At 34.9% G+C, this 60,897-nt stretch overlaps 3 protein-coding genes across 6 annotated transcripts; all 3 read left to right on the plus strand.

Moving 5' to 3' along the window:
- The first annotated feature begins 6,673 nt into the window (after positions 1–6,673).
- Positions 6,674–29,552, plus strand: LOC141707119 (RNA pseudouridine synthase 5). Of its 4 annotated transcripts, none has more exons than XM_074510116.1 (18): positions 6,674–6,784; positions 16,557–16,673; positions 17,639–17,781; positions 18,314–18,451; positions 18,798–20,625; positions 20,714–20,771; positions 21,231–21,258; positions 21,344–21,390; positions 21,463–21,553; positions 21,930–22,095; positions 22,521–22,608; positions 24,495–24,579; positions 24,725–24,800; positions 27,333–27,400; positions 27,824–27,893; positions 28,703–28,781; positions 28,910–29,003; positions 29,214–29,552. In XM_074510116.1, the coding sequence occupies exons 5-18, from the start codon at positions 20,547–20,549 to the stop codon at positions 29,307–29,309; spliced, it is 1,125 nt and encodes a 374-aa protein (XP_074366217.1). In that variant the 5' UTR covers positions 6,674–6,784; positions 16,557–16,673; positions 17,639–17,781; positions 18,314–18,451; positions 18,798–20,546; the 3' UTR covers positions 29,310–29,552. The 4 variants fall into 4 exon arrangements, with proteins under 4 accessions (XP_074366217.1, XP_074366220.1, XP_074366218.1 ...); XM_074510119.1 differs by having other exon boundaries at positions 20,339–20,625; XM_074510117.1 differs by having other exon boundaries at positions 6,678–6,784; positions 16,557–16,598.
- A 671-nt stretch (positions 29,553–30,223) lies between these two features.
- LOC141707120 (replication factor C subunit 2) lies at positions 30,224–34,250 on the plus strand. The gene is made up of 7 exons (XM_074510120.1): positions 30,224–30,493; positions 32,428–32,534; positions 32,638–32,739; positions 33,041–33,236; positions 33,370–33,498; positions 33,586–33,780; positions 33,863–34,250. Exons 1-7 carry the CDS (start codon positions 30,326–30,328, stop codon positions 33,971–33,973), a joined length of 1,008 nt encoding a protein of 335 aa, XP_074366221.1. The 5' UTR covers positions 30,224–30,325; the 3' UTR covers positions 33,974–34,250.
- Positions 34,251–35,632: 1,382 nt separating this feature from the next.
- LOC141707121 (RHOMBOID-like protein 2) lies at positions 35,633–39,315 on the plus strand. The gene is made up of 5 exons (XM_074510121.1): positions 35,633–36,052; positions 37,076–37,239; positions 37,433–37,596; positions 38,325–38,575; positions 38,938–39,315. The coding sequence occupies exons 1-5, from the start codon at positions 35,793–35,795 to the stop codon at positions 39,044–39,046; spliced, it is 948 nt and encodes a 315-aa protein (XP_074366222.1). The 5' UTR covers positions 35,633–35,792; the 3' UTR covers positions 39,047–39,315.
- The last annotated feature ends 21,582 nt before the right edge of the window (positions 39,316–60,897 follow it).

Here is a 60,897-nt window from a genome sequence, read left to right on the forward strand (position 1 = left end):
ACAAACTGAGATTGATCCTAAGTCAAAAGGAAAAGAAAAGGTTAGTGAACCTTTAAAGATTAAGAAAAAGATAAGTTCTTCCATTCCAGTCTATCAAACTACAATGCATGATGATAATTTGATAGAAGATGAAACTGTTCAAATTCTGAAGAGAAGAAAGATAATTGAAGAATCTAAAATAACCTCTGACACTGCTCAAGTTGTTCAGAATGAAGAACAGCAAGCTACAGAAGAAATAACAAATTCTGATCAAGTTAATTTGGAAAAGATGACAATTGCTGATAAGAAGAAGTTGTTATGGAAGAAAGCTACTCCAGTTGAACCAAAATCCAATCTCTTGATGAATCAACTTGCAAAATTTGGATTGAGATCCAAGCAACCTAGAGAAAAAGCTGGATTAGGTTCTGATGAAGAGAAGATACAAGCAGGAGTAGAAGTTACTCTAACAGATCCTTTCATGTTGATAGACAAACCATATGAACAAATCAAACAAAAGCACCTTGACAAAGTGTTGTCTGCTCAAATCGTGATAGATGCTCATGATAAGGATAATCTAAAGGAGAAATTGATTTTATTTCTCTATGATGGATTAACTTACAGACTAGTTGATACTGATGTGCTAAAGAAGTCTGTCAGAGAACTTCAACATATTCACTATCTTCTGGAAGTAAAATCTGATGTTACAAGAAGATGGTCAGAATACATTTTGAAGGCTATAAGAGATCTATTCAGAATATCTGGAACAAAGACTTCTCAGTATGTACCAATGATTACTGAAGGTGATGGAAGAGAAATTCCTATGCTGAAGAATTCTGCTAAGGTAGAAGTTATTCTGAAAGGAAAATGCTTATGTTATAATGAAAACTCTTCACATCCTAGAGTTATCAGACTTGGTGATGGACTTGAAAGAACATCAATTCAAGCTCTCAGAACAGCCAATTGTCAAATTGGTGATAGTAAAGATGAAGAACTGATGCAGGTTAAAGCACAGTTAGTTGAATTTTTTAGGAAAGCAGAAGATAAGCTAGTAAGAGATTTTGTTAAGAATCATTATGGATTCAAATTGTTCCAGTGAAGTTGGTAAAGCTATAAGGACTGTAAGTTGTAGTTAATAGTCTTATTAAACTCTTATTGCATTTGAACTTAAATGTTTTTGACATCATCAAATCTATTAACTTGTATATTTTGTACAATTTATAAGTTGGGGGAGATTGTTAGATATATTTGAGATGTCATGTCTAATATATTTCATGTTTAGTTTTCAGATCTTAACAAACAGGAAATATCAGTACTTACTGGAATCAGTATTTACTGGAAGTCAGAACTTAAGGATATCAGAACTTAGATTATCAGAAGATAAATATCAGAAGATGAATATCAGAACTTAAGTACGGTAGGACTAACAGTTAAGGAAGGAAGCTGATTTACAGGAAAGAAGATCAAGACTAATACAAAAAGAAGATATGCATGGAAAGAGTTAGAGGACTGAAAGAATTGTATAAGATATCTGACTGATATATTTTGGGAGACAGAATAATATTCCATATCAGTTAGAAGTTATCTTGTAACTGTGTACCATATAAACACAGACATAGGTTTACACTATATGTGTTATCATTATCGAGAAGATCATACATTGTAACCTAGCAGCTCTCGTGATATTTGTTCATCACTAAGAGAGAACAGTTCCATTGTAATAGAGTTTATTATATTGAATATATTTGTTTACTGTTACTTGTGTTCGAAATCGATTTGATTGTATTCTACACTGTATTCAACCCCTTCTACAGTGTTGTGTGACCTAACATACGGTCGCCCTTTTTCTTTACAAACAGTACTGGCGCTCCCCATGGCGACACACTGGGTCTTATCATTCCATTATCTGATAATTCTTGCAGTTAAGAAGTTAATTCCTTCATCTCAACCGGGGCTAGCCTATAAGGGGCCGTGGACACTGGTTTTGTCCCTAGTGCTAATTCTATGGCAAATTCTATTTCTCTGTCGAGTGGAAATCCTGGTAAGTTCTCTGGAAACACATCCTCGAATTCATTCACTATGGGTATGTCCTGTATGTTAGGAACTTCCTTCTTAGTATCCATCACATAAGCCAAATAGGCCTCGTTACCTTTTCTTAACAATCTTTTTGCCTGTAGTATGGTCAAAAATTTCTGGGTTTGTCGTTGACCTCTAAACACTACTTCTTTTCCATTTTGCACTCTTATCTTCACCCTCTTCCGCTCATAATTTATTTGCGCTCCATTACTGGATAACCAATCCATTCCTAAGATTACATCAAATTCTCCTAACACAAATGGGATTAGGTCAACCTCAAAGACCTTCCCTTCTAATTTCAACTCACATTTGGGGTGTACTTGATTCACATGAATTATTTCTTTGTTTGTTATTTCCACTTGTAATACCTCACGTAAGGGTATGGCGTTAAGTTTTAATTTTTTAGCAAAATCTTGAGATATAAATGACTTAGTTGCTCCAGAATCAAATAGGACATTTGCATGTTCGGAATTTAACAGAAGGGTACCTGCTATCACGTCCGTGTTTCGGACAGCATCCTGAACGGTCATGTTAAAGGTCCTAGTAGCTGGGGGTCGGTTGGATACAGCTCTGCTCATCCCTGAGGCTGGGGGCTTCAATGTCAGGCAATCCTTCCTCATGTGTCCTACTTTCCCATATTGGAAATATGTCACGCTGGGTTGGTTGTAGTTGTTAGAAAGGTATCCGATTTGACCACACTTATAGCATTTCAAAGGGGCTCTCGCCTGGCTGCACACTCTAAGGTGTCGCCTCTTACAGGTTTGATACTCCGGTATTGGGGCGCGGGGTTGGCTATGAAATGTTGCCCTAGATTGTCCGTCGCCCTGGCCAACACTCTCACTTGGGGCCTTTCTGAATCCGGGGTCGTGCACAGGTTGGGACACCACTCCCCTGACGAACCTGCTTGGAAGGATCCTGTTCCCGGTTCCTCCTCCTTGGCTTCCTATCTTCCTCTTTCTATTTTCCTTTTCCTTCAAACTTTGTTCACTGCCAGCTTCAATAATCGAGGCTTTCTGCACTAAGGTGGCATAATCTGTCAGCTCTAGTACTGCCACTCGGTTCTGGATCCACTGTTTTAGACCAAGCTGAAACCTTCACGCTTTCTTCTCTTCGGTATTCAGGAACTCAGGCACGAATCTTGACAGCTCGGTGAACTTGGCCTCATACTATGCCACAATAATCTTATCCTGTTTCAACTCTAGAAACTTAATCTCCATATGAGTTTCCATAAACCTAGGGAAATACTTGTCTAAGAACAGTCGGGTAAATCTATCCCATGGAATCACAACATCAGTCTCGAAGTTTCGTTTGGACTCCCACCAGTAATTAGCTTCTCCTTTCAGCATGTAAGAAGCAAAAATGGTCATGTATCGTTCTTCCACACTTAGTATCTCGAAGGACTTTTCTATTTCCTTGAGCCAGGCCCGTGCTTCAACGAGGTCGGCAGAACCTAGAAACTCTGGAGGTTTGAGGGATTTGAATGCCCTGAAGGCAGTGGCTGCAGTCTGTTGGGCAGCATGCGGCTGTGGCGGAATGGGCTGTTGGTTCAGGTTTGCTCTTAAAAGTTCCATAAAATCATTCATGGGGTTCCCTCCCTGATGGGTATCCTCAGCCTCTTCTTCTACATATTCTTCCTCATCATATTCAGTATAGTCTAGGTCTTCTTCACTTTCCTCATTTACTACAGGGTCAGGTTCATTCTGTTGTTGGTTAACAGATTATGCGGGCTATGCCCTGGTTCCTCTTCTACGAAGTGACATTGTTCTGATAATGAAAATTTATCAATATAGTTGCAATAATTTTACCATTGGATTAATTTATTCATATGTAAGCATGTCATTTATTATCTAGCATGTTTTTATCAAGTGCAATAATATGAAAATTAATTTCTTAATAACTGCTAGATATATATACCATAGGGTCTCCCAATTATATTTTGGGGACAAAACGACTATCGAGTTCATACATGGCATGATTATAATGCATCATTACTTATTCTGAATACTGAAATACAAATACATAAGTCGTGCACCCTGAAGGGCTAGGAACGCTATCTACTACCAGCTATCCTATCAAAATTGGTGACAAGTCACCCAGCCTTCTTCAAGATCCATAAATAGTCACTAGTCCCTCAGTCACTGTCACTGCGCGTGAGGTCACACACCCTCATCATCACTCCTGCCAACATCAGCTCTGCGTCAACTACCGGGATGTATGCTCCAACCGCCGTCATCCTCATCTGAACCCGGGTACGGAGCTCGATCCCATCAATCTCTCTGCGGGCTATGGCTGGGGAAGCAGCTCTGAAGTCCCCTGGGTATCCTAGTCTGATGGCTCTCTCAGCTGTCAGTGCCTGGCGAAATTCCACAATGTGGGCAGATGCCGCAGTGATCTCAGCGTTAAGCTGAGCCACTATCCAGTCGTGTACAGCTACATGTATGGTCGCCGGGGGTGGTAGAGGTGAGTCTGGGTTGTTAGAGGATATGTCATAAGCCTCGTAGGTCTATGCGTCCATCCCATCCTCCTCGTCATCATCAGTATAGGGCAAAGGACTCTGCATCCCTTGGTGTGGTGTAGGAGAGCGAACAGTCGGGAGAGCGTACATCTCTACATCCCTCCAGCCTAAGTCATCTCCCTGGGGCATCTCAACGTCATCAGCTATGGGGACAGGAAGGTCAGTCTCCTCCTTCGGGGCATCCTCAGTAAAGTCATCATCTGAGTCATCAATGGTAACCCGCAGCCACTGCCCTTAATATAATAATTATCTTTAATTTGAATTTAATTTTAGCGTAAATCGATAATATACATTATTTTTTTAGCCACATGCCCTTTATCTACCAAATCCGGCTAATTACATCTAACTTTTTTAATTTTATTTTAGCTCGGTGAATATTATTATGTTTTAAATCGAATAAATGATATATTTTATTTTGTTTTAGCATAATGGCATTATATCGATCAACGAATTACCTTTCAAATTTTGATTTTGTTTCTAACCCGATTCAGCATTAAAGATGAAATAATGAAAGTTTGGTTGGTAGTCGGTCTGGTCACCGTAATTATAGTGATATTTAAAATAAAATACTTACATAAATAGAGAAATATTCATAACATAATTATAATTTGTATAATATTTTTCGTTAAAAGAAATATAATATATAAATTTCAGTCGATCGGGCTAAACAAAATTATACTATTGATCCGATTTTAAATAAAAAAATTTAAAAAAAACTACATATATTTAGTTGTATTTGAAGAATCAGGTTAAAATCAAATAATAAATATTATTGATCCCGCAAAAAATATTATATTAATGGAACGGATTATAACAAAAAAAATTGAAAGGAAATTTGTGGTGTCGATATTATGTTATCAAAATAAAATAAAATAATACATATTATCCATTCGGTCTAAAATAAAATAATAATCACCCCAGGCTAAAATAAAATTAAACAAAATAGTAAGTATAATTAGCTGGATTTGGTTGATATAACGGGCCTCAAGCTAACATAATTTTTTTGTCATTGACACATAAAATTTTACCATTGATTTGGGTTTAAACATATTAAACTAATATAAATTTGAATATAGTTAGTTGTGGTTCTAAAAAAATATAGTTAGTTGAATTTAGTCGGTTAACAGACTAATGACAATTCGTATATTATTGATCTCAGCTAAAATTTACCTTTTAATTAAATATAGTAATCTTTCGTAAACACGCCTATAAATAACAATAAAAATATAAATTTCAATCATTACATTATTTTTTTAAAACTGTAGTATCACTAAGTTATACACCTATATGTATATTTGTGGCGCCCTAAAATCCGGGGTCAGGGATCTCGGAGGCCACTCCATCTCAATCACTATAAACCACATACCTCGCATCACAATATATAAATACTCACACTTTACGTCCCCACACTTATCACACACACACACTTACAGGTTATTGTTTTAGAAACGAACCATTCATTACTAGAGTAAATCAAACCACAAAGTGATAATTTTTTCAACCCAAAAGTAATTAAGTCTTACCGGGAAATATAACCTTTAAGTAAGGCTAGTCCATCGGCCAAATATAAATTTCTTATTTATTACCTTACATAAGTCATACTTATAAATAAGCCGAACTAAAAACAACTGAAAATCAATCTAGCTTATCCGGTCTACCTATGGTACAACACCAAACAACCTACGAAATAGCTGGTCATTTCCTACCTGTTTTCTGGCTGTGTGTCTCATGATAGGCATCTTGATTCACTGTTGTGTTGTGTCAAATTAAGAAAACAAGTGTGAGCTATAATGTCCAGCATAATAATGTACAGTATGAAATGACTGTATGATAAACTCAAGTAAAAACATTATTTATGATATTTATGATTTATTCAAAAATAGTTTTCAGTGGTGATACACACCTTCTTTTGAAAACAATTCTTTAGGGGATTTATTATCCTGCAAATACCTCAATGGTAAACCCAGCACCTAGGCTTGGGTTACGGTATTGCATCACAATTCCAATTGGAAGAATATGACATTCACTGGAGCCACCGCATACGATGATCAGTCATACTACGGAATAATAATCTTTTCTACATGTAGATGGACGATTCCCTTTTTATTATTAGTTATCACCCTGGGCACATTCGGGCCTTTTCTGTGTCCATCCCTCTCAGGTACACACTTTGCGTTTATCCCTCTCAAGACACGGTTTTGCATCCATCCCTCTCAGGTACGCATACTCCACATGTTTATCAGTATATAAGATACCTTCTCATGTGGTAGTAAATTGGTAGTCTCCCCAGTCCACGAAGTACTGGAGTCTACCCCTCCTTGTCCTTGTAAGAATCCCATCATATATCTGGAACATATATTAATCCCCAAACATATTGCTTATTGATAGGTACACCTGGTTATGTACGTATATATATGTACTTCCGAGAATTTTCGGAGGAAGTACTAAAGATGTGAGTTGACTGTTGTCAACATATTTGTTATATAAGGGGGAGTTTCTTTTGAAACTATAATCAAAATATTTAAAATAAGTCGAGATAATATTCTCCGACGATCTGAAATTATTCGAATGATTTTCCGAAAATCAAAAAGTATTTTGAATCAGGTTCTGTGATTTTTAAATCATAATTAAACCATTAAATAAATAAATAATTAAATATTAATCGTTAAATAATTAAACCTTGAATAATTAAACTTTTTAAAAGAATATTTGAAATAATATTCCTCAACTAATTTATGTTTAAATAATTTAATAATCTTTAGTATTTAATCGAGTCTGAAATAAATATTCATTGGAGAATACTTCTCCATAAATAATGAATAGTAGATAAATAGTTCTTGTTCGAACGATAAAGTATTCTCCAGTGAATATTTATTTCAGACTCGATAAAGTAAGTGGACGTTGAGTCCTTTTAAAACATACTACTATAGACTTTTAATCGTCCTATAATATCACTGGGATGATCACCGGGTTTTTATCTTAAAATCCCGACCGACTCTCGGTCTTATACTTATACGTCACGCTTAAAGCGGAATTAAACATTTTACGATACATACTTATCGTACAACATTGCTACATTATGCGAAAAATTCAATTATTACGTATCATGGCGAACATGGTATTTATGCAATGATAATAAAACAATTATTTCACAACACAACAGTAAATGGAGTTGAGTCTGTAAACTTGTCTGGGTATCTCGAGGTGAAGGATGCTCTAGGTTCTGCTCGGAAATCTATAATCATAAACAAAATTCATTTTCTTAGGTCCCGTTATATTCTACGGTGACTCGCACTCATGCACTACTTATTATACACCCTCTCAACTTATATTACCCTTATTATCTCTTTAAATCCTTATTCACATTATGGTCGCTTCCTTTCCCGAAGTACCTTAAGTCTGTTTTCATTTTCATCGTCGGCTCCGCTTATGGATTCTACGGTTTTCTAATCGCGCGGTCTCGGCTCCGGTACTTTTATAAAATTGAAACATCATTATTTTCACTTGAAATTTTTATGACAGTTAGAAAACTCAATTTACTACTCTCTTTAAAAATTTCATGATTTATAAACATTTTTAAGTTGATCCTTTATATTTTCAAAGTTCGTAACTCGTAGCAGTTTTTGTCGCGTAAATCACTTTTAGTAAAATGGCCATAACTTTTGATCCGTAAATCAGAATCACGCGATTCAAGTTCCTAAACGATCCTTATAATATTTTATATCATAATCATGGGTTATTTTTCAATAAAATACAGTTTAAATCTTCGGGACTTTCTGCAGAAACTTAAAGTTACGTTTTGTTCGTTTTAACGAGATTACGGTTACGATCGGAGTTTCGTTTATACCTTAAATCTTTGTACTACCACCAACAATCAACATATCATCATCACCACACTAACTCCTCTCAAGAATATCATGTTCTTGAGGCAGCAACAATCAACCTTAAATCTACTTAGCTAAACATCAAGATTACAACAATACTTCCACCAAAACTAGGTTTACAACTATGTTCTAAAAGGATCTTGAACTTAAATCTTAAATAAGGTTGGGTCAAAGATTTATATCTTTATTGAGTGATTGAGATGTGTTATTGATGATGGTGAAGTCTTGGGAGTGCTTAGTATGGCTTTTGGAAACCGAAACAACCATTAAAATCAAGAAACCAAAGAAGAGTTACTATTCACACTATTCATTATCATCTTTGTTGAATTTATTTCATCCATCAAACCTTGATAAAAAGAGTTCAAAGATTTATATTACCTTAGTTTGGTTGGTATGAAACTTGAGAATTAGTGGGAGGATTTATCCATGGCTAGAGCTTGAAGATTTGAAATTGATTTCTTCTTCTTTTTGGAAGAAGCCGAATGGAGAGTTTAGGGAGAGAGAGAGTGTGTGTTTTTGTGTTGCTTCTTGGGAGCTTCTTGAAAATAATGCTTGTGATATCTTTTATTTGATTGTTATTCTCTAGTTTAGATTCTAGGAATTTTATTCTTGTTGCCTAATCCTTGGACAAATACTAGCTAGCCTTTGTAGTTTACAAGCTAAGCTAATTAGCTTAGCCCCTTTAGCTTACTATTTGCTAGCCCTTGATTGATCATCCTATACCTTAGCTCACTATTTGATAAAATAATCATGGTTACTTTTCTACCATGGTTAGTTAGTGCGTTACGTTTATTTAATCGTTACGCGTTCGCTCGGTCGCTTAAACGTTTTCGTAATAATTTCTCGTAAACGGTTTGTGACGTAAATCATTTCATATTTATTCCTTATGTTTTGAATTATCATACTTGGACATTAATCCGTAGGGTTTTAAATTCGTAATTATATTGTGATTCCCGTAATCCTCGATGATTCGTAAATATGGTCGTTTTTCAAAGTTCGTTTTCTTCGAAAATTAATAGCGTTTACATACACTCATTTGGTACGCATAATCATAATATCAACTCTGAAACTCATTTTCTCATGCACAACATAGTGTGGGCTAAAAAGTTTTCCTCGTCAGTCAGGGTTACTATTCATTAAACGTTTTTACAAGGTCTCGAAAATTCGAGTTATTACAATATTAATAAGTATTATTAAAATTTCAAATAAATAAATCTCATAACTTAATTTTTTTACTTCAAATTATATTAAAAAATTATGTAATATTAAAAATAATCCGCGGGATTTTAGGCTCGTCTATACATTAAATGCTATTTAATGTTTGTCACCTTGACCTATCACTACACCATAAAATTCCTACTGTAACACCAAAAAAACGTTGTATTAGGGGGTAAATATGTTGCGCTTGCCCCATTTTTAAGCTAAGGTAACATTTTCTTAAAGATAGGTTTTTCCATGTTGCCTTAGGGGTCTAAGGTAACATCTTTGGTGCCTAAGGCAACATCGTGTTTTAACTTGTTTATATGTTGCCTTAGCTTGCTAATGCAACAGAAAGAGAGATCAATTATAACTTATTTTTTATGTTACCTTAGAGTTTCAAAATGTTTTTAAAAAATGGGACCCACATATAGGACCACAGTTATTACGTGGAATATGGGTCCCATTTTTTTGTATTGTAACATTTTATAAAGCTAATGTAACACTTTTCTAATAAAAAAATGAAAATTTGTTGTTGATATTTATGTAATCCCAAAAGCAAATTCATTAACCCAACGATCCATCCAACAATACCATTTCATAAAACCGATGTACAATTAAATGTACTATATCTAATACATCCCAAACTTCTTAATGTACTAAATACAAACATTACAAGTCTAATTTACGAGAATCGTAATTAACTCAACTAATCCGGCACTATCTGCATGATGGCAAACTTTACAGCTTTGGAGCTTCCTCTTTCTAGCTCATTTGAGACTCGCTCACTAGACGTTTTATGCAAAAACAAGTACATGTAATGTAAGTGACTGAAAATACAGTTGTCTTAGTAAAACTGATTTTCCCTTTGATAAGTTATGGCCCAATATATCATCATAAAAATGATATGAAGGATAATCGTAAAACAAAACACAGTTGTTACTACCTTGCTGCAGCTAAAAAACCAAGAGCTATCATCATTTCCCAACCATTGATACTGAGGCTGCCAAAAGAGAAAACATTTATTTCTTAAAATTAAATGATGATGCCAAATTATTACAGTGGAATTGTGTATAAATATATACCAGATGGAAAGGGCATCAATGGCAACTTCTGCATTCTTCATGTTCCCTGTCAAAAGAATTAGTATCGTGTTGTACCACAGTTCGAGGCTGCGAAAAAAATCACATTTCTAAAATTAACACGCAGAGTTTGTGGAATAAAAAATAATGATCATGGTTTATAAGAATATGTATCAAGCAACGGCCTTCAAATGACAGTTGGTGATGTGCTCATTGTGCAGAAAGGGTATAAAAAAAGAAATGCAAAATATTAGATGTGTTTGGACATGTCAAGAAGCATAATAACACTGTGTCTGGTAATCACGTTTATCAGCGAGCCAGCCAAAGTTTAAATGTAGGCAAGCTGTAAATATTGTGATGTGCACAAAAAGACATGCAAGCTCAGGAGAACAATAAACTGAAATAACAGAGCCATTTTCTCTAAGTACATTTGATACACTAAACCATGTCATACAATGCTCCGCTCATATATACTAATCCCTGAGAGAAGCTGACAGCTACATTGCTAAGTCAAGTTAAATTTGTACAAGTCAATGGATCTGTATATATCTTAAACTTTTTATACATCTGTTGCATATGCATGAGCCCAGTATTATACACTACGAAGTACATTTACATTTTAATTTCAAGACCAATAAAGACAGTACTTAATTCAACTTTCAATTGGCAAAGTTCCTTGGGAATATGGCAAAGTCTTACTAATATGGAGGTCCAATCGCTGTGTCCATTTCCATGCATTTGTGCGCCACATTTTTCACTAACAGGTTCACTGAGAATTACAAAATCTAGGCTTAATGTTGAACAGATAGAGCTCGTTAATGGAGATCAGGAGATTAGTTTTTCTTCCTAACCTTCTTATAGCAGAACAACAGAGGAAAACTATGTAGGAAGCCATAATGCCAGAATATAGAAGGCCTCTATTCACCTGCTTTAATCATCAGAATGTCAAAAAAACATAGCAGTTTCTTGCTCAAATATTTTTCTTAAAATATCTAATGAACTTGCGCATCATAAAAGTTGAAATAAGAAGAAAAAAAAGGAATGTGAAATGCACACCTTAGAACTGATTACTTATATATCTAAGACTTATTATATCTTTTACTTTTCTGGCTGCAACGCCAATATCTTACAGGCTAGCCATATCTTCCCTTGAATTGTAACTTGTATATCACTAAATTGTTCTAGCAGGGAGCCTAAGAGGCACATGACAGGGAGCATTGGTATGAGCCTGAGTATACCTTTCGGAACAACTTTAGATACATCATGGAAATAATAAAGAGATAAAATTGCAGAAGTCTAGACCAAAAGATAGTTTTTAATCTCACTAGACAAGGAAACTGGAAATACGTCAGTATTGCAACTTCAACAACCTACATTGCATAATCCATGAGAACTCTGAAAGAAACTCTGAGACTGCAAAACTTGAAAAATGAAATTAAAGAGTCAGTGTCCAATGTCCAGCAAAACTGACCGAATATAAAAGATTAGATAGTATTCTCGGAATATAGGTCTGTTAAAATGCATGACCATTCCAAGACATAAACCCAGTTCACGGAAAATAACATTTAATCAAAATCTAACACATTCTGTTGAGTTCAGAAATAAGGACATGTTAACTATAATGCAGATAAAGGAACTAGAACATTAGCTTAAAAAATCATATTTCATTTAAATTGTTCATAATAGAACACTTAGTCCAACACTGTTTCACACTTCAACATACTGCTATGTCGAGATATTCAATTATTCAAAGAGCGCATACTAATACTATCATTAATAATAATGTGTACAGTAGAAGCATAAGACATGAAAACAAGAGTGAAGATTAAAAAAAGACGTTACTTTTTCATGCAAGATATTTAGACTAAATTGTATATCCCTAAATTGTTCTAGCGGGGAGCTTAAGAGGCACATGACAGTGAGAATTGGTATGAGCCTGAGTATACCTTTTGGAACAAATTTAGATACACCATGGCAATAATAAAGAGATAAACTACAGAAGTTCAGACCAAAAGATAGTTTTTAATCTCCCCGAGTTTCTGCATACATATTTTTCAAACATATCTAGTGAGAACAAGTCATACCGTAGATATTAAGAAATTGAACTTGATGAATTATGATTAACAAACCTTGTAACCTTTTGGTGTAGAAGTAAATGCGCAAACAGTAAGGTAACCATTAGTTAAAGGGTGTTTGAAATGGGCATATTTTCTTATCAACTTTCTAGAAAAGAAGTTAGTTTATGAAATAAATTCACTCATGATATCACCAAAAAAAGGCGCAAAAGCTCCAAAAATACCAAAAATCAGAATCAAAATACCTAAAATTAAAACTCCAAAGCTCCAATTCTACCAAAGAAGACCCGAAGTCAAAGACATAGAAATTAGTTGAAGGCCCTAATTTAAACTAAAAAATTAAAACCCCATTTCTAAGAAGCCCTAATTTGAAGTTTTCAAATTAGGCACGACCGTAGCTTTGAATCAAATAATTTGTAGACTCATTGATCTAATTATGTAGTCGGTGTGAATAACAAAGAGCGAGAGAGTGAGAATTGGGACTGAGAAATCGGGGTTGGGAGAGAGACAACGGGGTTGGACAGAGACAGAGATGGGTCATAGATTATGGTAAGATAATGGTAGGGGGAGAGAGTGGTAGAGAGAGTAGCGACATAGTACAGAGAGAGAGAGTGCCGAGAGAGATGGGTAACGAGAGAGTGTGTGTTGAGAGAGAATGAGAGGCGGACTGAAAGAGAAGTATAACGAGGGAGATGTCAAATTTTTCAATTTGTCTAAAAAAATTGGGCGGCTTTTTGCCCAAAATTTCCCTCTCTCTGCAAATTACTTGGGCCCATAATTTGGATATATATTCAGGCCCAAACTGCAACAATTATGTAATAATTAATATTCAAATATTTATACAATTTTTATATATTTTAATATATTATATAAATTCGTATATTACATTTTTATATTTTTTTAGTTTTGTTATAAAAATATTGTGTATCATATATCTCTTATATTAAATTTGTATTAGTATATCGGCTTAGAATCTTGAAAAATGAGTTAAAATTAATATTTAATCTTAAAAATATTATAATTATGTTTTAATACTCTAAGGTGACACTTTGACAAAAAATGTTTCAAGCTACAACACTTTCTACCTAATGCAACATTAGGTTTTTGGCTAAGGTAACATAAAAACCACAATGTTAGATTAGCTCATGAGTACCATATCTAGGGTAACATATTAGGTAACATTCTTTAATGAGGGCGTTGCGATAGGACTTATATGGTGTAGTGTATGCGTAATTTAGATACTAAACGATATTAAATTATGAACGAGAGCGATATCTCGAAACAAAATAAATTTCTTTTTGTAAAAGCAAAACGAAAGCTTATTCTTGAGTCGACATTCTCAAGGATTTTCCGGAAGATATTACTCCCTTTGTCCCTCTCATTTGTTTTCACTTTCTTTTTTGGGACGTCCATTCCAATTGTTTACATTTCAAAAAATTTCAAAGATAGTAAAGTTTTAATAATTTTTAAAATAACATCTACCACTTCTCTCAACTATACCCACTTTTTATATATCATATTAATCGGTTCCAATACTTTACTCACTTTTTAAATTTTCCTCCACTACTTTATCATTCAATTTAAACTCCGTGTCCAAGTTAAATATAAATATTTGGGAGGGACGGAGGGAGTACTACAATGAGTATATTCTATAGTGCTACCAGCTTCTTGCATATCTACTCTTTCAGAACCTATGGTAAACCGTATCATCTTTTCTCCTTCCTTCTTCCTATTTGGTTGAATGCAACAGTTATGCATCATTTTTTTATTGCATTCAAATATTCTGAATTATTACTTAAAATTTAAGTATTATTATTTATAATATCAAATTGATAAATCAATCAAATATAATTTATTTTACATCTTATAGGGCAATATAATTTTAATAAATATTATTTAAAATATTATACATTTTATATAAAATCAAATTTTTATCGGGACTAATTAAAATGCCTCAACTTTTATGTGGGTCTAAATAAATTTAATGCGCTAATATATACTTTTGCAAATTGTATACATAAAATATAACATAATAGTTGTCAATTAACATATTTTAAAATAACTTATATAGAGTATTTATATTTATTTTTTCAAAGTTTAAAGTGCGAAGTGTCGCCGTAAGGCGGCGCTGAGTGATATTGAACTAAATTGTATATCAAAATTCAGTTATTTTGAATATAACTATATAATTTTCATTTGTCTATAGTATATATTTACCGTTTGACAATTAATGTAATTTATGTGATTTTAAATTTTTTACATCAAACTGTGTCGAGAAAGGAAATATTTTAATTTTATTATCTTTTTTTTTGAAGAATTAATTTTATAATGTTTAAAATTGGAGGTGTGAGTTTAAGGTGGCTATCAGTAATATTAAAATAAACTTTTTAATAAAAGGTGTCGGTTGCAAAATAATGTTAATGCAATAATATATACTTTTGCAAATTGTATACATCAAATATAACATAATAGGCCCGCAAGGGTTGGCTCAGCTACTTAAAACAGGGGATAACTATCCTCTTGGTCAAAGGTTTGAATCCCACGAGAGGAGAATTTATGATTATGCCTTCTAAGCCAGAGCCTATCGCTTAAATGCGGTTTACCTTGGTTTACGTGGTTTGCTGGCTATTGCGTGAGCCCGTAGGGTTTACCCAGTGCGCGCGCCCGAAGAGTAGCGGCTGCGGGTTATTTACGATAAAAAAAATTAACATAATAGTTGTCTATTAGATATTTTAAAATAACTTATGTAGAGTATTTATATTTATTTTTTCAAAGTTTAAAGTGCGAGGGGTCGCCGTAAGGTGACGCTGAGTGATATTGAACTAAATTGTATATCAAAATTCAGCTAATTTGAATATAACTATATAATTTTCATTTCTCTGTAGTATATATTTTACTTTTTGACAATTAATGTAATTTTTGTAATTTTAAATTATTTTACATCAAACTTTGTCGAGAACAATAATATTTTAATTTAATTATCTTTTTTTGAATAATTAATTTTATAATGTTTAAAACTGGAAGTGTCAGTTTAAGGTGGTTATCAATAATATTAAAATGATTTTTTAATAAAAAAAATTCGTTGCAAAATAATTTTAATGCAATAATATTTTACTTTTGCAAATTGTATACATCAAATATAACATAGTAATTGTCAATTAACGTATTTTAAAATAACTTATGTACAGTATATACATTTATTTTCAAAGTTTAAAGTGCGAGGTGTCGCCGTAAGGCGACACTGAGTAATATTAAACTAAATTGTATATCAAAATTCATCTTTTTTGAATATAACTATATAATTTTTATTTGTATATAGTATATATTTACCTTTTGACAATTAAGGTAATTTATGTAATTTTAAATTTTTTTACATCAAACTGTATCGAGAAAAGAAATATTTTAATTTTATTATCTTTTTTTTTGAAAAAATAATTTTATAATATTTTAAATTGGTGGTGTCAATTTAAGGGGGCTATCCTCTCAAATACTATGGTTATCTCTCACATTATAAGGTTCGTCTATATGTTATTTCTAAATAATAATGTCTACTTTATTATTTAGGCCTACGCTCTTTGTGTATTTTTTTCTACTAATATATATGTGTCCACATGGTTTGTTTACATCAATAGTTGTTGCTTACATATTTGCTGAAGGTTACTTTATATTATTACATTTATCCCGATGTCTATGAATTAAGGGTTTAGGAAGAAAGATAGTTTTTCATAGCATAATTGTTGAATCATTTCAGGGAAAATTATTTAAGGAGCTACTGGACCAGTCAAGAGAAAAGGTACAAATTTACATCTTCAATAGTTTGCATCAAAAAAAGGAAGTAATGTTGGAGAATCAAAATTTATATCGACGGGTATTTCAACTATCCTTATATTACTTCTATGTCATCTGTGTCGTTTTCAAACCTGATTAGCATTTGATAACGTCATATTTTTTGTTAGAGCCCTCATCTCCCTTTATAATCTAACTAAAGTAAGTTATAAGGTTAATATCTAAAACAAGTGCATATATTGCATCTGTTTATGTAGATATTTGGTTATTGTTGCAATTTCGTCAATATTATTTTGTGTATGATGCTTCATGCACAGGTAATCTTAGATTTATGTGAAAAGCTTAAACATGATATCGGTTTTAAGCATGTTGAAGGGGATTTTGACTCACAATAAGAAAATGGTTATCAAAACAACTTGATAATTATCACACGCTGCTCAAGCATATGGGAGTAAAAAAATGTGGTATCAGTGATACACATACTACATTATTTTTTTATTACTTATTCTTCTATTTCTTTTTATTTTGACATTATTAGTGGCAACTTTAAATACAACATATCTTCTAAATATTTCAGAATTTAATTTTTTAAGGGGAACTAATGAATATACTTTCTATCCGGGTGATTATGCTATCGATGTGCGCATTTTTTATACCTATATCACTTTCATCACCCTCAAATGCAAGTTACGCGTGACCGGTTATATTGTTACATTTCTTACTGTGTTAGACACAATATTCATGAAGCAAGTTTTCTAAACTCTCAATTATATTCTTTGTGATTACAATTGACAGAGAATATTATGGATACACAAACTCTCAGTCAATTAATCAATGAAAATAGTGCATATCTGTTTAAAAGTTGAAAATATTAGTAACTCTACCATAATCAACTTCGTTTAAATGTACTCTATATTTACATGCTTGGGCTCTCAACCTATACTCAAACATCAAAAGAATATAATAGAGATACACATTCCTGATTTTCTCAAATATAAATTGAAGTTTCATATTAATTTATTAAGTTTCTCCTCTTTTTGCATTCAGATATGAATGACCATCATCATTTTTCCGCTTTGGATGCTACTCAAGTAGCTTGGAAATTGAAGGTTCGAGTGACAAGAGTGTGGATATCAAGGAATAACCGTGGGGAGGCAGTCAGGCACAATCTTATTCAGTTGGACTGTGAGGTGTGATTTAATTATATCAGTTGCATTCGAACCATTGTTCACATCTCTTGGCGCATACTTTGCATATTAACATCATAATTTTAATCATGATGATGAGAAATCATGATTTCTTCTGCAACAAGATATGAATTAAGATCATGATATGTTCCTAGATTTCTACTTCATCAGTATATGAATCAGTATCAGGATATGAATCAGGGTTTGTTAGCATCAGGATTAGAATCATGATTTGATTACAATCTTAACTTTTAAATAGATTCTCCATGATTACAATTCACAGAGAATATTATGGCTACACAAATTCTCAGTCAATTAATCAATGAAAATAGTACATATTTGTTTAAAAGTTAAAAAGATTATGCAACTCTACCATAATCAATTTCGTTTTACTGTACTATATATTCAAATGTCTGGGTTCTCAACCTATACTCAAACATCAAAAGAAGGTAATAGAGGTACACATTTTTTATTTCCTCAAATATACATTGAAGTTCCATAGTAATTTATTAAGTTTCTCCTCTCTTGCATTCAGATATGGACGACCATCAGCATTTGTCCGCTCTGGATGTTACTCAAGTAGCTTGGACATTGAAGGTTTGAGCGACAAGAATGTGGATATCAAGTAATGATCGTGGGGAGGCAGTCAGACACAATCTTATTTTGTTGGACTGTGAGTTGTGATTTAATTGTATCAGTTGCATTCGAACCATTTCTCACATCTATTGGAGCATACTCTGCATATTAACATCCTGATTCTAATCTTGATGCTGAGAAATCCTGATTTTTTATGCAACAAGATATGAATCAGGATCAGGATATGAATATGGTTTGTCAATATCAGGATTAGAATCAGGATGTGATTATAATTTTAACTCTCAATTATATTCTCCATGATTACAATTCACATAGAATATTGTGGCAAATTCAACATCAGGATTAGAATCATGATGTGAATATGCATAGTATATTGTTTCATATCTATGTTTTTAGTTAACTTTTTTAAAAAACATTTGCAGAACACACATATGCTTGCAATCGTGCCATTAGCTATTTGGAATCAATTTGTGATTTCCATGACATCTATTGTTCAAGAGCCTTCCAACAAATCTTTTGGAAAACTGGAGAATCATTTTGCAAATTATAGAGTATTGATATGGATCTGTGTTGATAAAAGAAATATTTTAATTGTATAATGTTTAAACTACGAGGCGTCGCAATAATATTAAAATACTTTTGAATAAAAAAAATTCTTTAGCAGAATAATGACTTTTGTTTTAATGCACTAATTTATATGTTTTGTATATGTATTCAGGTAAAACATTGTGGTTTTCAATTCAACAGTTTTAAAATAACTTATATTAGTATTTATATCTTTTAATTTTCAAAATTTTAAACTGCGAGGGGTCGCCGTAAGGCAACGCCGAGTAATATTGCACTGTTTTTTTTATATTTAAGTTATATATATAGAAATACAGTTAGAGAGTAATTGATAAAAATTGATTTCGAATTAACATGTGCAAGCAATATATGTAGAAATGTAATATTGTAGTTTTCAATTCAACTGTTTTAAAATACTTATATTGTGTACTTTCATTTTTTTTAATTTTTTTAATTTTAAACTACGAGGTGTCGCCGTTAGGCGATGCCGAGTAATAATAACTAATTTTTTTATATTTAAGTTATATATATAGAAATACAGTTAGAGAGTAATTGACAGAAATTAATTTCAAATTCATATGTTTAAGCAATATATATAGAAATGTAACATTGCAGTTTTTAATTCAACGGTTTTAAAATAACTCATATTGAGTATTTACATTTTTTCAGTTTTCCAAATTTTAAATTACGAGGGGTCGCTGTAAGGCGACGCCGAGTAATATTGAACTAATTTTTTATATTTGAAATTTATATACAGAAATACTGTTAGAGGAGTAATTGACAAAATTGATTTCGAGTTCACATGTTTAAGCAATATATGTAGAAAAAACATATATGTGAAAAAATATTGGTTAACTGAAAAAAAACTTAAACAATATTTATAAACTGAAAAAACTGTGTAAATAATATTTATTGACTGAAAAAGTGAACGATACAAAATAAAATATAAACAAAATATCAACACCTATCTAAATTGAATTAATTATAAATTAATGACAAAATATATAAATGAAATTGTATAATTTAAAATATTTTTAAAATAAATTAAAGTTTAATGAGCCTATCTACTCTTTCAGAATCTACGGTAAACCGTATCATCTTTTCTCCTTCCTTCTTCCTATATTTGGTTGAATGCAACAGTTAGGCATCATTTTTTTTATTACATTCAAATAATCTGAATTATTACTTAAAATTTAAGGATTATTATTTATAATATCAAATTGATAAATCAATTAAATATAACTTATTTTACATCTCATAGGGCAATATAATTTTAATAAATATAATTTAAAATATTATACATTTTATATAAAAATCGAATTTTTATCGGGACTAATTAAGATGCCTCAACTTTTATGTGGGTCTAATTAAACTTTATCCGGGATTTTTCGAAATTCAGGCGAAGCAAGATTTTCACGAAGAAGTAAGGTCGGTTTGGAGCCCTCGGCCAGGCCTGGCTTTTTCCTAGATGGGCTTTTTTTGTAATGTTTTTCAAATCGGCCGGAATTTCGGCCCTCTGAATTAATTCTTTGAAGATTTCTATTTTGTATGTAAGCAATATATTAAGTAGCAGAATCTATATCCTCAGTTCTTGAACTAACAGTGAAATGCGGACAATCGGAGAACCCTGGCCGGAATTAAACGACGGCCTCTTCTATTCCGATCGCGTCCGACCCTCTGATTCTGGTATTTTATATCTATGTAACTATTTTTATATTTTCTCTTACATAAATTTGTGTAATCATTATTCTAACTCACTACATTATATAAACAGGTCTCACACTTGTTGATTTTTACTCCACCAAGTACAAGAGTTCAGCTCCTTTGCAAGGGTATATTATCTTCTTTTTTAAATTACAATTGAGTTTAATTTTCTCTGGTGAACGAGAGTCGAAACCAGAACTCGTGACATTGTGACAACAATAGAGAAACCCTTACGAACTGACCCACAGAAAGTAGTGTTTATAAGCTTCAGATTTTGCAATTAAAGTTGTTGTTCCATATATTGATATTGTATGAGTTTTGGAGTTGTGGCTTTATAGTTGGTAGTATCTCGCGTAATTTAAGTTGTCTAGAATCAAAGGTGCCCCTGCCTTCTGCTACGATAGAGTTCAATTCGTAACTCTTATCTCCCCTATGCTTGAAACCGTATCAACTTCCGAAATATGTTGAATAATAGTAATGCATTAGGGTATATAGCTTTATGGACCTACACTTTGCCCACTCCTGAGTGCATGTTAATGTTAGTGTGCAAACTCTAATTTTTTTCTTTTTTAATGAATGACTGACAGATGGTTGCAGAGAATCGAGAATGGACAGGTTAGTTTTCAAATTGTCATAAATGTCTTTTGATTGTCTGGGGTTGTAGAAACTAGTGTTTCTCAAAGTGCGAATTCCCTTGCAGATAACCGTTGATGGCACAATTGTTACAGACCCTACCAAAGTTCTAAGGTATTGTGGTATATTGGTTTGATTTAGTAGTTAGTACATCTTTGTACTGTTTTTTGATAAGCTTGATTCTAGTGCTGCTTCAGAATTGCAATATCACCGACTTCCTTGGAGAGAACCTGATGCACCATACTTGCTTGGAGTTCTATTTGAAGATGATCATTTGGTATATAACAAACTTCAGTCTCATCGTACAGAATCTAATATATGTAGTTGCTTATTTTTTAAAGTTTGAAGTTTATGTATGCAGATTAATAGGAAGTTAAATAGGGTCGGCATCTAAGTCTTATCAGATATTTATCTGAATATAGTTTTCATGGCCTTTCTTTGGTTCTCCTTCTGTTTCTCAGAAGAAGTTGTATTGTAATCTTCTATTTTACTTTAGGATCCACAAGTATGACGAAAAGAAAAACCCTTTGCACGCTATCTTACAAATGTGGCTCTAATGAGATGATTTGTGTGTAAACATAAGATATATAGATGTCAGGGTCACTTATTTGATGGTTGCTTGTTTAATGTTGAGGTGTATATACTGTATGCAGATTGCACTAAACAAGCCATCCGGTCTCCAAGTTTTACCGGGAGGACTATTCCAGCACCGGACTGTTTTGACTCAATTACAGTGGCACGCTAGCAAACAAAGTTCTATATTTGCATGTCAACAGACAAACCCTGTCCCTGTTCATCGTCTTGGAAGAGGTACATCAGGTATGTTCTCAGTATCATATTTGTATCTGACCAAATTAAGCACAATTAAGATTATAGTTGAAAAATTCTGTATTTAATTAATAACATAAATAGTATGAAATAATATTGATGATTTTCCGAAGTATATGGACGGAGATATTAATGGTTAAAAGGTACTATTGTGCTTTTAAGAACTGTATTCATGTATTTGGATTTTGGATACATTACTTTATAGTTGGAGGACAACAAGAATTTCTTTTATTTCCTGCCTCATAAACCTATGGAGGCTGTTAGACTATTATGACTGCTACGCTCTAAATTTATTTGTGGATAATATTCATACTAATTCTTTACTTGTGATGAATTTAACTAATTTCTTATCTTTTTATGTAAAATAAAAAATGGTAATCCTGCAATTGTCTCCCCCCCCCCCCTTTTTGTCTTAGGAATATTGCTTTGTGCAAAGACAAAGCTTGCAAAAGCTCGTATATCGGCATATTTTGCTGATGGAACCTCAACTGTTGGGAGTACGAGGTCAGAGACATGCTATATTATTTCCGTGCACTTAAAAAATGCTTATTTGTGATTATGTCCAAGTGCAATTATGTCTTACCTCTAGAAAATAGTCAAACGATAGTATTTTCTGATTTTCCATCAGTTGTTTGATTTAGAAAAATATATTACTGATTTATTTAATTTTGGCTCCATTTGTTTACAGGAAAATAATCTGAGCTTGGAAAATAATTTTCTGGAATATAATTTGCTAAGAATAATTTATCCCACAATATTTTTCCGAAAAATAATTTAGCTTTCTTTGTGAAGTTCTAAATCATTGTTTTAATGAACTGTTCCAAGAATCTGGAAAATGTTTACCCTAATATGATAACAGTTTCCGAATATTCTCCTTAGAAAAACAATTTATTATCCTTGAAATACACAGAGAAATCAGGATTATATTTGTCTTAGACCAAACAAATGGATAATCAGAAATTTGTTTTAGCCAAACTAAACAGAGTCTAGAAGATCATTAAAATATATTTTGAATCGATATTTTTTACAAAACTGATGTAGCTCAAGTCCAAAATATTTAGGTGCATGGCATGCTCAACTAAAAAAACTACTGTATGAAGTTGTTTTTGTTGATGGCTTTTGACAATCAAATCTTTGTGTAGTTGTGGACCCTTGGGAGTTAAGTTCATCTGTTATTATATCCGTTTAAAACTGAATCTTTTCTTTCAGTATGTGACAACCACGCAGTAAATATATGCATGTATGGAACCACATGGTAAATAAACGTATATATTACATCCTTGATAAAATATAAACCTTAGACTTAGACCACCTTCGTTTAGTCCCCCCCCCCCCCCGAAAAGTATATGAAAAGAAACAACAATGCATTTTTCTGGTCCCTGAAGGTTTTGGCAAATTCTTCAGCACCCGTCATTTAAAAAGCAGGTTTTGTTAGATCTTTTTGTTTTTATTCTCAAAGCTGGCTGTAGATATGAAATTGGTGAGCGATCCGATAAATTTTGATTGAATATTTATTATTCTAATCAAACTGGATAAAAACAATGTTTGCTAGGTAAGAGTAGGAAAAGCAGAATCTTGGGAGAGAAAAATAGAGAGGTACTGTCACAGATAGAGCAGTTAGGGAGAGAGAAATAGATGTAGGCCTATCCTACTTGTTAATAGACATACTTATATTCAACATAATAACATTTCTTTGTACTTACTAATACTGCTCTTTTTAAGTTCTGAAGTCAACACTAGCAGACTTGGCACAAGAAAAATGTAACATTCTACGTATTTACTAATACCGATACTGATATTTGTAAGCTCTAAAGGCAGCACTAGTGGACTTGGTACATAGGCAATATGGCTGAAGGACTTGCTCTAATAAAGTTATAATAATACTAATAGTTTGACCAATCAATGAGTGTCCGAGAAAGTTAATTGAGCTTCATAGGGTATGTTTAAATGTTAATTTGGCCTTCTCCTGTAGTTTTTTCTTAAAATATGGGACTGGATTGTATTTACACAAATGAGATATTGACTGAAGTTTTTACTGGACTACAATTTTGTTTGCTGGTCCAGGAGTCCAGGAAAGAAAGCATTATTATCTGGTTACATGACCTATTAGGCTACTACAATCCTAGAACTTGTGGTAATTTTTAAGAAATTGACATGTTTTAGGTTGTAGCTCTTACATGTTCAAATTTTGTCTGTAAGTCTGTCATTATGATGCCATTTTTTTTTTGGTTTATGCAAAGTGAATAAAATTAAGGGATAGGTGTTTATTCTTTTCTAATTTATTTACCAATGGAGTTTCTTTCTTGAAATTAGCGAGTTACTGGAGATTACTCTAGAACCGCTCACTCTAAGTTTTACTTTTACTGAGGAAATACTCTCGATGTTTACAGAATTGAAGATGCAGATATTAGTAAAACTAGGAAAATCTCAAAGACATACCGGGCATTAGCAAGTGGTATTCTTCGTGAGAATGAGGTGAAATAATTTTTGTGCAGCCATTAATTTTTCAGCATGATAATTTAGGATCTCTCAAGTTTCTACTTTCTAGTGATTTATATATATTTGCCTCTTTCCCTTATGCACAAATAATTAAACATATTAATAGTACTATGCTAAATAGGTTATCATCAATCAGCCAATTGGGATGCTAAAATATCCTGGAGTTGCTAAAGGATTATATGTTGCTTCACCATCAGGTTTTCTTATCCTTCCATGTTATTTGTAATACAAAAGGCTATGTGATACAGGACAAGAGTTGAAAACAAAATCTAAATATGTAAGTTTCATGGATTAGTCGCAAATAATGTACTACCTCTAGGTTTACTTTTTCCCCCCTAGGCTTACTCGAGTGCAAAAGAACCTACCTCTAGGATTTCCCAATGGCAGAAGAGAGAAAAACCTTATGAATCACAGCCCAAGAAAAGACAAAAATCTCAATTTTAATTATCAAAGAGTACATCTTATATAGGGGAGGATAACACTGATACAAATCTATTAAAAGATTTAATATATATATATATATTATAAATAGGAAATAATGGGGAGATGGTAATAATTTAGAATATTATAAATATATGGTTTATTTCCGTTGTTAGGAGATATTAAATGTGTTGACCAAGTCTTGTATACATATTAGATTATTATGAATGAGAATGTATAACCTTGAGAGCATATTTCATCAGGATCCTAGCAATTGGAATCAACTTCTGTTTTTTAATCAAGAATCCACTAACATTGTTATATAGGGTGTTGGCCTTTTTTAGCACAATATAGGGTTAAAATTCCCAAAACAGCACAAGTTTAGAAAATGGCCTTTTATGGCACAGAAAAAACAATTTTAACCCACTTATTTTAAAAACGCAAAAATTAAAAAAAAATTGTGTTACTGGTGTAGTGGTGTTAGGTATCCAACATTGATTTTTAACTTAAAATACTCGAGGAGTACCACATTTCTATGTTACATTTCTTAGAAGGGAAAATGAATTTTTTCGTCACCCAACTTATTGTGTGTTTAAAAACTTACCACACAACTATAATTTTTTTTGTTTTACTCACTAATGTTAGGTTCGGATTTTTTTTAGTCACTAACGTTATGTTCGGATTTGATTATTAGTATTTTGTCAATTTTCTATAGCATTATTAAAATATAGTGATAACTAGTACAAAAAGTGTCATATGTGTCTTATAGAAAAGCTTATATGTGTCTGAGTTTGCTAGATGCATATGGAGAAGTCGTATAATATCTGAATTATATACGTATGTTATAGAAAGAACGCATATTTTTTTAAACATCTGGTCAGAACAGATGTATATACATTGTAAACAGACGCATAAAATCAGTTCATATACGTCTGTTACTTTTTAGGTGGGGTACTAAACTCAAAACCAAAATTATTAGGAAGAGGCATCGCAATCCGTACTAAAATTATTGGGAAATAAAAAAATAAAAAATTCAATATAATCAAATTAGCAAACTGATCATAAAGTACTTATAAAAAAATTAAAAAATTACATATCAATATTTTACCAAACGACACTTTCAAAAACCCAATGAAATCACCAATCACAACTCCTTCATGCAACTCTTACCGACCCAAAATCAAAACTATAAACCCGTTCATTCTAATAGAATTGTGAAACAAGTATATATATAAACACAAAAATATAATAATTTTGTAATAATGTGAATTTGGTATGAAATCAAACAACTCTCACAAGATATTTATCTTACAAACATAGTTTTATAACTTATTTTTAAGATTTTTTTTTGTATATAAAAATTTAAACGTTAAATTATTATTTAGAAGAAAAAAATTAAAAATAATTCATGAAACTACATCTTTTAGGAGCCTTAAAATACTTGTCAAACTCTCATCACCAAGGTAAACGTCTTGGGGACATATGAAGTACTATATATAAAGATATAGACATATATCAAATCATTAAAATATTACAGACTACCACTATATTTTAATATTTTAATAAAGCTACCAAAAATTGACATAATGCTAATAATCAAATCCGAACCTAACGTTAGTGACTAAAAACAAATACGAACCTAACATTAGTGAGTAAAAGAAAAAAAATAATAGTTGAATGGTAAATTCCTAAAAACACGATAAGTTGGGTGACGAAAAAATTCATTTTCCCTTCTTAGAAATGCTGCTGGACTTTGCGTTTTGTTCATTTTTATCAACTGATTCCTGCATGTGAGTTGTTGGTCAAACTTCGCATAAAAACTAAATAAAAAGCAAATGGTGGGAGTGGAACCCACACCCGCGTGTTACTCTGTACTCAACATCTACTGCACCAAAACACAGTTTTGTTAACAACTCTAAGCGCAAGTTCTTTTTATGTTTCTTAGTGCCAAAAGGGCCTTCTATTATTTAGATTTTTTTTTTTGCATTTTAACTTCAAATTGTGCCAAAGAAAACGGGCCTTTTCTTCATTAAATACAGAAGAAATTCATTTTATTACTCTACCGTGACTTAGATATTCCTAATAATCGACTTTTTTAATATATATATATATATATTTAAAAATAAATTCATTATAAATTACAATAACTATTTTCTTAAATAATAGTATAAATAAATAAAAAATTAATCTTGTAATAGTTGGCTCAGCATCATTACTTCCATTGAATTTTAATGATTATACAATTTCACATTGTAAGGTGAGTTGCATTATTTGTTTCTCACGTGTTCAAAAAATTTATTCTTTGACAGGAAAATTGGCTCTAAGCAAAGTATGTGTTCTTGAGAGGAATATACAATATAACTGCACATTGGTGGAGGTACTACGTCAGACAGTTATAACTATTTCTTGTACTCCCTTTTTCCATATACATTGACCACATATCCTTTCTCCACTGTCCCATTGTTTTTGGCCACAGAAAAGTCAACAAATAAACTTACTCCTTTTTGTGAACGCAATTGAAGTGATTATGTTGACTTATATATCTTTTGTGGTACCAATATCTAGCACCATCAACACGGGTAGATGGAGTAAACCTATTTTTCCTCAACGAGTTTGGAAATATTATGAATTACTTTTTTTTTTAAATATTGTAGCATGTTTGGTAACGATAAACAATTGATGAAGTACTTAGTATATCAAAGAGACAAGTGCCAAAGAAATTTTTAACTATATTAAATATTGTCCCTCACATAACCAATTTGATATTTATGTATGTTTTATGTATTCCGGTGGCTGACAGGTTGAAATACAATCAGGAAGGCCACATCAGATTCGCATTCATCTTTCTTTTATTGGGCACCCGCTGATAGGTAATCTTTAGAAGCTTTACATCTTTTTAACTTTAACACTTGAGTCCTTATAAATGTTATAATTCACAGATTGTTTGTTAAATTGTGAACCGTCTTGTCTAGGGGTGGGGGATTTTGGGATTTAGGGTAGTAGATGTTACATTTTCTTATGTAATAGTTAGGAAAAGTAACACTGTAAATTGGTCTGGAATGTATTTGGTTTGGTCTTTGTTTTATAAGTATAATATCTTTTGTTTAAAGAATATAATGTATTTGATCCAACTAGTTGGTGAGGTTAGTTGCCTGCTTGGCATTGAGGCTCACTCTTTAGTTTTCCGTGTTATCATGTTTATTAGCACGTTCAAGAATTATTGGTAGTTCGCATCAGGTGTTCATCCTTCTGCTTTTTATATATTTTTCCCAATTAAAATTTTGGGAACTGACATAAGCTTGGATAATGACATTGGTCTAAGATTCGTATTATGTTTTGACTACTGGGATCATAAATACTTGGTGAATTCATTGTTGCATTCTAATTTTATTAAAGCATTTGTTTAGAATTTTATTTTGTATTGAAGATAATTGTTGGAAAAAAATTGTAGTAATTGTCCAAGTAGATTGTCCCGCAATGTTATCAAGTACTTTTTTAATTTCAGATGGTCCTTATTTTATGCATGAACTTTTGTTTGTTCGAATATCATAGCTAAGTTTCTTATAATATAATATGCGTCACGATTTGTTAACACACTGTTAGACTTTTGTTTTAAATTACGTTTCTTATATCTATTATGTTAATGATTAGAGTGACTGACATTTTTTCCACTTTACAGGTGATCCTTTATATGTTACTGGTGGACAACCTCAGTGTTTTGATCCTGAATCTGTAGAAGAAAGTTTTGCTCAAGATGGGTATATATTTGGGATCCACTTTGTTTTCTGTTTATTCATATTTACTTCACTAACAGAGAAAACTTTCTGATCTGAGCTAAATTTCTTCCTTCTTCACTGAGACAATTTATTTGTTCTTATATTTTCAGAGGGTACCAGAGACCTTTAAAACCTGTTCCAGGAGACTGCGGCTACCACTTGCATGCACATCGATTAGTTTTTTCTCACCCATTTACAAATAAGGTTAGATAGGAAGATTACAATCAAGTCACCTCGAAACTTCCAGGGTTATGCCCTTGGTTCAAATCTGATAAGATCACCTTTCATGCCAGTATCTGATCAATTTGTTTTCACTATTGCTGAATGCTGATTTTAGATTCCGCATTGGCATGTTTGTAGGACAATCAACTCAATAATTTATAATTTTTTTAATTCCGGAAAGTAAAATTGCAGGTTACAGAAATAATTGTACCCCTACCATCAATATTGCAAACACAGAAAGAGAGCAAAGAAATTGAACACTCTTCTTCCGTACAAGATACCAAGTAGCAATTAGGGCCGCCTCGTGAGTCTTGAGGATGATCTTGCTCAACAACTTTGTAGCCTATTTTAATTATTTATTTGTTTTTCAGTTGCTCTTTAAGATAAGCTATGATGATAATGCAGTATTACTTAGTAATCATTCGGAATTATCAATTATGTATAAAAAAAGTTCCCAAATGATGATGCGATAGATGACGTGACAGTATGCACTATTTTAATTAGGCGTTTTAATGTAAATTTATGAGTGTCCATCTTTTTTAATTGTATCATAATCAACTAGGAAGTGCCACATATCATTTGAGAACGATTTTGGGATTTAATTTGAGTAGTATAACATTTTCCTTTGAATAATTTTTTTGAAATCTTAATACTGAGTTGCATAAAAAATTACAAATATGTATACATTGGAAGCATTAGAAAAGTAAGAATAGGTACCTCTCGCAAGTAAAATAGTCTCTAAAATATGATAATTGTGCGAAAAAAAAATGAATATATCATTTAGTATACTTGTACATGAAAAATAAGTATGATTATATGCTAAAAATGGAAAAAAAAAACTTAAGATGATTAAATAAATTTGAGATTAAAATTTTGAACGATCTTATGAATTAAAACATTCTTTTACTCTTCTTGGAATTTGAGAGATAACAACATTCTAATACTCTTAAACCATTTGTTATAAAAATCAGCTATTTTTTCAAAAATTGCCAGTAAATCATTGATAGATAAATCAGTCGAAAATATTTAACCGATTCAAAAAATAATTTTTTTGACAAATCATCGAATTTATTAAAAACTATCCGATAAATCATGAGTCAGTAAATAAATAAATTATTTTTGATTTCCGAAATAAGTGAATAATTGTAGTATTAAATTAATAAAAAATAACAATTCCCGCTTTACCGCACAGTAAATACAAGAGCAAGGGTTTTGGGAAGGGGGGGAAGAGAATACACACACGCACACACTTCCGCGGAGAAGAAGCGAGTTGTTCACACACACACACACAGAAGGGAGAGAGAATGGCGTCATCGTCGTCGTCAGCATCGATGATAAGCCAGGGATATGAAATGCCATGGGTAGAGAAGTTCAGACCAACCAAAGTGTGCGATATTGTCGGGAATGAAGACGCCGTCTCTAGGCTCCAAGTCATCGCTCGTGACGGCAATATGCCCAATCTCATCCTAGCTGTATGCCTTTATTTCTATCTTATCCCTCATTTTAATTATCCTTTTATATTCGGTAATTGTTTTGATTTTTTTTTTTAATTTTGTGATTTTGAACCCTAATTATTATTTCCATTATTTCAATCCAATTTATCAATAGATTTTGGGACTTTGCTTAGTGGTACTGAATTCTTGTATTTTAAGTCTAGTTAGTGACATTTTGAGTTAATAAACTTTAAAGGTTCCGGGTGAAATTTATGATAGTAGAAATTAAAGGAGCTGCGATAATTAATGAAGAAGAATGTTAGGGAAATAGTTACAAGGATTTGAAACGTTTAGAGCTTGGTTTTCCAGATTTTACACTTAAGTAGATTCATTGTTATGGCTTATGGATAGTGTGCTTCCTCGCCTTAAAGAGATCCTCTATGGGAATGTAATTAGCAGAAATGTAGAGTTGCATTTTTATCTTTCACAAATCTGAACTCCAATATGTTGAATTCTTCCCTTGTTTTCTCTACTTTATACCTCAACTTCTCTTATCTCTGGTGCCAACATACTTGTTGCTATGTAGACACCGTCCGTGTGTACCCCTTGCTTAACTATCACCTGCATCATGTTATCCTTGGATTTGATCGTATGGACAGTAGTTGTGCTTATGTGTGTTTTGAGTTATTTTCAGTTTTGTGTCAATATTGTCGTCTGCATTTGTTAAGAACCAAGGTGACCTTGTATGTAGGGCAGAGCATTCGGTCGGTTCGGTCGAAAACCGAACCGAACCGAACCGAAATAATCGAAACCAAATCGAACCGAACCGAAATAATCGAAACCAAATTAGTAATTTTTTTCAAACCGAACCGAACCGAACCGAACCGAAATTATTTATAAACCGACCGAAAAACCGAACCGAATTTTTCCGGTTTATTCGGTTCGGTTTAGAAAAACCGAAATTTTAAGAACCCAATATTATGATGTTTAAATTATTATTTATGTTTGTGATAAATAATATTCTAACATAAATAATATTTAAAAAATGGTAAAATAAATCAAAAAAAGGCAATTAACAGGAGGATCATGAACTTCCTGGTGTGCAAGTGACACTGACACTGCTATCTTAAACATTGGTACACAAATATTTTAAAAAAACTGTTCTTCGTGGGACATGAGTTTTGAAGGGATTTGAGTTTAATAATAAGGATTCCCAGAGAACTAACAGTAGCTATAGAACACAAGCAAAAAACAAACCTGACTTGAATTCAGATTCAATGATCTTGAATTCAGATACAATAACTGCAATATACTAATTAATTAGCAAATTGTTAACACAAACACAATCATTTTCATGATCAAAGTTCCCCCAATTTTAGTGTTATACTTATAATAGATAACATATGCTATATTATATAAAAAATATAATTTAAATGTATGTATATATAATTCGGTTAATTCGGTTAAACTGAACTAATATTATGACAAACTGAACCAAACCGTTTTTATTTCGGTTCAAACCGAAAAATCGAATTAACCGAAATTCTGAAAAAAAATTAAACCGAACCGAAATTATACGGTTCGGTTCGGTTTTTCGGTTTCGGTTCGGTTTTGCTCAGCCCTACTTGTATGTTAGTTTTCTTTACTCTTCTATGTTATATACAGGATTGTGCAATAGGAAATTAAAACATTTATATAACTTTTCCTAAAATGTTTTTTTGGAATGGTAAAACCTTTTGTGAAATTGTTGTCACTGGCTTGTAGAACCTTTCATTTTAGATAAAGCAGTAGGCCTTGATACTTATCTGGATATAAATAATTGAAACGTATAACTATGGTAAGGTGCTAAGGGCTCAGGACAATCTAAATGAGATATGCATTTTGTAAATTGTAAATATACAGATGGTTTCCTTAATCATGCAAATTAGGGATCATAATGTGCTACCACTGAGCCTTCTTGATTGTGATTTCAGGGCCCTCCTGGTACTGGTAAAACCACCAGTATATTGGCTCTTGCACATGAGCTGTTGGGAGCAAACTGCAAGGAGGGCGTGTTGGAACTCAATGCATCAGATGATAGGTATGCAATATCTTCAACTGTTTGCTGTGTCTATTCAATTTGTTTTATGTTGGATTTGGGGATCACAAGTCCAAAATATCAACAGTTAGTGGTTTTATTTTAGGGGCATTGATGTTGTGAGAAACAAGATTAAGATGTTCGCCCAAAAGAAGGTTACTCTGCCTCCTGGGCGGCACAAAATCATTATCTTGGATGAAGCTGACAGGTTAGTGATGGTTTTATTTGATAGAGAACATGCCCGTTTAGCTGGCTTAAAGTTGACTAGTAAGTCGAGAGAAGTACCTACAGCTACTTCTTGCTTAAAGTTACTTTTACGGGTAACCAAACGGGACCAAACAATTACTCTTGACTTTGTTTTGGTCCTACTACTGTTACATGTATCAGAATTTCATTTTTCACTTTTGTTATTTTCATCCCGATATCTCCCCTAAATTCCAATTTTCTTATCTTAATTGTGGGTCTTGGGCTGTGGGATGCTATTGGCGTGGAATAAATTGCTTATTTAGCATGACATCTGGAGCACAACAAGCCCTAAGGAGGACGATGGAGATTTACTCAAACTCCACGCGCTTTGCTCTTGCTTGCAACACTTCCTCGAAGATCATTGAGCCTATTCAGAGTAGATGTGCCCTTGTAAGATTTTCAAGGTTATCAGATCAAGAGATTCTTGGACGTCTTATGGTGGTTGTTGCAGCAGAGAAGGTGCATCTTTCAGATTATTAAGCTTGTATACTGCATCTTCCTGTTGATAGATGACTTTACTTAAATATTAAGGATGTCCATGATTGATACTTATACGTAAATAAGTGAAGACTAATTTGTGCCTGTTCCATAGGTTCCCTATGTTCCAGAAGGCCTCGAAGCAATTATTTTTACTGCTGATGGTGATATGAGACAGGCATTGAATAACTTGCAAGCAACATGTAGTGGATTCCAGTTTGTGAACCAAGAAAACGTTTTCAAGGTTAAAATTTTATACATTTTTATCAAAATTGGACTGTTTTCCCGATTTCCCGTTTTGATTCTTATATTGTCAGAGTTTGAGTTTCAGGTGTGTGACCAGCCTCATCCCTTGCATGTAAAGAACATGATCCGCAATATTCTCGAGGGGAAATTTGACGATGCCTGTTCTGGTCTAAAAAGTCTCTACGATCTTGGCTATTCACCCACTGACATCATCACCACCCTTTTTCGAATTATAAAGAACTATGATATGGCAGAATACCTCAAATTGGAATTCATGAAGGTAACTACATAATATTCGTGCCACCAATTGTTGCTCCTATGAACTTTTTTGAAACCACGTATCCTGTGTTATGGTTTTGCAGGAAACTGGTTTTGCTCATATGAGAATCTGTGATGGAGTTGGTTCATATCTTCAACTCTGTGGTCTATTGGCTAAGTTTGCATTGGTCCGGGACACGGCCAAAGCAGCATAAATAGATCCCTCTAGTAGGAAGCTTGTGTTAATTGGATGTCGTCCTTTTTTGCAACTTTTATCAGGCACTTTAAGCATTCAATGAGTGAAGTGTATTGCTCAAGTAACTTGCGGGTATTGAGGATAGCAACTCGGTTGTTAAGTGTCTTTGTAAGTTGTCATATCTTTATCAAGTTTACTGTTTTGTTAAAACAGTAAAGGAGACCTGTCTAGAAAACTTGTATGGATATAAACTAACTTTCCCATGAGTATTATATTGCTTGATTCATGGACCAATATTTCAAAAACGTTAACAGATAGATTTCAAGGTAAAGCTGGAGCACAACTTTGGTGTCCATAATTATGGGGCAGCCCTGTACGCAACTCTGAACATTGTATCACAATTCACATTATTTGCGTGACCTGGAGCCCTACCCTGTAATTCGAAACTGAACAGTTGATATAGCAGAAAATTTTAGTTATTTATAATATGATTTTCAAAAATGAAAAAAATGTCGAACCTCTATTTAACTTCCTAAAAACAATTATTTTGTTCATCTTAGAGAGAGAATTTTTTAACTCAGTATACACTGGCCACAGTTTAAATCATGACATCAAATTATATATCTGTGTAGCAGAAACCAATTAAAAAAGTAAGTAATTTTTTTTTAATATTTTATCATGATTACAGATTTCGAATATGGCAACTATACGATTGAGATAATGATTTGTTTCTTACCAAGAATTTTTAAAAAATCAGATAATTTATCAAAAATTGATTAAATCTAACCAATATTTTTGACAAATTTTAAACAATTTATAAACGACCGATTTATATAACCATGCATTTTAATACTGAGAGTCTGAAATGCTGCTCACATCACAATTCACAACATTGTAGGTGTAAGTGGCCAACAAACCTGAAAATGAAAGCTACTGAATATATATTATACACAATACATGTTGGTTCAAATTGAAGTTATCTTGCATAACTATAAATATAAGACAAATTCAAAAAAAAACTTGTTACGTGCGAAAAGAAATAATATTAAATAACTAAATGAGTACTACGTAATAACTATATCTCAGGAGTTTAATGGCCAATTTTTTGTTGTACCAATTTATGAGTTCACGAGCTCACCTAAAATTTGTTGAAAGTGATACTCATATGAGGCTTAATTAGAAAAAATATATTAAATAACTTGATATTAATGAATAAAATTTTATGGAGTCCATTTTTTAATTAAAGTTCTCGAACTCCATTTATGTTTTGCAAATAAAATATTTTCTAAAACGTATTATCTTGCAAAACATGTTTCACATATATCATTAATTCAATAAAATAATGCAAATCTCATATATTTACAAGTATAATATATATATTCTGCAACATGAATATTTATATTCTGCAAATTAAGCATGTTTTGTAGAATAATATATTTTGTAACGTTCTACTTGTAAAACCTATACAATCTGCAAGATTTTCAATAAAATTGTAATATTTATAGAATATTATTTAAAAAATAATACGTTTTACTATAATTTAAACTATATTTTACTTACGGAACATATATGAAATATTATATTAATATTATATTATATTTTTTGGCATATAGATGGGTGATTCTTGTGAGTAATTTATATACTAAAAATTGAGTGTATATAACTTAAAAACTTCCCCATCTCCCAAATGGCATTCTGTTGAAGTAACTTCCCTTTACTACTCCCTTCCAAGTTACTTCTTGCAGTTTCATCTAATCCCACCTATACATACATACATATACACACAACCAAAATATATACACACACAATACCTCATTTGCATACAACTTAACTTGAAGATGGCAAATTACAGAGATCCAGAGAGCAGAGCAAGACACAAGAACAGAGGCAGCAGTTCATCTGGGGAGACTCAATGGACTTCTTGGTTGGTGCCTTTGATTGTGGTGACAAATGTAGCTATGTTCATTGTGATCATGTATCAAAATGATTGTCCCAAGAAAAATAGTGGGGCTAGAGGTGATTGTGTGGCCAAGTTTCTTAAAAGATTTTCTTTTCAGCCTCTTAAGGAGAATCCTCTCTTTGGCCCTTCTTCTTCTGCGTAAGTTTGATTTCTTGATTCTTGCTTTTTGGGTTTTTATGAGCTTTTTGAGATTTGTTGGTGTGATTTTAGTGGTATTTTGAGATTTGGGTCTTTTTTTAATTTGGGGATTTTAATGTTTTTGGGTGGAGAAGTTGAATGGGGTTCTTGGTTGGGAGAAAGGGGTGGTAAAGATTGGAACTTTTATGTTAAAAGTTCAATTTTGATGAGTTTTTAAGTACTTTGAGGTTTTTGTGATGATGGGTTTTTTCAGATTTTGTGTCTTTTGTTGTTTTGAATCTGAAAGGTCTTGTTGAGAAATAGTGGATTAGTTGAGAAAGGGTGTTAAAGAATATAACTTTTGAAGTTTTAGGGTGCTGTAGAGATTTTGTGAAAAAGGTGCTTCCTTTTGGCTTTTTGGCAGTGCCCTTGAATGTCTTATATGTCTGTACCTTACTGCTTTAGTTTAAAGTTTGTATTTTATCTGGGCAAGTTTTTGTTAACTAGCATACCATCACAACTTGGATTTGGTAAGTGTTATATCTCCTGGGGCCGAATGTGCTTCCAAGTGATTTAAGGATCGAGAGGTGTTGGATTAATGTTGACTTCTTCCAATTTTAAAATACTGTGATTGAATTATATAGAGATTCAGCAATTTTCCCTTAATCAAATGATGGACGATTATGAAAATTGTAAGGAATTGTTCGAGTCATGATAGATGGAGTTTGAGGATTTAGTGGGTTATATACTATCCAAAGTGGCATATGAAGGTCTTGCATTAATTTGTTATCATCTGTTACCATGTGAAGCCAAGATTATATGAAACCGACATCCAAAAATAGCTCTAATGTAAGGACTTATGATGAATTTTGCTTTAGTTAGAGTTACCGGAGTCCATACTTTAGTGATGCCTGAATTTATTATATACGAATGCATTGATATCAATATGTAAATAAAGTTCGTAAGAGGAAATTAGTGTGATTTGTTTGTTCCAGATAAGCAATTAGAATTTACTCGGTTAAAGTCTTCTGGTTTCTTGTACAGACTGGAAAAACTAGGAGCTTTAGAGTGGAACAAAATAGTGCATGGAAATGAAGGATGGAGACTTTTCACTTGCATTTGGTTGCATGCCGGTGTGATTCATCTACTGGCAAACATGTTAAGCTTGGTATTTATCGGGATTCGTCTAGAACAGCAATTTGGTTTTGGTATGTTTTTATATTGCATTATAATTTTATGCCTTCAAATCTTCAAATAATATTTAAAACGATAGTTAATCTGTTTATTACTAATATGTCATGCACAACATTAGTCACCTATTCTATTCTTCATTTCTTCTTATGGTATCATGGATGTACATATGTATATTATATAAACTTTTATGGTTTGAACTATTTGCAGTTCGAGTTGGGGCAATATACTTATTATCTGGATTTGGTGGGAGCATACTCTCTGCCCTTTTTATTCAGCGCAACATTTCTGTTGGGGCTTCTGGTGCTCTATTTGGACTTCTTGGAGCAATGTTATCAGAACTTCTAACTAACTGGTCTATTTATGCTAATAAGGTAGGTGCTCCTAAATCCATGCCTCATTCCCTTGACGCACCCCTATGGAAATCCAATTCATGTTTTTACTGAAAATGAGTTGAGAGTCTTGGTACGAGATACAAAAGTATGACGCCAGGGGCGGACCGAGTGTAAGACCATGGGTGGCCATGGGGACAAAAGTATGACGTCAGGGGCTGACCGAGTGTAAGACCATGGGTGGCCATGGTCCGCCCATTTTTTCAGCAGCTTAATGGTAGTATGTAGTTTATATATACATGGGTTGTAAAATATAGCAATGGCCCCTCTCACTCCATAGTCCAGTTAAGTAGAAAGGCCCATATAAAGCCCAATAAACAAGTGAAATTGACAAGTCATGTTAGAGCACTTCCCCTCTCGGCTCAGTATAACAAAATTGAACTCCAGGTCTCTAGTTTCAGTTTCCAGGCGCCAAAATAAGTTTTCAAGCTTTTAATCTCTATTTTGATTTAGTAACAATGATAATATATATTTTTTTACTCCTTTAATGAAATTTGTTTGGCCCCCGTCATGTTTGAAGTCTGCGTCCGCCCCTGTATGACGTAGCTATGTACATCTGGTCCTATTAACAAACATTTTCTTTGTCATCAATTTTTCGTGATTATGTGTAAAATTATTTCAACTTCAAATTTTTGCAATTATTATGTAGGCTTGTGTTATGCAATTAGTCAAACTATCTCTTGAAGTTGATTAATATACTCTACTTGTAGGCAGCAGCTTTGATTACACTTGTAGTCATCATTCTGATAAACTTGGCGGTTGGAATTCTTCCTCATGTCGACAACTTTGCACACATTGGAGGATTCTTGTCAGGTTTTTTTCTTGGTTTTGTGTTTCTTATCCGTCCCCAGTTTGGTTGGCTGGAGCGCCAGCATCTTCCTGTCGATGCTCGACTGACGTCCAAGCACACAGTGTATCAATACATATTTCTGGTGGTGTCTCTGATTCTGCTTATTGTAGGGTAAGTGATATCTCCTGAACTGATAATATAGAAATTCAATAAGTTCTCTTGCAATCCTCAAATAGTAGCCCTTTAAACGTTGTATTGTTGACCTATTATGCATTTTTCACATCTCCTGCTAAATTACATATTACTTAAATTCTTCTCCATTCCATAGGCTAAATGACAATGATGTAGACATCAACAGCTTAATATCAATATCTCTTTCACTATTTGTTCATTAAGCAAAACCTCATTATTATATATTGTTCTTATACATTATCTTGCTGATTTTTCATATAAGATAATCAACTTTTCTCGCATCCAGTTATATTACAAATTGAGTTTGATAGTCATTTCATCTTATTCGGTGTACATTGCAGATTTACAATTGGACTAGTAATGCTTTTCCGAGGAGAAAACGGAAACGATCACTGCAGCTGGTGTCATAACCTAAGCTGCATGCGTACTTCTAGATGGAAGTGTGACTAACCAGAGTTTTCTTCTAGCAGTTCTACAATTTTATAATGTCCCCCTCTGTTTCTTTTATCTCTTAATTTTTTGGTTATTGCCTAATGTTGTTGATATAGTTTGTGTACATTTATATATTTTACAACTTACAAATGAATGTTTATGAGAATGACATAGTTTGGGTAAGTGAATGTTTATGAGAATCAGTGGATTACATTTATGCATGCTAAGGTGACTTGGGCTTTGTAGATTACAGGCCTGATTTCTAATATACTACCGGCCTTATTGTTAATATTGGTTTGTTTTGTAAAGTGGGCTTCTTTATTTGTCCAGGTTATACCTGCACTTTTCCTGGGCTTAGCGCCTTAATGTTGTTAATATCTCAGCTTAATAGGAAGAAGCATAAAGCTAAAACTAATGTACATTTAAAGTTTAAACCTTGATAAATGAATACACTCTCGATGGGGGTAATTTTAGGATTTTTTCAAAAATGTCTTATTTTGAAAAAATATTTCAAAAATAATTTTAATTTATTTTCAAAAATACACTTTTTTAAGTTCCAATTTTAAAAATACGATTTGCAAATACTTTTGTTTTATTTTTTTCAAAGTTGATTTTAATGTTGCAGAAGTTGTAAATTTGAAACGCAACAACCTTGAAATCAATCTTTTCAAAATTAAAAATTAAGTTGTATAATAGAAGTCGTAAACCGTATTTTTGAAATTAAAACTTAAAAAATTGTATTTTTGAAAATAACTTTAAAAATATTATTATTTTTGTAAATAAGTTTAAAAACTATGTTCGGCAAATCTATAAATCAGCTTAATGACTTATAAGCCCGCAACAACGTATTGACGAGTGTTTGTCGACTCAACTTATAAGTTGAATTTACAACTTATAAGCTGATAAGTTGAATGTTAGTAACAACGTATTTTTTCTCAACTTATTTCCGATTTTTTACTTTTTTATTAATTTTAGTTTTAAAAAATATTTTTTTAATGTTATTTTAACTTAAAATATAAGAATTAAAATAATTATATTTAAAAATTATTTATTTTAGTCCATTTAAGTAAAAAAAATCTGAATTATAAGTAAAATTATTCAAACGCTTATATAACTTAGAAGCATTTATCAACTTAGCACTTGTAAGTCACTTATTAAGTTTAATTCATAAATTACTTATTTTAAGATTTCCCAAACGGGCACATAGTATTTTGAATAATTTCCCTAATAATTTTATTCATTTAATGAGATTATTCATTTATCGAGTGTAAAAATATATTGTGTCTATCATATTGAGATCATAAAAAATTATTCATTTGATGAGTTATTCGTTTATCGAATATTTATTTATCGAGTTTCTATGCTATAAGATATTGTATTTGTGGGTATGATTTATGATGAATATAAGGAATTATATGTATATATATAATTTATTAATACTTTTTTGTAGGAAAGAGAGAGTTATGCAATACCATATTTAACTTAACTAGACAAGATGGTTGATACATTATGCAAAACAGAATAAAATGGTTAGAACATTAAGCCTAGTACACGTATTTAGAAAAAAACAGGGTTAAGATAACTGCAGAAATTAAAAAATTGACATTTTTAAATCTATCTGTATTTCCTGTGGGAAACTCGGACGCCATTTGTAGAATATGAAAATTTATACAGTAGTTGTAGTTAACTGATCATGTTCAATAGCAGGGAAATTTTAAACATCAATGTTTTATCTTTGTCCCAAAGCTAGCTAGTTTGTTTTTTTATTTTTTAGCGTCATTAAATTTAAGGTCATATATCAATTTTTCAGCTGTCACTGTAATAGTCGATAATGACATAGATGTTAATTTGATCAACTGACTAAACGAAAAATATTTTGACATAACATGTCATAGTTGACTTTTCTAACTCTGACAATAAAAGTTATATTTGTTGGATTGTGGTCTTTAAGTGCGAACCTTTACCTCCTAGGAGTAGAGGTAAATATTGTGTACCGCTTCCCTCCTCTCCTAAAATTTGTTTATTTTCAAGAAAATTTAGGGTTACAAAAAACTTTCATTGGTTTTTACGGTGGAAATTTCCCAATCCCTACAATTTTTTCGTTCTTAAAGTGTGTTTTTTATCTTTTATTTTGGAGTGTTTTATTATATTTTTGTTTAGTTGTGGTTGAATTTATTTGATATTATATATGTTGAGAATGAGTTTATTGATGTTTTTGTTGATCTGTAAAGTCTGCATCGAATTTAGGGCAGTGGTGATCATTGTAAGAGCTCACATTTCACAACCAAAGATTGTTCATGTTTCACGCGTTTAAACTTTCGACATGTTTATAGTTGGTATCCGGTATGTAGATAACTAGGGTGCCTTCGACATGTTTATAACTGATATCCGGCATGTAGGTAGTTGTGGTGTTATTTCTCCAATCTCAGTTTATGCGATTTGTGTTTCTAAACACTGGGCTAACAATGATTATTTTATGTGATATGGTCAATTATGATGTTATTTTCAGAGATGTTGGTGCAATTTGGATAGTTTGGGATGTCTTTTATTTCATTTTTAACTTCAACTTTTTTTAAATTCTATATGTTAAACAATCAGAAAACAAATTATCTAATTATTTTTAATATGTTATTTATTTTACCGGCTGGTTATATCGGCAGTTGAGGGTTTGTCCCGGCCGTAAAATGTTCAAATTAATGAAAGTTTTTTTTTTATTTATATAAAAAAAGAGGTTACATTTGGACATGGACATCCAACTAGGCTATATGTGTGTGTCTATATGATCTACACTTAGAATCATTTAAAATTTGAGCTCATCTTAATCCCGATCATCTTCCTCTTACCAGGCCGGTCATACTCAGTTACTGTGACAAAGCAGCAACTTGAATCACAATTCAGAACATAAAAACCATTATGTTACTTTCCATGTGTTGCTCTAGCGTATATGTACAAAAATTAGTATTTTTGATAATTTCTTTTTTTTTTCTATTTTTGTCACAATATTTTACAACATAAAAACCGTTAGTATTTTTGTAGCTTAATAAAATTTTGTATTAATGAACAAAATCAAGTGCATATAGGATTCTGAGAACCAAACTCAACTTGGTAAAGGATCTAGAGTCTAATGTGTGTGTATATTAATTTTACTTTGTCCCCGAAACATTACAAGCAAAGATTTTACGCCAATAACAACACAACAATTCTGATCAAATTTATTTGTACGGGGACAATGGACTTTGAGGTGCTAGACGTGATGTGAGCAGTGAAAGTGCTGATTCAAATTATATTCGGATCAATATTTTGTCCGGATTTTTTCATAATTTTTGGATTCGATGTACGACTCTAAATCCTTATAGTTACAAAAAGATTTTCGAGACAACTGTTGAGCTTGCAAAGAAAGTTGGAGCTGCTGATATCATTGGAAGAATAATGGAGGGTCTTAAAGATGAGAGTGAACTATATAGAAGAATGGTTATCGAGACACTCGGGAAGGTTGTTGCTAAGTTGGGTGCTTCTGATATTGATTCTTGCTTAGTTGAGCTTCTGGTTTATGGTGTTCTTTATGCAATATTCCACGAGCAGACCATCGACGATGCTAATGTGATTCTAAATAGTTTTGGTGCGGTTGTGAAATCTCTTGGACCAAGAAGCCTTATGTTAGCGTACCATGTGATTTAATCAAGTGGAGTTTGAACAATACGAGTGCAAAGGTGAGAAAGCAGGCACTGGATGTATTTTCCGAATTGTAGTGGTGTTGAAACTGTGTGAGGAAGAGCAACGCATGGGAAAGCCATATGACAGAGCTATTTTGTCTAATGGGGTGCACCCAAACACTTTCATATGTTGGTGCCACCCTGCGTAATTGGCCATATCATATCCTTCTCTATTCATCAATTGAAGTCGCGCCCTGACCTTTAGGGAAATTTAAATTCTCCCGTTAAGGGCGCGCCTTATCCTTCATATAGAATGAGTCATTACTTGATACATGGGGCGAGCCCTAACTTCATGGGAAATTAGAGCCTTCTCTGTCCTGTTATAATCAGGATGAGCCCTAATGTTTGGGGTGACCCTTTTCTTTCTCGTAAAAAGGGAAAGCCCTACCTTTTCGAATTTCTATCAAATGACCCGATTTTGACTTAGATAATTCTTGTAAGGATTATCAACTAACTTTTAGAGTTTAATTACTAAATGAATAGATGTTTATGTTTTTAGAGTTTAATCAACCAAAATGTGACACGAAAAATACTAAACATCGCATTTTTCTTTGTTTTCACCAATTTCCTACCATTAATAGTAGGAAACGACCCTGAATTATTATTATTTTCATGCGAAAAATGTTATTTATTTTTAATAACATGTGGACTGCTGACGTGGACGATGGAGCAATGTCATTATAAAATTTTATCAAAACTTATCAATATTGATAGGAAATACTTTCCGACCAAATTTGGTAGGAAACAGTCTCAGAATAATGATTTTTTTTTAAAAAAAAGTTTTATAATTAAAAAATGTGAGGGCCGATGATGTAGGTAGTGTGACCATTTTGGTATCAAATTTTGGTCCAAACCTAGCAAAATCGGTAGGTTTTGAGTTTTCCATTAATATTGGTCGGTTTTGCGTTTCCTACCAGATTAGATGTTGGTGGTAAATGGTAGAGCAATTTCTACCAATTTTTTTGGTTTGATTTGCGTGATAGGAAAAATCTATTATTTTTGTAGTGTGGATTAAATTGATGATTGGACATTTATTTTAAATTGTTTAATTCTATGAGATATACCAAAGGGAAATTATTTAACCGATCTAAAATAGTAACGATTTAGTAATAGAGCAAATATAACCGACCTAAAATTATAATAAATTCGTAACGAAACGGGAGAACTTCCAACGAAAATATATGTTGTAGACTATTAGTAGTTCCTTCGTAAATTTTGGTTAACTGTTATAATTCGTTACGACCTCGTTGGTAATATGTTGTTGGGAGTTTATTGGAATTGCGGTTGGTAATGTTAGACATGTAATTTTGGCGCCTCTTTTTTCCAACAATTTTTTATGTTGGAAATAAATTATTGGTGAACTGGTAGTTAGTTTTCCGATATTATGTCATTAACCATTTAACGTTGTCATAGTGTTAACAATCCATTAGCAGATGTTAATGAAAATGTTTCTGTTAGCAATTTTTGTTGATATATTTATGGTTTCTTGTAGTGTTGTACCAAATTTTGCCATTTATAGGTATAATGTTACAATCTTTATCACAACAAAAAATATAGTAATCTATCATGTGCATAAAATCTCCCTCCATAATATATCTCAAATAACCAAATTTCTTCCCCCTCTTGGATTTTCCGTTCCAAATTTTAAGTAAGTATATTTTTCTCATCTCTCTCGTTTCTACGGTACTGTTAAGTTAGAGCAACTCCAAAAGACTTATAAATCACCTCCTAAGTCAAAATTTAGAGAGAATATATTGAAAATTAACTCCAACAAGCTCCTAAGTTATCCTCAAATTTTTAGGAGCCACTATATCCTCCTCAATTTTAAGAGTCTCTCTCCTCTCCTTACTTCATTTTTTATTAGTATATACATCTTTTCTTAATTTTATATAAATATGATTTTTCTTACTCCATTATTTACACTGTAAATTGAATTCAATCTACTGCCTCACTGATATTAAGCTGCATTATTTACACAATAGATTGAATTCAATCTACCGCCTCAGTGATATTAATTAGTAATAGTAGATTGAATTCAATCTACGGTCTCGGTGATATAAAAAAGTTTCCGTGACAAAAAATACATAACGTTTTATATAGTTAAAATTCAATATTTTATACCTTACAAAAAGAGAGATTCAACATTTTATATTATTTTAGAAAAAAAATGTAATTAAGTATTTGAATTGGTTGAAAAACATGCAACAGAAGCCATATATAATAGTAGTGTGTAGTAATGTGCAATTATAGATAACGTGTGCATCCTATCATGTGAAATATATATATTTAAAATATAGTTTAAAAACTAAATAATGATAAATTGGAGGAGGATTGTTGGAGTGAGAAGACAAATTTATATCTTAAGTTACAAGGAGCCCATTTAATAATATTGTTTTTGAGGATAGCAGTAAAGACACTCTTGGAGTTGTGGAGTTGTTCTTAGCAATCAGAATACAATTTTCTCTTAAAGAATAAAAGAAAATCTTATTTTGAGTAGCAGGATTCAATATTTGGACTAAATAGACGATTTCAGTTGATAACTACGAATAAATTACGTGTTAAGAAATTTGTTCATCACAGAGAACGCATTAGCAAGATTTCCAAATTTATTGAAATAGTTTAGATTAGCCATGATAGTGCAGTAAACATACTTTTAATTAAACACCGCGATTCATTAGCAACAACTCGCTTGCACTATCCTGCGCCCATATATTATGAATTTCTCATCAATCAAATTAACAAATTTCATTTTGTTTTTTCAAACTAATTAATCAAATGATCGTTTTGCAGAGTTTGGACCATGAATTATATGAGCGAAATTTGTATATGTAAATAGTATAAATGTTCACATATGTGTTTTTATATATTCAATCTGACTTATTTATATGACTTTTTGTAGTCAAATTTACCAAGTATCCAGTTTAATATGACAACTGATACGTTCTTACCACAAGTCTATCCCGTCACGCTATTGGGATAAGCACGTACCTGCCATATGGAAAGTAGGTCACCGAGAGCATTTTCTTCCTGAACAGTTTGACACTGAAGATGGCTAAGGGCAGTGAACCGGTCAGCACTCAACTCACTAAGACCGCCTGTCATACTGGTAACACCTCCATTAAGCATATTGTTTATGCGCAACTCAATAAGGACAGTAGAATTAGTGTGGATGATGTGGTAAGCAGTGGTGGGGCGCCAGCCCCCTATCCAGTGGAGGCGACCGCGCAAAGGCGGTCGCCCACGGAGCAGCCAAGAGGAGGAGAACATCTTGTTGTGCCACAGCCGACTTCATTAAGTAATAGTCTCCTACGCATGACATGAATTTTTGGACAAGGTGGTATAAATGGTTGTTTTCTTCATCGGTAGTCGGGGGACTTGGGGCTTTTTCGAGCTTATATACGAGATGGAGCAGCTGCTCGTGCCAGGTTTCATGGAACCTCTGGAACCCCATTCTTATTTCTTTTAAAGTTATGATTTAAGGTTGTACTGAGCCGAGGGCTTCTTTATACTTCGCTTATGAAGAGACAGCTGGATAGTCTTATACTCCTAATCTATACTAGAAGCTACTAACAATAAATTTTACTTCTCTAGATAGTTACTTCATCTGCTAGTAAAACATAAGCTAAATTATATATGCTTTACATTTGAGTCGGTTTCGAACAGACTTGGATAGTAAGAAGGCCGGTTGGGGCTTAACCGAGACAATTGTTAGTACTTAGTAGTAAGTCGGCGGAGCCTCAAGTTTCTCGTGACCTTTCAGTACGAAAATGGACAAGCTCTGTAAGTACGTAACATTCTAAAAATAGCTCCTAAAATAAATCTTTTAAATATCTAGGCGCTAAGCAAAACAATTCAGAATAAACTCCGGACCCCCACACTACTGTTTGCCACACAAGCAAAAAGTTACAGAAAGTAAAATATTTCACCATTCATACTGTTGTCTCTACTACGAATCGAACCTGACCCGAAATTCGCACTTAATCTCTTCCTCAAATCCTCCTACTAATCCCAATGTTAAGCTCAAACCATTCCGTTACTCACTCCTTTCATATGATTTAATTATTACGAAACTCGGGCGCGCCAAAATGATCACCGAAATGGAACTAATTGTCGAATGGTGTGTTGAAGAAGATGTTGGAGGAAGGAGTTAGGCGGATGTTGTTACTTATAATACTATTTTTGGGGCGTATTGTAGGCAAGGGAAGTTGAGAGAAACGTATGATTTATTTCATGAGATGCCGAGCCGGGAACTTAAGCCAGATGTAAATACGTACAGGATGTTTTTTGACGGGCTTCGTGAACGTATGCAGTTGGAGGAAGCTGCGTACGTGTATATTGGATGAGATGGTGTTTAAGGGATTTTTTTCCTCGTGATACTAGTGTAAGTGATTATTAATAAACATTGGCTTATCTCATCATGTATTACTTATCTTAAAACTCTCGTGTACTATATATAGTCTTGTAATACTAATGATTAATATAAGGGGACTTCAAGTTTCTTTATGGTATCAGAGCCTTAAAACTCTAACGAGTGTCAACTATTCTTAAATTTATTTATCTTTATTTACTTTCTTTTCAAATGGCTGGACAATCTTCGCCTAAATACCTATATCCTGCAAATCTTAATGTTGCTAATTTTGTTTCTTTGAAACTTTCTGCTTCCAACTATCTCTTATGGGAAACACAAGTTCTACCTGATAACTCCTGGTGGCGGGGCTGCTCCTTCGACGCCGTCCTGGATCCTTCGCCGCTGTAGGGGTGTAGCTGTGGTTGGGTTCCTACAAAACAACACCGGAAGGGGGGTTGGAGTCCCGCGGCGCCTCCGGCGTGAGAGTAAGAATTAGCTTTTTGGGAAGATGAAGATGAATATGAATGTAAGGTGGCTGTGTGTGTATATGAGTGTGAGAGAGTGATTAACCCCAAAATCTCACCTTCTTGGGCTATTTATAACTCAAGGGTAGGGTTTTGGGGTCGGTACCTTTGAATCGTAACCATTAATTCTGGGAGCGGAGGGCACCTGGCTGGAGTGGATGCTTTACACGTGTCAGCGCGGGACTGGTCGAGGAATGTTCTGAGGATCCTCTGACACGTGCCCTGATTATTCCCATGATTGATGTGTGACAGTTGTCCCCGTCACGTGCTCGGGCCAACGTCTCACGTGTTGGGGTTTATCAAGGTTCCGCTTGCGGGATTGAGCTAGTCAGGAGTGGTAGTGTGCGGGACTACTCCTTCCAGGAGCTGCGTGGAGTTATGAGCCTAGGAGTAGGCATCCCAGGAGCTGTATGGAGTTAGGAGCTTAGGAGTAGGCCTCCCAGGAGCTGTATGGTTAGGAGCTTAGGAGTAGGCCTCCCAGGAGCTGTATGGTTAGGAGCTTAGAGTAGGCCTAACAGGAGCCATATGTACTATCATGTGCCCCCCACTCCCTTATGCAGATTTTCTGGATGGGGGAGTGTTTTTGGGTTTGTTTTAGAACATGAGTTTCTTATTGTTTTGCTGGAAGGAGTTGAGGTTTTCCTTGCCCCCAGTCCGGAGTTCGTTGAGTTCGGCGAATCAGGACTAAGGTGGTTGTCCTTAGCAGGAGTTGAGCTTTTCTTGCCCCCAGTCCAGAGTTCGTTGAGTTCGGCGAATCAGGACTAAGGTGGTTGTCCTTAGCAGGAGTTGAGCTTTTCTTGCCCCAAGTCCGGAGTTCGTTGAGTTCGGCGAATCAGGACTAAGGTGGTTGTCCTTAGCAAGAGTTGAGCTTTTCTTGCCTCCAGTCCGGAGTTCGTTGAATTCGGCGAATCAGGACTAAGGTAGTTGTCCTTAGCAGGAGTTGAGCTTTTTCTTGCCCCCAGTCCGGAGTTCGTTGAGTTCGGCGAATCAGGACTAAGGTGGTTGTCCTTAGCAGGAGTTGAGATTTTTCTTGCCCCCAGTCCGGAGTTCGTTGAGTTCGGCGAATCAGGACTAAGGTGGTTGTCCTTAGCAGGAGTTGAGGTTTTCCTTGCCCCCAGTCCGGATTAAGTTGAGTTGTATAGTCCGGACCTGGAAGTTCAAACGGTTTTGGGGAATTTCCCCCCAATTATTTGAATTGTTACAGTTGTCTTTTTCAAAAGACGTGCTGTAATAATGACTCTCCAATAATGACCGCTCGTGATGGGCGGCTAGGATCGTGCCACGTTGTGTGGCTGTTTAGTTTTTTCACTGGCTCTATAAAAGGAGGGGCTGCCCTCTTTCTTTAGTTTTTACTCTTCTGCATCTTCTCTTCTCAATTTTCTCTCTTTTCTCTGAATTTTTTCCGTCGGGATTTCTTGCTGGTGCGCCGCCGTTGTCCGGTCTTCCCCAATTTCTCCGTAATCTCTTCATTTGTAAGTTTCTTCCTCTTCTTTTCTTTATTTTAGTTTGCTGTTCGATTGGGTTTTATGTTTCTGCTATGGTTTTTGTATGATGTTGTGTTTAGTTATTCTTTCGATTATCTTGTATATCTGTATATATGTGTGTGTATATATGTTTTTGTCTATATTTTGGTGTTTGATCCTGTAATGATAGTGTTTCTGGAATTAGGGTTTTCTGTTAGGGTCCGGACTTGGGTACTTAGTCCGGACTAATAAGCTAGGTTTTGAGTTTGTAATTGGTTGTTGTTTTTGAGTTGTTTTGATATCTAAGTTCGTAGTAACAGGCTAGGGTTGTTTGTTTGGGTTCGGGGGTTTCCAGTCTGGAGAGGACGTTTAGTTTTATATTTTGGTGGGTCTCCGGACTGTCTGATTTTGGCTTATAATAAAATTGAATCATAGGGTAGTCCGGACCATGTAGCTTCAAAGATAAATAAACTGTAGGAGTTATAGACTAACCTTTGTAACTTGTTTTAGGTTTATGGTCCGGACTAAAGCTCTTGCCAAGGCCTTCATAACTTGTTATCCGGGGCCATCTAGTTCGGGTTCTGAGTCTTCTGCTAATTCTGAACGGGTTGAGATGGGGAAGAGGGCTTCCACTTCGGATTCTGAGGCAATAACGAAGCTTACAGTTGCTAAAATATCTTCAAGAAAGGTACCCTGTAGTCCGGAGGGTTTGTGGGTGGAGAATCTTGGTTATTTTGTTACTAAGAGCGAGGAGATAGAAAACAGTTTTTATTTTAGGAGCATTAGGTCCGGATATGCTAGGCAGGAGAATGCTGGCCCGGGGCCCTATGATAGGGAAGCTTTTGATAGGAAGTTTGCGAACAGCATAGTGGCTAAGGAGCACTATGAGTTGAAGGATGAGTATTCTGGGCTAGATAATGAAGCCCAGGATTCGGCGGTCCGGGCTGCTTTTCAGTTGGATCGCCGGATCGAGTGGAGGTGGCCGACTCCGGACGAGAGGGCTCATCACAGGCCGGCTGATGGCTTCGTTCCCGTGTGGTTGGAGCATCTCCGGTCTGGATGGAATCCGCACTGACATTTGTTTCTAAAACATTTGTGCAAATATGTGTACAAGATTTCTCCAATGCAGATAACGCCTAATGGAATAAAGTGGATGACTTGGTTCATTGCCACTTGCAATCAATTTAAAGTTCAGCCCACATTCAAGCTGTGGCATCACATCTTTCATTTAGTCCGGTCTAGCCAGTTCCCGTTATACGAGCTTCGGTTCCGGGCTCCGGAGTGTGGGTACGGTGGCTCTTATAGGCCCGTTATTCAGCAATCTTCGCTGAAGTTTTGGAATGGGGAGTTGATCATGCTCCGGGGTTTGGACTTGCACTATCTACCCCATATAGCTTCGAAAGGAGTCCGGACTCGCTTCCGCAGGGATGTGCTCCGGGGTGACGCTCTCCGGTTAATTTTTGCATTCTGTGAATGTCTGGGTTTCCAGATGACCCGAGACACCTTTATGAATCATAGAACTCTGCATAGGCTGGGCTGTAAGTAGTTTTCTTTCTTGTCCGGACCTTTTAGATGTTTCTTATCTGCTCCCCTTTGTTTTTGCTTCTTGTTTTTGACTTGTGTTTTTTGTTTGTTTCCTACAGGTTTGCCACATTATAATCCGGACATGTCGTCCTCCGCTTACAGTGATGCTCTGAAAGGTCTGGGCAAGGCGTTCAAGTTGCCAAAGAAGAATGCTGCTGGTGGCTCCGGATCGAACGCCTCGGCCGAGGAGGGATCACAGAGCAATGCCGTCCCCAATCCGGAGCCTGAAGTTCATGTGACCCAATCCACTCCGGAGCATAATGTTGAGTTGGATATGGGTAATGAGTTTGACAATCTTGAGGATCTAGGTCCTATTGGGGAGGTTCCGGGTGCTGATTCTGGGCGGAGGAGGAAGAGGCTCCAGACTCTTGGTTCGAAACCTCCTAGGGCTGAAAACTATGAAGCTGGCTCTGGGTCCGGGGCTGTCAAAGGGAAAGCAGTTGATGTTGATAGTCCGGATGAAGATGGTCCGGGGCTGGAGGAGAAGGTGGCTCGCTTCATGGCTGGGATTCCGACTCAACTTCAGTGGTGTAAGATGAATGAGTCCGGATTCGATGCCACAATGAAGGAGTGTTCCCGGCTCTGGGGTCAGGTATTTTCTTTCTGTTCTTGTTTCTTGCCTTGATTTGCCTTAGAATATTTTTCTGAGTTTTTCCATTTTTTGCAGCTTGGCGGTTATATGGCCGGATCAGCTTCTCTGGCCTACAATGAACTTAAAATCTCCCGGAGTACCATTACTGATAAGGACTCGGAGATTAGTCAGCTCCGGGACCAGATAATTGTGAAAGACAATTCCCTCTCCGGATTGAATAAGCGCCTGAATGAGGTAACAATCCGGGCGAAAAATGCTGAAAAGGAGGCTTCCGAATTAAAGTCAGAGTTAGCTGAGCTCCGGAAGCAGATGTCCGCTGTGCGTCCGGAGTCTGAAGTTGTTGCTGAATTTAAAAGGTCCGAGGAGTACGATAGAGCCCTTGCCACTGCTGGTGCTCCGGAGATAGCTCGCTGCTGGTTGATTGCTGAAAAGCATATCAAGACGAATCCGGAGGCTGATTGGGATAGTTTCGTCTCTGAGTTTATCAAAGCCAAGGAAGATATTGAGCTTGGACTAGGTGAACCAGAGCCGTTCGATGGCCCTTGCCCCATTTTCCTGCCTCCTAATGCTCCGGAGTCCTGATCTATATTTGATTTGTAAAATTGCTACTGATTTAAGACTTGATAATATTTGGTTCTTGTAATATTTTTTGCACTTTGTTCCGGGCTCGTTTGAGGCCGGTAAATTTGTAATGAATGCTTTCCTTGCTGTTGTTTTAGTCTGTTTCTGTAGTTTGTTTTTGCCTTAGAATATTTTTCCAAGTATAATTTTGCTGGTTAGTCCTGACTAATCCTTTTGTCCGGACTAGTGGCTGCTTTTAGTTAGGAAATTGGTTCTAAGTAAAAGTTGATTGCTCTAGTCCTTATTTATAGCATGTCCGGACTAGTGGTTTCTTTAAGATAGAAAATTAATTCTAAGTAAAAGTTGGTTGCTCTAGTCCTGACTGATAGGTTGTCCGGACTAGTGGATGCTTTTAGTTAGAAAATTAATTCTAAGTAAAAGTTGGATGCTCTAGTCCTGACTAATGGCTTGTCCGGACTAGTGGTTGCTTTTAGTTAGAAAATTAATTCTAAGTAAAAGTTGGTTGCTCTAGTCCTGACTAATGGCTTGTCCGGACTAGTGGATGCTTTTAGTTAAAAAATTAATTCTAAGTAAAAGTTGGATGCTCTAGTCCTGACTAATGGCTTGTCCGGACTAGTGGTTGCTTTTAGTTAGAAAATTAACTCTAAGTAAAATTTGGTTGCTCTAGTCCTGACTAATGGCTCGTCCGGACTAGTGGTGGATTTCTAAAAATATGCAAGTTAAAGAGAAAGCTTTTCATTGATCATTCATACAATATAGAATGAGAAACATTTTGGTTGCTTGCCCATATTGTCTACAAGTGTTTTGGTTGTTTTGTTTGCTTTACTACTGATAGAATTTCCTTAGCCTTAGTCCATGCCAAGTGTTTGGGACTTCTGAGGCATCCATGTTCAAGAGCTTGTAGGTTCCTGGCCTGAGGACTTCTTTGATCTTGTATGGTCCTTCCCATTTGGGCATTAACTTTCCGGTGTTTGTGGGGTCTGATGCTTCAGTGTCTCGAAGGACTAGGTCTCCAACTTGGAAGTTTTTGACTCTTGACTTCTTACTGAAATGCTCTCTTGTTTTCTCCTTGTATTTCTCCATTCTTTCCACAGCTTGGTCCCGGACCTCATCAATTAGTTCCATGTTTGTTTTGAGTCCTTCTTCATTTGCTTCTTCTTCGAAGTGTATTGCTCTGTGGGAAGGAGAGCCCACTTCAATGGGCAGCATTGCTTCTGTTCCATAAGCTAGTTTGAATGGAGTTTCTCCCGTGCTTGTCCTTGGGCTTGTCCTGTAGGACCAAAGTACGCTTTGTAGTTCTTCTGGCCACTTGCTTTTGCTTTCTTTGAGTCTTTTCTCGATACCTCGGAGTAGGATTCTGTTGGTTACTTCTACTTGGCCATTTCCTTGGGGATATGCCACTGATGATTTTTTGTGCTTGATCCCGCGCTCTTGGAGGTAAGACTCGAACTCTGATCCGATGAATTGGGGTCCATTGTCTGATACTAGGACTCGTGGTATCCCGAATCTCATCAAAATGTTGTCCATAAACTTTATGCAGTCTTGCTGATTGATTGTCCTCATTGCTTTTGCTTCAACCCATTTTGTCATGTAATCAATAGTGACTAGTAGGTACCTGAGGTCTCCTTTGCTCGAGGGAAGGGTCCCATGATATCAATACCCCAAACAGCGAAGGGGATAGGTGACAGGACTGAGGATGGTAGGACTGGGCTTATCCGGGACACATTGCTGAAGAGCTGGCACTCCTTGCACTTCTTGACGAATTCTATTGCATCCTAATGAATTGTTGGCCAGTAGTAACCTTGTCTTACGATCTTATGAGCTAGGGCTTTGGCAGACATGTGGTCTCCGCATATTCCTTCATGTACTTCTGTCAAGCAGTACTTTACTTCTTCTGGGCCGATGCACTTCAGGATTGGAGATGAGAAGGTCCTGCGGTAGAGTACTCCTTCTTCGAGGAAGAACTTGGCTGCTTTTGCTTTCAATCTTTGAGCTTTTCCTTTATCTTCTGGGAGCTCCCCTTTGTCCAAGTAGTTTATGAATGGAGTCATCCAATTTTGGGTGCTTTCTATTTCCAAGACCTCTCCGGAGTCAATTGATGGTCTGTGGAGTTCTTCGAAGTAGACTGAGCAGTCCAGATCTGATGAATTCCGGACTAATTTGGATAGGATATCCGCTTCTTCATTTTTTTCTCGGCATATCTGGAGGACTTGGTGGCTTGGGATTGAGGCTAAGTAGCTCTGAACCAGCGCTTGGTACTTCGCCAGAGTAGGGTCCTTCGCTATGTATTCTCCGTTTGTTTGCTTGACCACTATCTGGGAGTCGCTGTAGATTTTTAAGTTCTGGACCCTTAGAGTCCGGGAGAGCTTTAGTCATGTGATCAACGCCTCATATTCTGCTTGATTGTTTGTTGCTGGGAAGCTGAAAGATATAGTTGTCTGAATCTTAAATCCTTCTGGGCTCCTGAGTATGAGTCCGGCTCCTGACCTCTCGGTTGTTGAAGAACCATCTACCTTTAAGGTCCAGGCTCCCAGACTAATTTCCTTTTTTGGCTCCTGATCCGTGTCCATTGTCTCTTGGTCTTCTTCCGGGAAGTTGCATTCGATTATGAAATCTGCAAGAGCTTGAGCTTTGATTGCAGTCCTGGGAATGAAGCTTAGGTTGAACTGGCTCAATTCCACAGCCCAATTAACGAGTCTTCCCGAGATATCTGGCTTGTGGAGTATTTTCCTTAGTGGTTGATTTGTCACTACTCTGATCTCCCTCCCTTGGAAGTAGTGTCTGAGTTTCCTTGATGTTGTAACCAAAGCAAAGACAAACTTTTCCAATCTTGGGTATCTTGTTTCTGCATCTTTTAAGACCTGGCTTACATAGTAGACTGGTTGCTGTGTTCCATTCTCTTCCCTGATTAGGGCAGCTCCTACGGCTTGTGCTCCTGCTGACAAGTATAAGTAGAGAGGCTCTTCTGGCTCAGCTTTAGTTAGGACTGGTGGGTGAAAGAGGTAGGATTTGATTTCCTCGAATGCTTTCTGGCACTCTGGGCTCCAGATTACCTCTTTCTTGTTGGTTGCTCCTTTGAGTAAATCAAAAAAAGGTAAGCACCTCTCTGCTAGTCTTGAGACAAATCTCCTGAGTGCTGCTAGTGATCCTGCTAGTTTCTGCACATCTTTTTGGGTCCTGGGAGCTCTCATCTCCTGGATTGCTTTTATTTTCTCCGGATTGGCTTCTATACCTTTGTTGCTGATCATGAATCCTAGGAACTTTCCTGCTCCTACTCCGAAGGTGCATTTCTCCGGGTTTAGCTTGAGTTGGTTCTTCCTCAGATTTTCAAAGCACTCCTTCAGATCTTCCACGTGCCCTGGTATAGTTGTTGATTTAGAAATCATGTCATCGACGTAGCATTCCAAGTTTCTCCCAATCTGGGACTTGAATATCTTGTTCATGGCTCTTTGGTAAGTGGATCCTGCGCTGGTAAGCCCGAAGGGTAGCATCACATAAGCGTATACTGCTCTGTGAGTTATGAATGCTGTCTTAGGGATGTCCTTTGGGTTCATCTTTATCTGGTTGTATCCGGAGAAAGCATCCATGAAACTTAGTATTACATGTCCTGAGGTGGCATCTATCAGTTGATCAATGTTTGGAAGAGGATACGGGTCCTTCGGGCATGCATCATTTAGGTCAGTGTAGTCCACACACATTCTCCATTTGTCGTTGGACTTCTTAACCATGACCACATTAGCTAGCCACTCCGGATATTTGATTTCTTTGATGATTCCTGCTTTGAGTAGCTTTTCTACTTCTTCGTCAATGGCTCTCTGCCTCTCCGGAGCAAAGTTTCTTCTCTTCTATTTTACTGGTATTCTGTTGGGGTTGACATCCAAGCTGTGCATTGCTATGGACTCATGTAGTCCTGGCATGTCCCTTGGACTCCAGGCAAAAATATCTTTATACCCCCGGAGCAGGGATACTAATCTCTCCTTGAAGGACTCCTCGAGTCCTGACCCAATCCTCACTTTTTTGCTTGAATTGGTTTTATCTACTTCGACTTCTTCTGTTTCGACTACTGCTTCAATTTTTGCTTGTTCTTTGTTTGAGATCATTTGATGAATCCGGGCTTCAGAGTTCATCTTTAGATAGTTGTTTGCTTTTTCAGGTTCTTCGGTTGCTTGCATGGTAGGACGAGGTTGGTCTAGGACTCGATTTGTCTTGTCCACTACCATGACTTGGTTGCTTGCCAGTTCTTCTGGACTTGTTTTGCTTGCTTCTTCCCTTGTCCGGGGTCGGTGCTTCTTCGTGCTTTGTTGCTTGCGAAGGACCGTAGCCTTCCTCTTGTTATCTTGATGGGTTTCTGCCATAACTAACCCCTGGTTGTAGCATGTTTCAGCAACTCCATAATCTCCTTTAATCTCCCCGACTCCCGTCGGGGTTGGGAACTTAATCTTGAGATGGGAGATTGAAGTTATTGCTTGCATCATGGTTAGAGCTGATCTGCCAATAATTCCGTTGTATGAGGAAGGAGCGTTGATCACATAAAACTTGATGACATGAGTCACTTGGTTAGGAGCAGATCCAAAGATGACTGGCAGATACAAAGTTCCTTGGATCGGGACTAAGTTGTGGCCGAAGCCATAGAGTGGGTCTTCTCGACATTCATTTGAGCGGACGTTCCCTAATTGCATTCTATCCACTGTGTGCTTGAAGAGGATATTTACTGAAGAGCCATTGTCTATGAGCATTCTTCTTACTTCATTATCGAAAATGTCTAGAGTGATAACCAAAGCTGTATTGTGATGAGGGTTGACTCCTTCATAGTCCTTGCTGCTGAAGGATATCACCAGGTCTGGGAGTGATTGGATTGAAAGTACTTCTTCGCCGAAGTCCGGGTTCCGGGGTGGGGAGTAGGATCTGAAATTCGATGGCTCGATAGATAAAATAATATTCTAACTGTCAAGGCAAATGGGACAGTCTCTTATGCAAATGGAACAGTCCCTTTACAAATGAGACAGGGTATGGGACAGTCTCAATTACACTGCAGAAAATAAATAACAGAAATAAAATGCAGAATGCTGAAAACTGAAAAGTAAAAACACCAGAAGTTTTCACTTGGTTCGGCCCCTACACCTAGTCTATGGCCTACATCCAAGTCCCCATGCCAACTAGCATAGAGAATGTATTATATCAACTTTAATAAAAGAACTTACAATCTTTTCCTTGATTACAAATATAGCACCTGAAAGAAACCCTTTCCCAAGCTACCTTGCTACCTAGCCCACTGCTATTCCTTAGCCTTCTAGCTACCTTGCTATACTTTGAAATCAAGCTTGCCACAACCCGGCACAAAGTTGATATGAATACACTATTCAGTTACAAGAATAAACAAATTGATTACAACTCAAACTAGGTTTCTTGTTTTTCTGTATATGAATATCTCGGGTATGAAACAAGAAAATAATTTCAGATGATGAAGGATTCTCGTGAAAGTGTTAGTTACAAATCTGAAATGAAGAGTTGTATTTATAAGCAAAGTTCTAACAGATTTATTTTCAAACACAAGATAAGGTTGGAAGATAAGTTTGTTTGAAAATATTTGAATTAATCTTGAGAAACTAATCTGTTAGTAGTTTGAAAAAGAGATAAATCAAGTAAAGAGATAAGGCTTGAAAGATTTAAACTTGATTTATAAGATAAGGTGGTGAGTTTGTTTGAGATAAGGTTTATCCAGATAAACAAGATTTACACAAAACCCTAACAAACCTAATCCTGAGAAATAGCCTCTGCTGGAACTTCTGAACAAACTGCAAACTCTGGACTCTAAACTGCTGTCTGATATGTTGCAATCTGAATATCATCATAAACTCGTAGATTAACATTCTCCCCCTTTTATGATGATGACAAAGAAAGCATAAATGCTCCCCCTATCAAAAACACTAAAGGCCTGTAAAACAGAGTTAGATACAACAGAATATATTGCAGTTTAAAATACATGCAATCAATATGAGAATGAGACAACTAAAGACTGAATGAGACACGAGATCAATATACATAAAAGAAACAGTCTCAATCAATAAATACTTAAAACATAACAACCCATCCCTAAACCAGGATGTCCAGTTGTTATCTAAACAGAATCCAGAATAACGATTAAACACATAAAGCACATCCAGAATCAAAGTTCAAAACCAACACAACCAACAATCAAAGTCTTAAAAACCCAAACAACACAACCAAACAATCAAAGTCTTAAAAACGAAACACCCATCAAAGAAACCAAAATGAAACAAACGTCTTAAAAACAACAAACGTCTTAAAAACATCTCATAATTTCTCCCCCTTCATCATAAAAAGGTCCTCTAATCAGAATCGTCATCAACATGAACTGGAGCTTTGCCTTTGCCTTTGCCTTTGCCTGAACCAGAAGCCTTGTTCTGGGATGAAGGAAACACCGGAGCTGAGCCGTACTCTGAAAATAGCTTGTCAAAAGCTTCCTGAGCTGGTGCCTTCCCGTCCCATTCACGAAGCCAGTCAAAAATCTTTGCCTTGTATTCTTCTCTGGTCATACCAAAAACTGAAGGTGGAGGAATGGCAGGTAGTGGCAGAGGAGCAGTGATTTCTTCTAGAGTACAATCTCCAATCCAGTCTCTTTTCTTGTGCCAATACATCTTGCTCTTGTCTTGCATGGCTGACAACTGCTGAGATAAAAACTTAGTCTCTGACCCAAGCTTAAAAAATAACTTAACAAATTCCTTTTCCCATGCCTTAGCAGAGGAAACCATCCCTTCTTGCAGAGTCCCAAACTCAAAATCTATGGTCTTAGACAACTTGACATCAGAAGTATGCAATACAGAGAGTTTAGCATTGATATCATCCAAAGATGAACAGACATACTTCCTAAACAACTCAAAGGAAGCATTTAGAATACTAACTTCAGAAGTGAGTGATCCAAGAGTTTTGACAGAAGCAAAATGCTGATTTAGATTAGCCAAAGCAGCAGAATTTTCGTTTAATTTGATCAACAGAGAATTAAGAAGAGTATTGGTAGGCTGATCAAAGGGGTCTGATGCATAATTAGGAGACTTAGGAATACCACCAACATTTCTAGAAGCATCATCAAAAACTAACTCATTGGACTCAGAAACAACTAAACCATTTAAGGTTAATACTGACAAGTCAAAGATTACGGAAATCTTATCAGACACAGAAGCAGGGGTCAAAGCACAAAAATATTCAAATACTCGAGACAAAAGGCCAGGGTATGGTAAGTGCATAGAACCATGCTTGGCACAGTGACCCATATTGGATATAATCAAGGAAGCAACATTGCACTGAATCTTTTTAACAAAAACAGACATAAGAATACAATCTTGGAAAGTGACTCTATCACGACCAGATTTATGAGGCATAACATTCGTATGAAATAAACGAAACAAAACAAGAGAAACTGGGGTTAAATCATTTACCAAAGGTTTGACTGACACCGAAACAAAATTGTCACCGAGAATAGCTTTGAGTTGTTCCTCATATTGCAATCCAGGAATCTCGTCAAACGCCTGATGAGTGGTAAACGGGCAGGGACCTTGATCGGATACGCCTGTGAGTCTGGCCAGCAAATCCGCCTTAAAGCAAACTGGACTTCCTTTCACCGAAGAGAACACAATATTGTCGGCCAAAATCGAAAAATTTGCATAGAACTCCTTTACCAAATCTGGATAGATCACATCCGACGGCGATAACAACCCAACACACCCAACAGCTTCAAACAACGATGATACGCCGAAGAACAAAAAGAAGGCATTAATTACTTGGAGTGATGATGAATCTGACGTGGAGATCGATTCAGACGATGAAGTTGCTCAACTTTGCTTTGCTGGACTAGAGGACGACTCCAGTGATAATGATGAGGTACAGAATATTAAGTATAATTCAAATATACCTTCGTCTATTTTAAATTTGCAGGTCCAGGTCAAGAAGTTGAAAGAAAAGAATGCTTATTTAAAGCAAGCTTTAAGTGAAGTTCTTAGTGAAATGGATGACCTCATGAAGGAAGAAGCCCTAGTTGCTGAGAACAAATCATTGCTTGAAAGGGTTTCAAAACTTAATAAAGAAAATCAATATCTCAAAAATGAGATTGAGATAAAGGATGTATGCCTTGAAGCTTTGAAGAAAGAGTCAATATCTGTTGATTCAGAAACCGTTAAAGAAGACAGTGCTCCTGATCCCCTTGTTCCTGAATTAAAGCAGAAAGTCGAACAACTTGAAAAGGATTTAGCTAAATGTTTTCATGGAGAAGGAACTTTGAATGCTCTTCTTGGTGAACAAAAATCTTCTCTTGATAAAGGAGGTTTAGGATGTGAGTCAATCAAGAAACGTGCATTTCAAGGCGGTTATAAGCGAGCTCCTATGAAATATAAGATGCCTTATGAGAAATGTCGAGATTGTGGCAAAGCTGGCCACCCTACATCTGAATCTAGATTATGTGGTATCAAGGGCCACTCCTCTAACTCATCTTATAAATCGTCTACTAGATATAAATCTGCTAATACTTCTGTTAATATTGTTCAGATGTGGATTAAGAAATCAGATAGACATTTATATAAGATTCGTGATACTAACCAACCAGGACCCAAGTTTAAGTGGGTACCTAAGGGATAAAGCAATTCTTGCAGGTTTGTTTGAAGGTCCATGTTCCGTGAAATAAATGGATCATCGACAGTGGTTGTTCACGTCACATGACAGGTGATAAATCCAAGTTTCTATCTCTAGTTGCCAAGGAAGGTGGCTTAGTTACTCTTGGAGATTCAAACACCGTTAGAATTATTGGAAAAGGCACCATTGGTAATGACAGGTTTGCCATTTCTAATGTTCGTTTAGTTGATGGTTTGAAATATAATCTTATTAGTGTAAGTCAACTTACTGATGCTGGTCATAAGGTTAAGTTCGAAAAAGATGTATGCTATATTGGTACTCATTCTAACGAGTTTGCTTTAGTTGCCAAAAGAAAAGGAAATATTTTCGTGTTAGATTTTGATGAACAGCAGGAGGAAATTTGTCTTGCTACTGTTCAAG

The sequence above is a fragment of the Apium graveolens genome, chromosome 2, assembly GCF_009905375.1.
Source record: "Apium graveolens cultivar Ventura chromosome 2, ASM990537v1, whole genome shotgun sequence".
Taxonomy (NCBI): domain Eukaryota; kingdom Viridiplantae; phylum Streptophyta; class Magnoliopsida; order Apiales; family Apiaceae; genus Apium; species Apium graveolens.

Bases quoted from the DNA above. Each gene is read 5' to 3' on its own strand.
- LOC141707119 (XM_074510116.1), top strand. From the start codon at position 20,547: ATGCGGACAATCGGAGAACCCTGGCCGGAATTAAACGACGGCCTCTTC. The intron at 20,772-21,230 runs GTATATTATCTT...AATGACTGACAG, and splicing joins AGTTCAGCTCCTTTGCAAGG to ATGGTTGCAGAGAATCGAGA. The intron at 28,782-28,909 runs GTATATATTTGG...TTATATTTTCAG, and splicing joins GAAAGTTTTGCTCAAGATGG to AGGGTACCAGAGACCTTTAA.
- LOC141707120 (XM_074510120.1), top strand. From the start codon at position 30,326: ATGGCGTCATCGTCGTCGTCAGCATCGATGATAAGCCAGGGATATGAA. The intron at 32,535-32,637 runs GTATGCAATATC...GTTTTATTTTAG, and splicing joins CTCAATGCATCAGATGATAG to GGGCATTGATGTTGTGAGAA. The intron at 33,781-33,862 runs GTAACTACATAA...ATGGTTTTGCAG, and splicing joins TCAAATTGGAATTCATGAAG to GAAACTGGTTTTGCTCATAT.
- LOC141707121 (XM_074510121.1), top strand. From the start codon at position 35,793: ATGGCAAATTACAGAGATCCAGAGAGCAGAGCAAGACACAAGAACAGA. The intron at 37,597-38,324 runs GTAGGTGCTCCT...CTCTACTTGTAG, and splicing joins GGTCTATTTATGCTAATAAG to GCAGCAGCTTTGATTACACT. The intron at 38,576-38,937 runs GTAAGTGATATC...TGTACATTGCAG, and splicing joins CTGATTCTGCTTATTGTAGG to ATTTACAATTGGACTAGTAA.